This window comes from Ornithorhynchus anatinus, chromosome 12 (assembly GCF_004115215.2).
Source record: "Ornithorhynchus anatinus isolate Pmale09 chromosome 12, mOrnAna1.pri.v4, whole genome shotgun sequence".
NCBI classification, from domain to species: Eukaryota; Metazoa; Chordata; class Mammalia; order Monotremata; family Ornithorhynchidae; genus Ornithorhynchus; species Ornithorhynchus anatinus.
In genome coordinates, this window is record NC_041739.1 from 57,951,422 (window position 1) to 58,012,369 (window position 60,948).

Here is a 60,948-nt window from a genome sequence, read left to right on the forward strand (position 1 = left end):
GGATACAAGCAATTCCAAGTTGAGGGATAGGAGATGCTTTCAAAAACCGAATCTGGACATTTTAGCTGGGGCAACTGAAGGTGCTCAAACAACAACAATAATAATAATGGCATTTATTAAGCATTTTCTGTGCTAGATGTTATGGTGGATACAAGCAATTCGGGTTGGAGGCAGTCCCTCTCCCACCTGGGGCTCCCAGTCGCAATCCCCATTTTACAGATGAGGTGACGCACAGAGAAGTGACTTGCCCAAGGTCACACAGCACACAAGTGGCAGAGCAGGATTAGAACCCATGACCTTCTGACTCCCAGAGCCGCACGCTAACCCCTACGCTGTCTCAATGGTGGCATTGTCCTTCTGCCAACTCCACCCCTAAGACTGAGAAAGTTAACCTACAACTGACTGGGGGAAGCTGGGGTGAGGAGCCGGGGGATGAGGAGAGTGGTTCAGTGGTTAGAGCACGGGCCTGGGAGTCGAGTTCTAATCCAGCCTCCACCAGTTGTCTGCTGTGTGACCACGAGCAAGTCACTTCACTACCCCATCTGAATAATGGGGATTAAGACTGCGAGCCCCTGAGGGTCATGGACTGTGTCCAACCTGATTATCTTGTGTCTACCCTGGTGCTTAGTACAGTGCCTGGCACATAATAAGCACTTAACAAATGCTGTTTGTTTTTTAAAGGCCATAATTAAGAGTTTGTTAAATGAGGCTGATATTCCTAGAGCAACTGAGCCTCCAAAGAGGAAACATGGAAGTTTAAATACACCTTGGCTCACGGTCTCATTCAAGACTCAAGCCTTTAATTCACATCAGCTCTGTGACTTCAATCACAGCGATGTAGCTTAGTGACAAGAGAATGGGTTTGGGAGTCAAAGGACCTGTGTTCTAATTCTGACTCTGACACTTGTCTGCTTTGTGACTTTGGGCAAGTCCCATAACTTCTCTGAGCTTCGGGACCCTCAAATGTAAAAGGGGGATTCAACAGCTGTTCTCCTCTTAAGTCATGTGGGACAGGGACTATCCAACCTGGTTACCAAGTAGCTATCCCAGTGCTTATTACAGTGCCTGGTGCTTAACAAATATAACTAAAAAAAAAAAGGAAAAAAAAAAAGCTAGTCAAGGAGCTGCTGGCCAACTGACCCCTCCCCTCCCCGCAAACAGACCACTTCAGTGTGGAGGTCACAGCAATGGTGTCCATCCCTTTTTCAAAATAAGTGCTTACTATGTGCCAAGTGCTGGGGTAGATATATGATAACCAGGTCAGAGGAAGTCCAGATCCTACCTGGGGCTCACAGTCCAATGTGTAGAACAGGTACTGAGTCTCCAATCTACAGCTGAGGAAACTGCGGCCCAGAGAAGTGAAGTGACTTGCCCAGAGAAGCAACTGGCAGAGCTGGGATTAGAACCCATTTAGTACAGTGCCTGGCACGTAGTAAGCGCTTAACAAATACCACAATTATTATTATGAACCCAGAACCTCCGACTCCCAGGCCCGTGCCCTTTTCCACTAGGCCACGCTGCTTCTCAAATAAGCGGGCGGTGCCGTAGAAGAACGGATCCCTGGAAAGCAGGCCGTGAGAGGCCGCCCGCCGTCGGAGGCCCCACCTGTCCGGGCCTGCGGCTTAGCACTTGGGAGGCTGGAAGCTCAGGAATGCCGCCCTACCAGTCGTACCCCGTGGCGGGGCTGGCACTCGGCCCTGGCCCTGACATGCAACGTGCCCGACCCGTGACGGTATCCGCCCGCCAAGACCCACCTCCAGGGATCTGTCCCGGCAGGATGGCCGCGCTTCCAGGAGAACGTTGGGGGACAGGAATCCCCCAGAGCGCCTGCTGGCCCCCCAAAGCCCAAAGGACCATTTGTCGGTCAGTCGTATTTATTGAGCGCTTACGAGAGTATAACAACAGAACAGGCACATTTCCTGCCCACAATATACCGGTAGCTTTTATTTTCCGTACGGTAGCCTGCATCTTTTAACTCGATCGCTGGGATCCCGGAGCACATTCCGATTGGGAGCGGTTGTGGGAGCGGCTTGGGTGGCTTCAGGTGCGGAGGTCCCTGTCGGCCTTCTTCAGGGCGATCCAGGTGTTCAGCAGGCTGGCTCGGAGCTTGGCCCAGACCAGGTGGTTGTTCAGCCCCAAAACCTGGGCAGCGAACTGGGCGGCCCCTTCTGGGGCGAGGATGGTCGGGCAACCGAGACCTGCAGAGGGGCAGAAAGCGAGCCTCGGGATGGGGGATCCGGCTCCCCGGACGACGGCAGCGTAGCCTAACGGATAGACCCCGGGCCTGGGAGTCCCGAGGACCTGGTTCTAATCCTGGCTCCTCCACCTGTCTGCTGTGGGACCTTGGCCAAGTCGCTTCACTTTTCAGTGCCCATGGCCAAGTGATAGAACAAGGGCCCGGGAATCAGAAGGACTTGGGTTCTAATCCCCAACTCTGCCACTTATCTGCTGGGTGACCATGGGTAAGTCACTTTAATAATAATAGTGCTGGTATTTGTTAAGCCCTTACTATGTGCCAAGCACTGTTCTAAGCGCTGGGGGAGATAGAAAGGAATTAGGTTGTCCCATGTGGGGCTCACAATCTTCATCCCCATTTGACAGATGAGGTCACAGAGAAGTGAAGTGACTTGCCCAAGGTCACTGGGCCTCAGTTTCCTCGTCAGTGGGATGGGGACTGTGATTAGCTTGGATCTACCCCAGTGCTTAGAACAGTGCCTGAAACATAGTGAGTGCTTAATACCACAATTATTATTATTCATCTGTAAAATAGGGATTAAGATGGTGAGCCCCATGTGGGATATGGGAGCGTGTCGAACCTGATTAACTCGTATCTATTAACTGCTTCGTACAGTCCCCACCACATAAGAAGCGCTTAAATACCATTAAAAAAAGCAGACTCCCCTCATTTGGGAAGTTATTAATATAGTATCTGTTCGGTGCTCACTAAGCGTCACAGTTCTAAGCGCTAGGGTCGACACAAGCTAATAAGTTTGGATACAGTCTCCGTTCCACATGGGGCTCGCAGTCTTAACCCCCATTTTACAAATGAGGAACTGAGGCACAGGGAAGTGAAGTGACTTGCCTGAGGTCACTCAGCAGACAAGGGGCGGAGCTGGGATTAGAGAGATGGGGCAAGTGGGCGGACAGACCTGGTGGTTCTCGCCCTGGGATTCGGGGGTGGAGCTGTCATGTCTGGTGGTGACTCAATGCTCCCCATGTTGCCCCAACTCCCCGGGGGAGAAGCCGCCCATGCTCCATTAGCCTTCAAGCTCCCCTGCCCAGATCCCCCAGGGAACCTTTCAGGTAGAGAATACCGCCCTCCGCACTCTACCGCCCAGCCCCGCTGACCAGCCTTGGATCTGACACCCCTTGGCACGGGAGCTGATTCTAGTACCGATGGCTTGCGCAGCCTGACCCTTACATTCCCGGCCCTGCCCGTGGTGTTCCCGCTGGGGCGAGGGGTGCCCTGAGCCAGGAGGTGGGCGAGGGGGCCGCACGTCGCCGATTCCACGTGCGATCTTTGCCCACATTGGCCAGCTCCAGGTCTCTCGATTTCCAGAGCAGTCATCTTTCCCCCGACACTAATGACAGGCAGGACCCTGGACCCTCAAACCACTGGCACAATTTTACCCTTTTTAGGGTAAAGATAAACACCCTTTAGAGCCGACCCCTGGCTCAACCCACAGCCCTTATGTCCATAACTGTAACTTATTTCTATTCATGTCTATCTCCCCCTCTAGACGAAGTTCGTTGTGGGCAGGAAACATGTCTGTTCTATTCTTTTACTGAACTCTCCCAAGCTCTTAGTACAGTGCTCTGCGCACGGTAAGTGCTCAGGAAATACGACTGAATGACTGACTGATCCTTTCCTCTAGGCCACGAGAGTCAAATAAATCTGCCTCTGAGAAAGAGGGAAGTTCATCGCCCCAACGACAAAAACAGTTTCACAGTGAGTAATGTTACTGCGAGACCATAATTATTGTTATTCTTCTTACCACTGGGCAACCGGAGGGAAGACCAGACGTCCTGGGCCCCCCAGTCAGCTGTGAGCGGAGGACAGTTGACCACTGGGTAGGCGGTGTTGCCGGCCATCACGGGTCCCAAACCATTGCTCCGCCCAGCCACGGCCACAAACACGGTGGGAACCCCGTCTCCTGCACGTAAGAGGAGAATGAGGTTAGACATGGTCCCCGAACTCAACACTCCCACCCCCAAGACCACAGCTCTGCACTGTCAGCTCGCTGTGGGCAGGGAATGTGTCAGTTTGTTGTTATACTGTACTCTCCCAAGGACTTAATATGGTGCTTTGCACAGAGTAAGCGCTCAATACATTTGACCGAATGAATGAATGAACCACACTACCGCCTTGGCCCAAATCCCGGGGTCCCCTGCCAAGAACACAATCGTGAGGACAGCAAAATCAATCGCCTCAGTTTGATGCCCTGAATCTGACTCTGACTCTCACCCCCACCTGTCTATTTTCATATTACACTCTCCCAAGTGCTTTGTACAGTGCTCCGCACACAGTAAGCGCTCAATAAATACAAAGATGTCTCAGACTCACCCATGTATTTTTCTCCCTACAGCTTAGTAGGGTGCTTACTACACAGTAGGAGCTTAGTAAGTACCACTCTTCCTCTCACTGGAACCCCACTCCCAGAACCAAGGTGAGAGACAGAGGAAACCCATTTGGCAGCAATTATATGACTACACAGTCATCTTTTCCCACTTCCCCGGAAATACAGAGGGCCACCAAAATTCGTACAACCCAGGATTAAAATGTCAGGCATTAATAATAATAATAATAATAATAATAATAATGTTGGTATTTGTTATGCGCTTACTATGTGCCGAGCACTGTTCTAAGCGCTGGGGTAGACATAGGGGAATCAGGTTGCCCCACGTGGGGCTCACAGTCTTAATCCCCATTTTTTACAGATGAGGGAACTGAGGCACAGAGAAGTTAAGTGACTTGCCCACAGTCACACAGCCGACAAGTGGCAGAGCTGGGATTCAAACTCATGAGCCGTGACTCCAAAGCCCATGCTCTTTCCACTGAGCCACGCTACTTCATTGCGAACAGTTCTTTAACGAGATGTCAGAGAAGCAGCATGGCCTGACAGAAAGAGCCCGGGCCTGGGAGTCAGAGGACCCGGGTCCTAATCCCGACTCCGCCACCAGTCTGCTGCGTGACCTCGGGTAAGTCACCTCACTTCTCTGGGCTTCAGTTACCTCATTCGTAAAATGGGGAATAAGACCGGGAGCGCTACGTGGGACACGGACAGTGTCCATCCTGATGGGTTTGTGTCTACCCCGGCACATAGCCTAGCACCAAGTAAGTGCTTAACAAGTGCCATTAAAAAAATAAGACAGTAATGATGATGATGATAAAAAAAAAGAGAGCTCTGCCACCTTCATACTCAGCCTTGATCCTCAGCGTCTCATCGGGCCCCTTATGGGCAGACGTGACTCGAAGTTGGCAGGGGATGCCGAAGTGTCCGCAGGCCTTCCGGATCTTTTCGCAGTGAGCGAGGTCGGAAGTGGAGCCCATCAGCACCACCACCCTGCCGCGGCTGTCCGATTTCAGAAGCAGCTGGGGAACACGGACCAAAACGCGCGTTTGAGGGCGGGGGAAAAGGGGGGCGGCGGGGCCGAGGGAGGCCCCGAGAGAAGACGGTCACCGGACGGTAAAAGCCCCCTCTCCCCTCTCCCACCTACCGTGGGACCTTAGAGACCGTCACAGAGCAGGCCGGGCTTAAAGGAGCTGGGATTTTTTTTTCTTTCCTGAAGCCTCCCTCAGTCCCCCGGAGGGCGCGGAGCAGGACGGACCGGAGGGAAAAGCCACATTTACCTCCACTCTCTCCGCGACCCACTCGAAGTTCTTCTTCACCATCTGCAAGCCTTCGGGGGTCACTTCCTTGAGGTCCCGGTAAGACTGCAAAACAGAGCCGGGGAGGCGGCCGTGATGGTTACTCCTCATCCCGTGTCCCACTGAGGCTCAGGGAATGTCTGTTTATTGATATTTTGTACTCTCCCAAGCGCTTAGTACAGTGCTCTGCACACATTAAGGGCTCCATAAATACGACGAAATGAATGAGGATTACTCTCCCTTTCTTCAGAGTTTTATTGAAAGCACATCTCTTCCAAGAGGCCTTTCCTAAGCCCTCCTTTCCTCTTCTCCCACTCCCTTCTGTATCATCCCCTCTCTTCATCCCTACTCCCACCACTTGACTCTCTCCGTCATTTATTTATTTCTCTTAATGTCTGTCTCCCCCTCTAGACTGTAAGCTCCTTGCGGGCAGGCAATGTGTCTGTTGCATGGTAGTCTCCAAGCGCCTAGTACAGCGCTCTGCACACAGTAAGCGCTCAATAAATACAACTAACAGATTGAGAGCAAACGGATGAACACGAGGTGGGGGACTCCCAGCTCGGCTGGGGTTCAGGGAGCACAAGGAGAAATGCTCACTCCATCCTTCCCGTGAGCCCTTACTCTGTGAAGGACGCCACACTGAGCACTTGGGAGAGGACAGTAGAGTAAATAGACTAGAACCCTGCCCTCGGAGAGCTTTCGCTCTAGCACAGAGGCAGACTCTGACACTTAATAAGGGTGGGAGGGCCAAGAGGGACGGAAGGGTGGCCACAGCCAAGGCCCTCAGTTTATCATTATGCTAGGGCAACCCCCATCTTTGATAAAGGTTTTCCAACTTTTTACACCCTGGGGATGGATCTTTTAGGAACCCCATTCTCTCCACACCCACACCCAGCTGAAACTAGAAACAGGAGGACCCACCTATTTTTTTTAAATAGCATTTGTTAAGCACTTCCTATGTACCAGGCACTATACTAAGCGCTGGGGGGGCGATGTGAGACAAATCAGGTTGGACATTGTGTGCCACAGCAGGTTCAGGCCTAAGTAGGACGAAGAGCAGATATCGAATTGCCATTTTACAGATGAGGTAACTGAGGTACAGACAACTGAAGTGACTTGCCCCAGATCACAGAGCAGACAAGTGGCAGAGCTGGGACTAGAACCCAGGTCCTCCAACCCCCAGGCCCGTGGTCTTCCCATTAGGCCACACTGCCTCCCACCTGCTTGTCCTTCTGCTGGCTTCTGTCTCCCGACGGCCAGAGCCTCCAGGAATCGTTGTCGATTACATCGGCCAGAACGATCTCCTTGGTGGACACGCTGACACCAAATTCAATCTGGGGGCCAAAAAACGAAACTGGGAATCAACACACCCACCTGGATCCCCACCCCAAAGTCAGCCCTGCCAACCCTAACATTCCAAGCCACCATCTCCAGCCTCCCTCCTCTCTTTCTCAGCTCCTCAGACCTTCATGTCCACCAGTGTGCAGTCCTGGGGCAGCCAGGATTTCTCCAGGATCTCGAAGATCGCCTGGGTCGCGTGGCTCATGATGTCCACTTCAGTCTGGCCAATCGTCAGCCCGGCAAAGGTCAGTTTGGAAGCAATCAGCTGCTCTTCAGACCACTGGGGGTCATTATTGGCATCATCCTAGGAAAGAGAGAAAAATAAGTGGGCTTTTTAATTGAATCATCATCCTCGGTATTTATTGAGCGCTCATCACGGGCAGAGCACTGCACAAAGCGCTTGGGAGAGTACAATACAGCAGAGCTGGCAGACTCGCTCCCTGTCCACGAGCTTACGATCTAGAATGATAAGTCTTCCCACTCAAACCACGGGAGACAGACGATCTGAGCTTCCCGTCCCGTCGGTTTATAGGCCGGCTCGGACGCCGTTCCCGGAGAGCCAATTACCTTGAAAAACAATTCCACTTTTGGTGGGTAAAACCGGTAACCCTCCTGGACGCCGGGGTTCCTTTTGAGAAAAGAGCCAGTGGCTACCCTTCTGCACACCCACTCGATCGGGATCATTTCACACTGGAGGGCGACCAAGGCAGTGTCTCCGTGTTTTTTGGTGAAAGCCGTCTTGATCCCTAGAAGATAGAAATGCCAGGGGTTCTTGTCTCCAATTTATAAGCAAGAAGAATCTGAAACCACATTTTGCAGGTAGCTTTTAAAATACAAATCTATAATCACATCTTCTATCCCCCACGGCTCTCACCAGGAAAAAGAGGTGTTTTTTCTTTCTTTTATTATGCACTTACTATGTGCCAGGCACTGTAGTAAGCGCTGGGGTAGATACAAATTAATCGAGTCAGATAGTCCCTGCCCCACATAGGACTCACAATCTATATTCCCATTTTGTATCTCGGGCAACCGTGGCACAGAAGTTAACTGACTTGCTCAAGGTCTCACAGCACACAAACTCTCTCAAGTGCTTTGTACAGTGTTCTGCACATAGTAAGGGCTCAATAAATATCACTAATGATGACGTGGCAGAGCCAGGATTAGAACCCAGGTTCCCCGTCTCCCGGACTCGTGCTCTTTCCTCTAGACCACGCTGTTTCTGGGCATTGCAGCACCCTTCTAATAGCTTTCTTAGACTGCCACCCAGAGCCAAAGAGAAAGAGGGCACCTTTCCTCTCCGCATTCCTGAAAAGGTGCAGAACTGTAATAATAATAATAATTAGTATTAAGCACTTACTATGTGCCAAGCACTGTTCTTCCAAGTCCTTGGTACAGTGCTCTGCACTTAGTAAGAGCTCAAAAAACACCACTGTTAATTGACTGATTGGAAGGGGATGAATACTTATTTGGGAGGTCAATACAAAATCTTCAGGATGGGGGCTAATCTACACACAATGGGAGTTTGAAAAAACTCCCAGTGACTGACTGGTTTAGAGCTATCACAATGGTCCATTAATGATGGTATTTAAGTGTTTACTATGTGCCAAACACTGTTCTAACACTTGGGGGTGGCAATTTTTGGGCCTCGGCTGGGGCAGATGCCCAACAACTCCCCTCAGCTAAAGGAACACGGTGACTTTGTGGCGTTCGGGACGGAGGACCAGAGAAGAGAAAGGACGGAGGTTCCAGGGAGGAAAGGGTGAGCAGGAAATAGGGGGAGAGGAGAGGAGAGGGAGAAATTAAAAAAACAGCTCTTTTTAGTTTCGACAGAATCAGGGGGAGATTTCATCTTTAGACTCTCAAACTGCGAGACAGTCACCAGGTTGGCGAGCTCATTTTTTCCAGCTCCGGAGGCATCCCACACCAAGGCAAACGCAACTCACCGGTTCCCCGGGAGCCGCCCCGCCTAAGTCCAGCGCTGGCTGGGAGCGCCGTGCGTCTGGCCAAGGGCAGTCGGGACACGCCCGTGAATAAAAACACCCGCTGCCACCCCACCAGACGTTTCCACCGCAGACATGATTTTTTGTGTGTGGGGGAAAGCCCCCTCCCTCCCAGTTTAAATGGAATCTCAAGATTTACACTGGCGACTTTTGAGTTCTGTGCTCCACAGCGGGGCACGAGAAAAACATTTGCTAAGAAAGAGGTAAGGGTTGCCAGGGAAAGAAGCGGCAGTTTTGTTGCTCTCAGAATTTGAGGGATGATTAAAATCTGTTCCGTCTCAATACTGCACGATTAGTGAAATGCCATTTAATAGGGAGAAAATGCCTCTAATTATTTTTGTGGTCAGTGATGCTGCACGATCCTGCTCGTCCCTCTAGACTGTAAACTCATTGTGGGTAGGGAATGTGTCTGTTATATCGTTTGAACTTTCCCAAGCACTTATAGTGCCCTGCACAAAGTAAGCACTCAATAAATGCCTCTGATGGATCGATTCGTCTTAGCAATGTACATATCTGTAACATTTATTTAATGCATCTTTCTCCTTTACACTGAAAGCTCATCATGGACAAGGAACATGTCTACCAACCCTGTTACATCGTACTCTCCTAAGCAGCATGGCCTTGTGGACAGAGGCCTGGGAGTCCAAAGGACCTGGGTTCTACTCCCAGCTCTGCCACTTGTCTGCTGTGTGACCTCGGGTAAGTCACTTCCCTTCTCTGTGCCTTAGTGACCTCAACTGTTAAACGGGGATTAAGACTGTGAGCCCCGTGTGGGACAGGGACTGTGTCCAACCTGATTATCTTGTATCAACCCCAGTGCTTAGACACTGTTCTATTATTATCATTAAGCGCTTAGTACGGTGCTCTGCATCCAGAAAGCACTTAAATACCAGTGGCTGATTGACAGATGATGTTTCAGTGTATACTGTTTAGAGCTGGAAGTGGCGGGGAGGGGGAGTAAACATGCCGGGGGGGTCGGGAGGGCAGGTCTGGAGGTTTGGGGGAGGGTTTCCCCAGCCCAGAGATTCCCCATTCCAGGGACCCTTCCTGGGCTCCGAGGGCATGGAATCCAGGAACCGTATGCTGTGGCTACACAAACAAGCCAGAGCACCATAGCGACAAAGTTTGCAGACAGCCTCGTCCCCAGAGAAGAAGCGGAGATCCCTTTGTCGACGGCAGCGGGGTGAAGAGAGCTTCGGAGCAGTCCTTTGAGCATCACCGGAACTGGGGTATTCGTTAAATGTAGGGTCAGCTGGGTTTCCACCTCCTGCTTTTGTCTGGCGGGTGGCTCTCTGTGTGCTCAGGCAGGCAAAGGGAGAGTTGAAAGCGCGAAGCCAAATTAAAGTTCTCCAGAGGGGCGGCGATAGGGTGGTGGGGAGGGTGGACCGGAACAGCATATTTATTGAGCGTTTACTGTGTGCAGAGCACTGTAATAAGCGCTCGGAAAGTACAATTCAGCAACAGAGACAATCCCTACCCAACAATGGGCTCAGAGTCTACAAGACGGGCTCACACCTGTGGGTGTTTAGACATGCGATGGAACATAATGATGGTATTTGTTAAGGCCTTACTGTGTGCCAAGCTCTGTTCTAAGGGCTGGGGGAGATACGAGGTTATCGGGTTGTCCCGGGTGGGGCTTGTGGTCTTAACCCCCATTTTCCAGATGAGGTCACTGAGGCACAGAGAAGTAAAGTGACTAGCCCAAAGTCACTCAGTGGACAAGTGCAGAGCTGGGATTAGAACCCACGACCTCTGACTCCCAAGCCTGGGCTCCTTCCACTAAGCCACACTGCTTCTCCAAGTCAGATGAGCTGACTACCACTACCAAGAAACGCCCGGGTTTGGGGTGGCATGCCCCTCCCCACGCTCCGCCACCTCCCCCCAGACGGAAAAGGATGTGCTATTCCTTTCATTTTTTCATGGCATTTGCTAAGCGTTTATTATTCATTCAATAGTATTTGAGTGCTTACTATATGCAGAGCACTGTACTAAGCGCTTGGAATGTACAAATCGGTAACAGATAGAGACAGTCTCTGCCCTTTGAGGGGCTTACAGTCTAATCGGGGGGAGACGGACAGACAAGAACAAAAGCAAAAAACAGAATCAAGTTTTTTATGTGCCAGGCCCTGTTCTCAGCACTGGGGTAGGTAACATTCATTAGGTTGGACGCAGTCCCTGTCCCATATGGGGCTCCATCTTAACCTTAGTCTTTCTAGACTGTGAGCCCACTGTTGGCAGGGATTGTCAATCTTTGTTGCTGAATTGTACTTTCCAAGCGCTTAGTACAGTGCTCTCTGCACACAGTATGCACTCAGTAAATACGACTGAATGAACCATTTTCCAGTTGAGGTAACTGAGGCCCAGTGAAGTGACTTGCCCTAGCTCACACAGCAGGGGGGTGGGGAGAGCTGGGATTAGAACCCAGGTCCTTTGACTCCCAGGTTCGTGCTCCTAAGCCGATCCTCAAGCTGAACTTTGCTCTGGGATGTTTTTCTGGTTTCTGATAAAAACCTAAATTATGCAACGCGATTAAAATTTAACAGGTGAAGCAGGAGAGGGAGGAGGATGGAAGTGCTAGGTCCTGATCCCCCCCTCACCTGCTGGCTGCCCTGGGGGCCCCAAGCCCCCAGTGGAAGCATAATGGTCAAGGTCCTGCATTTGTCCCTTTCCCTCTCCGACCCTTTTCAGCTGCAGAACTGCCTCTGGTTACCAAGGCAATCCAGTTCACAACACATCTTCACTTTGTTTCCCTGGGAGTAGCTGGAAGTGAGATGAAGCTACTCCTTTAGTAGTGTTGAGTGGGTTTAATCACCTTGAGAACAAAGAAGAAAACCCCGCCCAAGGGGTGGTTTGTTGCCCATTCTACTTATCCGGATTTATCTAATTTTATTTATTAAATTAGATGCTGTTATTCTTTAAAAAAGAAAAAAAAAAACCCAGAATGGATCAACAGGACACTCATCAAGGTCGTAGGTTTCCCAAAGCAAAGACCAAGAATTTTTGGCCACTCCCCAAGAGCCCTCTCCCCACCTTTTTCAACTGCCGAAAAGGAATATTTCTCATTTGAGAGGAACTGGCCTTGGTGAGCAGGGGAAAGAAGCAGCGTGGCTCAGTAGAGAAGCAGCGTGGCTCAGTGAAAAGAGCACGGGCTTGGGAGTCAGAGGTCACGGGTTCGAATCCCAGCTCTGCCACTTGTCAAGCGGTGTGACTGTGGGCAAGTCACTTAACTTCTCTGTGCCTCAGTTCCCTCTGTAAAACAATGGGACTACGACTGTGAGCCTCATGTGGGACAACCTGATTACCCTGTATCTCCCCCAGCGCTTAGAACAGTGCTCTGCACATAGTAAGCACTTAAATACCAACATTATTAAATCTCTGCTGATCAATGACTCTCCCTATTAAGTGCTGGTGGTAATGAACTTGTCTCTGACATACCCTTTTAAAACACAACACAGTTTGTGAAGTTTTTCTTCCACCCACCCCCCCCCCCCCCCCAGTCTACTGGGAAGCCTGGGGAAAGGGGCTTGAAGGGGGCTGACAGTGTCAGAGACACTGGGGAGACAGAGATATTGTCTCCCCAGAGACAGTGGGGGTGTTCGGGGGGCTGCTGAGATCCCCAGGAGAATCTTAGGGGTCACAAGCAGGAGCTCAGAAGAGTGCTGAGACCCTCGAGTCTACTTCCTTGGGCACCAACGTTCCACCTTCGGATCTATCCCAGGGCTCAATACAGACCTTGGCATGTAGAGAAGCGATTTGGTCTAGTGGATAGAGCATGTGCCTGGGAGTCAGAAGGACCTGAGTTCTAATCCCAGCTCTACCGCTTGTCTGGCGTGTGACCTCGGGGAAGTCACTTCCCCTCTCTGGGCCGCAGTTTCCTCATCTGTAAAATGGGGAGTAAGACCCGTGTGCCTCACCTGAGACAGGAACTGCATCCAACCTGATTAAATTCCCTCTACCCCAGCGTTTAGTACGTCCCTGGCACCTCATATTTACTTAAATGCCATTAAAAAAAAAAAACTACAAAAACTGTTTTGAATACTATACCAACTCTAATGGATCGGATTCTTCTAGGCACTTAGTAGAGGGCTCTGCCATGGCAGTCAGAGCTCAATAAATACCAAAGACTGATTAATGAATAAGATAATTACACCAAGGGAGCATAATGACTCTCAACAACTACTGAGTCATAAAGTGAGGTGATGCCAGTGATTAACGCATAACGGGCCTATCTACACCTATGCCGCTATATAGCGCCTTTCAGCAACTGAATAATAAGGTGACTTTGAGGCTTCTAACGGTTTCTGTTCTCTTGTCACCCAGACGAATGACCCCAGGTGAGGGGACGGGGACAGTCATACACGGGATGAGGCAGATGATCTGAGGTTGGGGACACTGGGTGGGGCACAGAGGGGGCACTGAGGTTGGCAGAGTTCTGACACTGCTGGGGGTGAGTATGGAAAGGTGGTGTGTTGGGGTAGGCAGGGCATCTGGAGAGATGGGGAATCAATCGAAGGTATTTGTGGAGCGCTTACTGTGTGCAGAGCGCTGTCGGAGTCCAGTATACACCAGAGTTGGGAGATGCACTTCCTGCCCACAAGGAGCAAGTGAATGTCACTCTTTATTGTTATGTCGTACTTTCCCAAGCACTTAGAACAGTGCTCCGCACACAGTAAGCGCTCAATAAATAAGACTGAATGAATAAATAGAGGAGCATCCAGTATACAGGGCCGACCTCTGCCCTTCCCCATTGGGAAGGAGGAACGGAGACAGCAGAAACCAGACCGCTATTTACCCGCTTCCTGAAGCAACTGGAAAATACAGCAGGTGATTTTGTTGGAGATGGCAGCCTTTCCTTCCAAGTGGTTCTTCCGGGCGGCATTTCCTGCCGTAATCTGGTCTTTGGACTGCAGCAGGACATTTCCCGGGAGATGCGGCAACAGGTAGACTTCTTTGGTCTTTCCCTCGTACAGTTTTTCACCACGCTTCAGCTCTGGAAAAACAAAAGCGCAGCTCTGAGGACCTCTGGAAAACTTTAGTTCAGGCGGCAGGCTTCCCCGGGCATATTGGTACCCGCCCCCCACTAAAGGTCCGGGCCCAGGAATCAGAAGGACTTGGGTTCTAATCCCCGCTCTGCCTTCTGTTTCCTGGGCACCACTGGGCAAGTCACTTCACTTCTCTGTGCCTCAATTCCCTCATCTGTAAAATAGGGATTAAGACTGTCCACTAGGTCACCCTGCTTCTCCAGGCTGTTGGTGAGGTTGATGAAAATGAGCAGATAAAGTAAGGAGGTTGAAAAATCCACCACCACTCTCCCCTCAATCCCTTCCTCAACCACCCCCTGCTTCTGTGTACACACTCTGAGTCTTATCACCGGGACACTCCCCAAAACAGGAATCTGCAAGAATCCTCCCTACACTTACTTGCTCATTTCTGGTGGCCCGAACAATAGGTTGTAAATTCTTCCCGGACAAGAAGATTCTTTTAAAGTTCTCTTTCCAGACCTGCCACCTCTACATGATTAGGGTAGAAGCTCCTGGGGGACGTCTCTTGCTTCTGTTGTACTTTTCAGAGCGCTCAGTACAGCGCATGGTATCCGAGCAGCGCTCAATAAACACTCATTCGGCCGGGTTCCAGTCTCCCACTCCCTTCTGCTTCGCCCTTGCACTGCTCCCTCAGCCCCACAGCACTTATGTCCATACGCGTAATTTATTTCTATTAATGTCTGTCTTCCCCTCTAGACTATGAGTTCACTGTGAGCAGGGAAATGTCTACCAACTCTCTTGTATTGAACCTGTACTCTCCCAAGCGCTTAGTACAGTGCTCTGCACACAGTAAGCGCTCAATAAATACGGACGAATGAATGAACTCTCCCAAGCTCTTACTACAGTAGTCTACACTGAAAGGCCCGTATGGGGCAGGGAACGGGTCCACTGATTCTGTTGTATCGTACTTTCCCAAGCACCTAGTTCAGTCGCATAGTAAGCGTTCAATAAATACCATGTTCTGCATAGACTAAGAGTTAACCTCGACCCTTAATGAACTGATTCAAATTTAGAAGCAGAATTGCTAGTAATACCCGCAGGCGCTTCAGAGTACAAAACCCCAGTTAAGCCTTCCTTTAAAACTCCACCCTCCCCTTGTCCTTTAAATCAATTCAAACATCCCCAGGACCCTGATCGCTCATATTCAACCATTCAATCGTATTTATTGAGCACTTACTGTGTGCAGAACACTGTCCCAAGCGCTCGGGAGAGTACAATAGAACAATGAACAGGGACATTCCCTGCCCACAACGGAGCTCACAGTCCACCGTGGGGGAGACAGACAACAATACAAATAAATAAAATTACAGATATGTAGATAAGTGCTTTGGGGTTGGGAGAGGGGGGGAAGAGCAAAGGGACAAATAAGATATGTATATAAGTACTATAAGGATACTTATCTATAAGGATAGATATGTATATAAGTACTTTGGGGCTGGGGGGGTGGGGGAGCAAGTCTGGGAGATGCAAAAGGGAGTGGGAGATGAGGAAAAGTGGGGCTTAATCTGGGAAGGCTCTTGGCACACGGTAAGGACTCAATAAATACAATCAAATTAATATTATTATGTGTGTTTACTGAGTGAGGGGCGCTTGCACAGAACTCCCGGTGGCCAGACATATTCTCCTGAAGGCACGCCTCCTCCAAGAGGCCTTCCCAGACTAATCCCCCTTTTCCTCAGCTCCCCCCATCCGCGTCACCTCGACTCGCTGCCTTTGCTCTTCCCCCTCTCCCGCCCAACAGCACATAATAATAATAATAATAATAATGTTGGTATTTAAGCGCTTACTATGTGGAGAGCTTCATCCCCATTTTCCAGATGAGGTCACTGAGGCCCAGAGAAGTGAAGTGACTTGCCCCAAGTCACACAGCTGACAGGTGGCGGAGCTGGAATTCGAACCCATGACCCCCGACTCCCATGCCCGAGTTCTTCCCACTGACCCACTATGTATATTTGGGGATTAAAACTGTGAGCCCCACATGGGACAACCTGATCACCTTGTATCCCCCAGTGCTTAGAACAGTGCTTTGCACATAGTAAGTGCTTAACAAATACCACCATTTATTTATTTTTATTTACTTATTTATATTTGTATATGCCTACAATTATATTTATTAATCCTGATGCCCGTTTACTTGTTTCGAGGTCTGTCTCCCGGCTCTACACTTTTAGCCCGGGGTGAGCAGGGACTGTCTTTATTGCCGTACTGTACTTTCCAAACGCTCAGTACAGTGCTCTGCACACAGTAGGTGCTCGATTAATACGATTGAATGTGGGGCAGGGAAGAACGGGGGGCCATTCGAGTCCTGGCCGGAGAGGGCAGTGACCCCCTTTGAATGGGCCTGTTGTCCTCTTCCCGCCAGGCCCGGCTAGACAGGAGGCCCTGCGAGGTCCCTGAGAGGTTCATTCAGTAGTATTTATTGAGCACTTACTACGTGCAGAGCACTGTACTAAGCGCTTGGAATGGACAATTCGGCAACAGAGACCATCCCTCATTCCCATCTTGATTCTATTTATTGCTATTGTTCTGTAAGCCCGTGAAAGGGCAGAGACTGTCTCTATTACCGATTTGTCCATTCCAAGCGCTTAGTACAGTGCTCTGCACATAGTAAGCGCTCAATACAGACTATTGAATGAATCCCTGCCCAATGACGGGTTCAGTCTAATCTAAGCTTGCTGAGAAGCAGTGTGGCCTGGTGGAAAGAGCCCGGGCCTGGCAGACCTGGGATCAATCGCATTTCTTGGGCTCTTGTTGGGTGCAGAGCACTGTACGAAGCTCTTCTCTAGGCCTCAGTTCCCTCCTCTGGAAAATGGGGATTGACGCTGGGAGCCCCACTTGAGACAGCAGCTGTGCCCAACCCCATTTGCTTATAACCACCCCAGCGCCTGGCACATGGTAAGCACTTAAAATACCCCAATTACTATTATTAGCTTGGACCTAGGCCGGCGCTTAGTACAGTGCCTAGCATATTGCAAGCCCTTGTAAATTCATTCAATCGTATTTACTGAGCGTTTACTGGGTGCAGACCACCGTACTCAGCGCTTGGCAAACTACAAAACAACAATAAACAGTGTCAACTCCTTACGTGCAGGGTACAGTGTCTGCTAATTCTGCTGCATTTTCCCAGGCGCTCAGAACAGTGCTCTGCAAGGTATAAGCGCTCAATAAGTACCATTAACAGATTCATGCCTGCTGTGAGACTCTGGGCAAGTTCTTCAGTTCTCTGGGCCTCGGTTCCCTCATCTGTAAAATGGGGATTGAGACCATGAGACCCACGTGGGACAGGGACTGTGTCCAACCCGATTTGCTTGTATCCAGCCCAGCGCTTCATACAGTGCCTGGCACATGCTAAGTGCTTAACAAATACCATATTTATTATTACCGAAAAAAATTTGGCGGGTTTCCCGCCTCCGATGGGAGCACATGGCCGGTCCCATATCTCCAGGCTGGCACTCACTCATTCAATCGTATTTATTGAGGGCTTACCGTGTGCAGAGCACTGTACTAAGCGCTTGGGAGAGTACAATACAACAATAAACAGACACATTCCTGCCCACATCGCGCTGCAGTGTGGAGAAGCAGGGTGGCTCGCTGGCAAAAACCCGGGCTGTGGAGTCGGAGGGCGTGGGTTCAAATCCCAACTTCCACCACTGGTCTGCTGGGTGACTTTGGGCAAATCACTTCACTTCTCTGGGCCTCAGTGACCTCTTCTGTAAAATGGGGATGAAGACTGGGAGCCCCACGCAATGGTAGGCACATAGTAAGTGCTTAATAAACACCATCATTATAATTATTAGTAAGGGCTTAACAAATACCCTCATTGATTACTATTATAGTAAGCGCTTAACACCATCATTATGATTATTAGTATAGTAAGCGCTTAACATATACCCTCATTGATTATTAGTATAGTAAGCGCTTAACGCCATCATTATGATTATTAGTAAGCGCCTAACCAATACTCTCATTGATTATTAGTATAGTAAGCACTTAACATCATCATTATTAGTATAGTAAGCGCTTAACAAATACCCTCATTATGATGACTATTATGGTAGCGCTTAACCTATACCATCATTGATTATTACTATAGAAAGCGCTTAACAAATACCCTCATTATGATGATTATTATAGTAGCGCTTAACCAATACCATCAATGATTATGACTCTAGTAAGCGCTTAAATACCATCATTATGACTCTAGTAAGAGTTTAACCAATATCATCATCGATTATGACTCTAGTAAGCGCTTAATCAAAACCATCATCGATTATGACTCTAGTAAGCGCTTAACCAATACCATCATCGATTATGACTCTAGTAAGAGTTTAACCAATACCATCATCGATTATGACTCTAGTAAGCGCTTAAATACCATCATCGATTATGACTCTAGTAAGCGCTTAACCAATACCATCATCGATTATGACTCTAGTAAGCGCTTAACCAATACCAGCATCGATTATGACTCTAGTAAGCGCTTAAGCAATGCCACCACGCTGGGGGCGGCATAATAAACGCCTCCCAAACGGTATTCTGAGGATTATGGAGGTGCTGGGGGTCACTGACCTGCGGCGGAGTCCATGGGCCCGGCGGGGAGGACCTGGAGGGGGGCAGAGAATGGGTAGGGGGTCACAACGTGGTCCTTCCAAAAAGGACTGGCCTGCGCAGGCGCGCCACGAGGGCTGGGGGAGGGAAGAGGGCACCGTCTGCGCATGCGCCTCCCCGCGCCCCACGCGGGAGGGGGCGCCGCGGGCGCATGCGCCGCCCCGCGCCCCCACGCGGACTGGAGGGGGCAGGGTCCGTCTGCGCACGCGCCGCGCCCTTGGCGAGCGGGAAGGGGGGCGGGGGACGCCTTCCGCGCATGCGCCATCACTGGAGGGGCGGGCCGGAGGGGGGGGGTCGGAGGACGCCTTGTGCGCAGGCGCCGGCCCGCCCCGAGGCGGAGCGGACGGGTCCATCGCTCCGCCCTCCGCGGGGGGGGGGCGGGCGGCGCAGGAGGAGCGGCGGCGGCGGCGGCGGCGGCTTCTCGTCCCCGTCCGGTAGCGGAAAGGAGGCCGTCGCGGGCCCGACGGGCGGGGCCGCGGGAGGCCGGGGGAGGCCCGCCGGCCGGCGCCACGTGTGGGGCCGTTTCCCCCCCCCCCCCGCGGGAGGTGGACGCGTCCGGGGGCGCGCGGGAGGCCTGAGGAGACGCCTGAGGCGGCGGCGGCTGAGGCGGGGACCCCGCCGCCCTCCCTCCCTCCCTCCCTCCCCATTTCCCTCCTTCCTTCTTCCTTCCCTCGGCCTCCTCGCCCGCCCCACGTGCGGCGGCGGCGCCATGGAGCTGGAGGCGCTGGGGGTGGGCGAGGAGTGCGGCGTGTTCGGCTGCATCGCGTCGGGGGGCTGGCCCTCGCAGCTCGACGTGCCGCACGTCATCACCCTGGGGCTCGTCGGCCTGCAGCACCGGTAAGGCCCGCGGAACCGCCGACGGACGGAGGGCGGGGGGGCCGCCCGAGCCCCGAAGGACCGGCCCCAGGAGGATGGACGGAGGGGCCGGACGCGGGGGTGCGAAGGGGGTCCGCCCGAGGCCCAAAGGACCGGCCCCGGGATGGGTGGACGGAGGGGTCAACGGGGCGCGTGGACGGGGGTTCGCCCAAGGCCCAAAGGACCGGCCCGGGAGGAGGGACGGAGGGGCCGGACTCGGGGGTGCGAAGAGGGCCCGCCCAAGGCCCAGAGGACCGGCCCCGGATGGATGGGGGGGTGTCCTCCCAAGGCCCACAGGACCGGCCGGGGAGGATGGACGGGGGGGGGGGGATCGCCCAAGGCCCAAAGGACTGGACGGAGGGGCAGACCTAGGGGGTGGGCACGGGGTCCGCCCAAGGCCCAGAGGACCGGCCCCGGATGGATGGGGGGTCCGCCCAAGGCCCACAGGACCGGCCGGGGAGGATGGACGGGGGATCGTCCGAGGCCCAAAGGACTGGACGGGGGGGGGGGGGGGTTGTCCGCCCAAGGCCCAAAGGACCCCCCCGACGCGAGGGAAAAGTCGTTGGACGAACCAACGTCCCGCCCCGGGCCTCGCGCCCTCCCCCCCTCCCCCAGGGGGAAACTGAGGCCCGCCCCGCGCGGCGCCGCTGCTCGACACGGGCTGCCCGGTCCTCCTCCCCTCCCCCCCTCCGACCTCCCCCTCTTACAGCCGCTCTCCGACCGCCTTTAACCGCCACGGGGCTTGCTGAGCGCTTAGGACAGTGCTGGGCACCCCCGGCACCGCTGCGGGATGAGACTGAGGCTGCCCAGCGCCCTTCTAAGCGCTGAGCAATAAGTCTCCTGGTGCAAAACACTGCAATAATAATAACGTTGGTATCTGTTAAGCGCTTACCACGTGCAGAGCACTGTTCTAAGCGCTGGGGTAGACATAGGGGAATCAGGTTGTCCCACGTGGGGCTCCCAGTCTTCATCCCCATTTGACAGATGAGGGAACTGAGGCCCAGAGAAGTGAAGTGACTTGCCCACGGTCACACAGCCGACAAGTGGCAGAGCTGGGATTCGAACTCAGGAGCCCTGACTCCAAAGCCCGTGCTCTTTCCACCGAGCCACGCTGCTTCTCCTCCTGTCCCAAGCGCTGAATAATAAGACTCCTGGTGCAAACCTCTGTTCTAAGCGCTCAATAAGAAGACTGATGGTGCAAAGCACTGTTCTAAGCGCTTAATAATAATTCTCATGGTGCAGACCTCTGTTCTAAGTGCTTAATAATAAGACATTGTGCAAAGCACTGTTTTAAGCACTTAATAAGACTGATGGTGCAAAGCACTGTTCTGAGCGCTTAATAGTAAGACTCATGGTGCTAACTTCGGTTCTAAGCGCCTAATAATAAGACTGATTGTGCAAAGCACTGTTCTGAGCGCTTAATAATGATACTCATGGTGCTAACCTCGGTTCTGAGCGCTTAATAATAAGACTGATGGTGCAAAGCACTGTTCTAAGCACTTAATAATAAGACTCATGGCGCTAACTTCAGTTCTAAGCACTTAATAAGACTGATTGTACAAAGCACTGTTCTAAGCGCTTAATAATAATACTCATGGTGCTAACCTCGGGTCTAAGCGCTTAATACTAAGACTGATGGTGCAAAGCACTGTTCTAAGCGCTTAATAATAAGACTCATGGTGCAAACCTCTGTTCTAAGTGCTTAATAATAAGACTGATTGTGCAAAGCACTGTTCTAAGCGCTTAGTAATAAGACTGATGGTGCAAACCACTGTTCTAAGCACTTTAGAAATGCCACCATGATTATTATTATGTGCTTATTGGGTGCCAAGCACTGTCTTGAGCGCTGGGGTAGATCCAAGGTCACCAGGTGGGCCCACGTGCGGCTCCCAGTCTTCATCCCCATTTTACAGGTGAGGGAACCGAGGCCCAGTGAAGTGGCTTGTTCAGCGCTTTCTAGGTGCCATGATGTTTGGTGATGATAATCGTCCTTGAGGTTCTAGGCGCTGGGGTAGATAGTAAGCGCTCAATAAAGACGATCGGATGAACGAAGGGCAGGGAATAGTAATAATTAATAGTGATAGTATCTGTTAAGCACTATGTGCCAAGCACTGGAGCGGACACAAGGTAATCGGGTTGTCCCACGCGGGGCTCACAGCCGTAATCCCCCTTTTACAGATGAGAGAGCTGAGGCCCAGAGAAATGGCTTGCCCGGGGTCATAAAGCAGACAAGTGGGGGATTAGAGCCGCGTCCCGGGCCCGGGATCTCGCCACTCTGCTACGCTGCTGCTTCTCAATTCTCTTTTAATGTACTCTCCCAAGCGCTTAGGACAGTACTCTGCACCCTGTGAGCTCCCCCTTTTTGGATCCTCCCAAGCGCTTAGCGCAAGGCTTTGCACACAGTAAGCGCTCAAGTACGATTGAATGAATAACTGTAATGAAGTTGGACTTGCCCAAGGTCACCACGGTCAAGTGGTGGAGCGGGGATTAGAACCCGCAACCCTCGGTCTCCCAGGCCCATGCTCCATCCACTAGGCCGGGCCGCTTCTCCCCGTTAACCCGGCGGCGGTGGTGAAGAGCTTACTACGGGCCGGGTGCTGTACTAAACGCTGGGGTGGGCACAAGCTAGTCAGGCTGGACACAGTTCATGTCCCACCCGGGGCTTTCCCCCTCTTCCGTCCGACTGTCGATCAGTGGGTGGAATTTAGTGAGTGCTTATTATTCATTCGGTCATACTTAATTGAGCGCTTACTGTGTGCAAAGCACTATACTAAGCACTTGGGAGAGGGCGGCGCAGCAGGATTAGCCGTCTCCGGGCCACCCTTGGGATCAACGACTTGGAAACCGAGAGCAGCCCGGCTCCTTTCTTCCTTCAGGCGCTCAATACGGTGCTCGACATCCAGTAAGTGCTCAATAAAGACTCTGAGCCGGTCGTGGGCAGGGAAGGTGTCCGCCGATTCCGTCGTATCCTCCCAAGCACTCGGTAGAGCGTCGCGCACAGCGTGAGAGCTCAATATATTCCGAGCTTCGCCCCGCTTGCCCCAGGAAGGGCAAGGCCAATTAGACTTGTTTTCCTGCCCGTGGGATTCATCTCCTTCCCAAAGTTCGTGAGGGATGGATCCATCGTCGTCCCGATTAATCCGCCGTCTTCCCGACCTCGGATCTTTCACCGTTAAGTCTCTGTCCCACGGCCTCTCCGGGAGTCGCAACTGCAATGCCATAATCGTGGTATTTGTCGACGACTTTCAGAGCGCCGGCGTAGATGAGACGATGGGGTTGGGATCGTCATCGGGCTCCGTCTCAATCTCCATTTTTTTAGATGAGGTAACTGAGGCACGGAGGAAGGTCGCCCGGCGGACCAGCGGCGGAGCCAGAAGTAGAACCCGGGTCCTCTGACCCCCGGGCCCAGCCTCTTCCCATTCGGCCACGCTGCTTAGTACAAAAATGCGACAAAATACAAAAGTGTAGCGAAATTGTCTCCTCGTGGTTTGGCGACTACCACGGGTAGAGAGGGTAAGGAGGGGGCCAGGGGTGCGGACGTTCCCAGCATTTTAGCGTGTTCACCTTGTTTTCAGGAGCGCCGCTCCTAAAAGAAGTGCAAATCCCCTCCTCTTAAGCGCTAAGAAGCAACAGCGTACACCGGACTTTACATTTTGCTTTTGTCTCTGATGGTCCTTTCTGTTTCCCGGGGCCACGTGAGGCTGGAGGGCATCTTTAAGGGTCCTCCCCTATAGAGGGTATAGAAGGTTTTCCTCCTTATCCCAGTCAGGCAGCACTGATGAAGAAGTTGTCCCCTGAGCGGTTGTGGGGTTGGGGAGGTCCATGGAGGGTCGACCTAAAGATGTTCCGCACCCAAAAAAAAGGCCGCTCTTTGCCGTCTTGTCGCGCTGACACTTTTTTGCAGCACCAGGCCCCCGTTTCCCCAAAAGACGCTCCTTTCTGGACGGCAGCGGGCCGGGCAGAGACAGCCGTCGGCGGCCGACGGGCTCCCAGTGTTCGGCGGAGACGCGGCATCGGCCGAAGCTTCATCTTCCCGTGTCCTTTCTCCACCCTCCTCGCTTTCGGGTTCCCGAACTTCGGGGTCTCTCTCACCGGCGGCTCCTCTCCTCCGCCCAGCCCACCCCGCGTCGACGATACCCCCGAGGCGGGGATCACGGGCCCGGGAGGAGGATTTCAGAGCGGGGGTGATTCCGACGTCGGGAACCCCGACGCCCTTCTTGTGCCCCTTCTGCAGCTGGACGCCGACGCCCTCCTTCAGGGTTTGGCCAGGAGGAAGGCCAGTTTTCCAGGCCAGCCCGTTGTTTGAGTAATGGAGAACTTTACTGGCATCAGGTTACGATCCCTCTCTCCATCAGGGGTGTTCACGGAGCAAAACACTGTACTAAGCTCTTGGGAGAGTACAACGCAACAGAATTAGCCGACACGTGTCCGGCCCGTGACGCACTTCACGGTCCTGTAATCGGACTGTCGGACATCGGGTCCTGGTGGTCAGTTCCCTTCCGCGCGTTCCACAGCAAAGCCATCAGCTGTCTAGTCCGTAGCGTGGTTCTGTGGAAAGAGCCCGGGCTTGGGCGTCCGAGGTCATGGGTTCGAATCCCGGCTCCGCCACTTGTCAGCCGGGTGACTGGGCAAGTCACTTCACTTCTCGGCGCCTCAGTGACCTCATCGGTAAAATGGGGATTCTAAGACTGAGCCTCACGTGGGACAACCTGATGACCCTGTATCTCCCCCAGCGCTTAGAACAGTGCTCTGCACATAGTAAGCGCTTAACAAATACCAACATTATTATTATTATTATTAACCATTACCCTTCTCTCAGCCCCACAGCACTTATTCCAAGCCCCGTGTGGGACAACTTGGACCTTGGGGACCTTGGCCCCCCCCCATAGCACTCAGAACAGTGCTTGGCACATAGTAAGCACTCAACAAATGCCATTATTATCTCCTTAATTTATATTAATGCCTCCCCTTCTAGATTGTAAGCTCCTCCTAGGCAGGGAACGTTTGTTTATCTCGTATTGAACTCAGAAGGACCTGGTTCTAATCCCGGTTTCCCCCCGCTTGTCTTGTTGGGTGACTTGGGGCAAGACACTTCACTTCTGTGCCTTAGTTCCCCCGTTTGTAAAAGGGAAATTAAGACTGAGCCCCCAGTGGGACATAAACTGTGTCCAACCTGATTAGCTCATGTCTACCCCTGCACTTAGTTCGATGCCTGGCACATAGCACTTAACAAATTACCAAAATTGTAATTACTAGTATTACTCCCCCAAACACTTGGTGTAGTGCTTTGCACACAGTGAGGGCTCAGTCGATTCGATTGCCTCCCCCATTCTCTTGGCACCCTGTCCCTGCTTCCTCTGATGAAACCCCTCAAAAGCAGCTCCCCTTGCTTTCTGATTACTTAGGAAAGCAATAGGAGCTCAGAAGGAAGTGGTCCATGCCGACCCAGGAGGCCAGAACAAAAAGAAAAGATTTAGCTCCCTGATTCAATCGGTGCCTCCCGACTCCCTCCTGCACCCTGCGCACCAGTAGTTTTAACAGTCACTTAACAGCATCTGAAATACCACGGCAGGGATGTGGAATCTTGATTTGATTTTATTTTTTTACCCTCTGCCCAACTCTCCGGGGGGACTCCGGTAAACTCGAGGGGCAGCTTCTCCCCCGGAAGGGTCTCCCCCGCCCTGGAAAGTTCATAAGCGGCCTTTTAGAAAATCTTCTTGTTCTTTGGCCAGTGCCTTAGGGGAGAACTGGGTGTATCTGGGTCTCGGTGTCCCCGACATCATGCCGAGGCTGAACTCCCCCGACTGGGTTCACCTTATGCGAAAGGCTCGTGAGTGAATACCTTGTGTTTCTGAACCTGGGGAAAATATTCCTCTCGTGTCCCCTGGGATGCCGATGGGGGCACTGACTTGGTGCAACTGCATCGGTTGCTGTCGTGTGGGACTGCTGCCTGTGGCCTAAAGAAAGATTCAAGCAATGGAGCGGGGTTTTTGTGGTCCATAATGGACCTGTAAATCTGGTTGAATAAGTACGTAAAGTGGAGCGTCCTCTGCAATAATAATAATTAGGGTATCTCTTCAGTGCTTACTATGTGCCAAGCACTAGAGGTAAATCAAAGAGCATCAGGTCCCACGTGGGGTTGACGGTCCAAGTAGGAGGGAGAACGGGTGTTGAATTCCCACTTTGCGGGTGAGGGAACTGAGGCACGAAATGAAGTGACCGGCCCAAAAGTCCCATGGCAGGCACGTGGCAGAGCTGGCTTAGAAGCCAGGTCCTCTGTCTCCGGCCTGTGGTCTTTCCACCGGGCCACACTGCTTTCCAAGGTTACGTTTGATCGATTAGGGTGCATTTATAAGACTTTGGTCTTTTGGGAGAGCGAACGACGGAGAGAGAGCTTCCATCATTTAGCCTCTCCTCCCCCGGTGACCCTAGAGGCACGGTAAACCTGAAGGGAGGAGTTTAGAGAAACCACATCTGGGAACGTGCTGTGACGTTCCCGGTTGAAGCAAGCGGAACATCACAAAGAGGCATGCCTGATCTTGGTTACTTAATCCACGGTGGGTTCACCACACTTCATCGGGGCCTTATTTTTAGCTGACATTCTGCTCACTTGCAGATTTGGAGGGTAGTCTGGCTTCTTGTTCAAGGGAAGTTTCAGACTATGTCAGCTAAAAGGACCGTGTTTCTGCCGTAAATCCATTTTTTTGGGGGGGGCGGTGGGGTTAGACTCTCCCGGTCCCTATATTTCTCCGTGCTTTGAAACTGTCGCATGACGTTGGGTCCGGAGATTCTGGAACGATAAGGAGATCACGTCTCCGTAGTTTCTGAGCCATTCTTCCAAGCTCCTCTCAAGATGTTCCAGGTCCTCGTGGCGAAACCCCGGTCCCTTTTTAAGGACCTGAGGTGATGCCGCTGCACATTTCCATAAAGAGAGGCGTTCTTTTTTGAATCGAAATCATCTAACGCGCCATCGGGTATTAGATGGCATTTAGAATCCCTGCGTTGATGGGCGAACCTGTTCCACAAATACGGTTGATGGATTCACACGTTGCTCTGTGAGTTCTCCGGGCAACCGAGTGAATATGTTGTGCTGTGACGTCCCCAAGGGTACGCGGAGTAAATGTTCTTTTACTTTTTTTAATTGAGCCGGTAAAGCAGAACATATGACTCGGGCAAAACTGGCTAGTTTGGGGCGGCACAAGATTACGTCCCCGTTATTCCATCGCTTCCGGATAGATAGATCCAGTAGCGCTCAGCGCGGGGCTCTGCACAAAGTAAGCGCTCAATAAATACGATCAAATGAATGAATAGCTTAGGCCTGACCTTAAGAAGTGAGCCTCTGTGTGAGGAAGAATTTGCATTCCCGGGCGGAAATGTGAATAACGTCGTTGAAAACAGCGGTCTGGGTTGAGCGGTGACCGTGGGCCGGGCGCTGTGCTAAGCACTGGAGAGGAAACAGTACAGACACGGTCCCTGCCCCCACGGGGGAACCTTGCGTTCTCCGGTAGAGAATGAGGGACTGTGGAGGCGGCGGCGTCCAGTGGGAAAGACATGAGACCGGAAAGTCAAGACCCAGGGCTTTAATTCCAGCCCTGACACTGGTCTTCCGGATGACCGTGGATAAATCACTTCACCTCTCTGGGCCTCAGTTTCCCTATCTCTACGAAGGAGATACCTCCTCTCCCTTTTTCGCTTAAGACTGTGCATCTCGAGGGGCGCCAGAACCATCTCTTGATCCTCGTGTCCTGTATTTACCCCAGCACAGGAAGCGCATAGGATGGGTTTAATAAATGATGTAATAATAATACTACTACCGTGATGGGAGAGAGTTCAGTAAACTCACCTGTGGGACGGTTTGATTCCCGGGAAGCCGTGTCTGAACGGTGGAAGGGATCTCTTGTCTGTAAAATCCATCCGAAGAGCGTTCTGTGACACGCCTGGGCAGCTGGTCTGCATTGTTCTCAAAAGTCCTTCTCTTAAGAGGAACAGGTGCTGATTCTGTTTGGCAGAGCACACGGTCCATTGATGAGAGGTTCCGGCATGCTCTCTGCTCTCCCTTCCCTCTCAAAGTTCTCCCATCAAATAACTGGATCAAAAAACGTTAGCATTCCCCTTTATCCTCTTAAGCACTTACCCTTATCCTTCTTTCCCCCCCCCTTAATCTCACACTCTGAATCTACTCTTCCCTGAGAAGTCACTCTTAAAATTCTCATTAGGTTCTCTTCCTTGTCCAATGTTCTCCTCCGGGAAGGGGGAGAGGGTGGAACGCGAATACCTGAAATGGGATAATCTCAAAGTTGGCTTTCTCCTCCGGTATTTCCCTTTTTCTTCCCCCCCTTTTGACTGCTTTCAAGTGCAGTCTTTCCTTTCGAGAGCCGTTGTCCTCCGTGCCGGGTGTCGGTTTTCTCTTTCACGTGTGACCGCACCCTGGGGTCACCTTATGCAAAGTCACCCAGCTGGGAGTCGCTGATTTTTGGCTAGGGTGAGATGGCGGGGCAAGTAGTGTTAATGCCCTCCTGTAATAATTACGTTATTTGCGGGCTTGCTTGGGTCGAGCACTGTTCTAAGTGTCGGGGCGGATCCGAGGTAAACAGATTGGGCACAATCCCTCCCTTACATGGGTCTCGCCGTCTGAATAGAAGGGAGAACAGGTGCCCAATCCCCATTTTGCTGTGGAGAAAACTGAGGCCCAGAGAAGGGAAATGACCCACCCAAAGTCACACACAGCAGGCAGAGCCAAGATTGGAAGCCAAGTCCTGGACTCCCTGGACCAGGCTCTTTCCACCAGGCCCTGCGGATTCTCGGGGTCCGATTTTCTCAAACTCCTCCTTCCTCCTCCCTCCCATCAGGTCCCTTTACGCCTATTCTCCCGTCCAAACCGTATGGACTAAGAGGAGAGGCAGTGGTTCCCAAGCCAATCCCAGGGAATGGGGATGAAACTCGCCATTCTCAATCCCACGGCAGATTGGCCCCCTTTCCTCTGAAAAATGGGACCGTGAAAAGCACAACACCTTCCTGGGTAGCCTGGGGCTTCCTTAATAATGATGATGATAATCTATTATTATTATTATTATTATGGCACTGAAGGGCTTATTATGTGCCAGGCCCTGTACTACGCGGTGGGGTAGATACAAGCTAATTGGGATGGACGCAGTCCCTGGACCACATAGTCCCCTTAGTCTTAATCCCCGTTTTCCAGGTGAGGTAACTGAGGCCCAGAGAAGTGAAGCAGCTTGCCCACGTTCATCCAGCAGAGAAGTGGCAGAGCCAGGATTAGAACCCAGGTCCTTCTGACCCCAGGCCCAGGCTCTAGCTGCTCGAGAGTGTTTGTTGGTGCCCTGTCTTCTGTTGGAGTTGTGGCGGGTGACACTGGGCTGCTCTTAGCTGTGAACTGATTATCTACTTGGAATAGTCTGAAGTTCTGGTATCTTGTAAGTGCAAGGGTTTTCCCTCCCTTCCGCCCAAAAACCTTCTGCTCTGAGACCTTGGGCAAATCAGCTCACTTCTGTTTGCCTCAGTCACCTCATCTGCAAAATGGGCAGGGCGAGTGTCTTACTGTTAAATTGCACTCTTGCAAGTACTTAGTACAATGCTGTGCACACAGTAAATGCTCAGTAAATACGACCGATAAAGCACCATGAGCACCATGTGGGACTTGGTGTCCAACCTGATTAGCTTATATCTACCCCAGTGCTTACTACAGTGCCTGGCTCATCGTAAGTGCTTAACAAACACTATTAAATCCATCAGTACTATCTATTGAATGTTTACAGTGTGCAGAGCACTCTACTAAGCACTGGGGAGAGTACAGCGTGACAGTTGGTGGATGCGTTCCCTACCCACAGCGACCTCACAGTCTCTCTTGGCTCCAAGAGAGGTTCAACGTGGTGGCCGTATGCATTATCCTTAGAAAATAACGTTTTTTTCCTGACCGTGAGAACTACATACCGATGGATCTTTCCTTAATGAACTATGGAGATGAGATCATTTCCCATCCACATCCATGGCTTTTTCCCCATCCCCCCCCCCCCCCGACCCCCAAGCACGTCAACTGCGTATCTGATTTTTCAAGGACTCGTTCGAATGTTCTGATGATCAGAAGAAGCCTCAATCACTGATACGTATTTCTATTTCCACCCGCCGAAAGCCGCGTCGTCCCAAACGAGACCCTTACCGGCTCCGTACGCTCTCCTCTTGACGCTCACGGTGCCTGGGCTTAAGCCGGGGTCCTTGGGCGACTCTAAAAGACAATAAGAAGGCTCCAGGTGCCGGTTTGACATGAAGCTTTCCACCTTAGTTGCGACGGTTTAAACTATGGCGGACGAAGGATGAAGAAGAGAGTTACGAGGGGGTAAGAATAATTATGGTACTTCGTAAGCGCTTACTACGTGCCAAGCAAATATAAGGTGATGAGGTTGAACGCAGTCCCTGTCCCCCATGGGGGCCCACGCTATTAATCCCCATTTTACAGGTGAGGGAATTGAGGCCCAGAGTAGTGAAGCGACTTGCCCAAGGTCACACAGCAGGGAAGTAGAGCCGAGATTAGAACCCAAAGCCCACAAGGGCTGTGAGCAGTGATTTAAGGGGAGGGTGGGGAGATGCCTCCTGGTAGCACAGAAGCTGCTCTCTATTCTGTGGGGGGGGCGAGGGTCTCTTTCCTTTCCACCCCCCCCCCCCCCACAGGATTGGAATCCAGCCCCCTTCACGCGCGCCTGGGGATTGTTTGGTCTGTTCTGTTCCACTCCCTCCTGGTTCTCACCAAGCCGGGAGCAAATTCAGCTGGGATTTGTTACAGAGGACTCGGAGAAGGTTCAAATGACAAGGAATCCGGTGTCTGAAGGTATTCGAATCGTGTGAGACTGGAGGCTTAAAGAAAAAAAGAAAAATCGTCTCCCAAGTTGGTCTCTTTTGTGGAGAGATGCGAATGCATCCCTAGAAAATTGACTTGGGAATTGGGAATGTCAGTCAGTCCTCCTGCTTGAGGAGGCAGCTTGACCCAGGGGAAAGAGGCTGGGCCTGGGAGTCCAGAGGCCCTGGGTTCTCATCCCAGCTCCGTCACTTGTCTGCTGTGTGACCTCAGGCAAGTGGGTTGCCTCCTGTAAAACGGGGATTAAGAGTGCAAGTGAGGGACGGGGACTGTGTCCAACCTGATTAGCTGATTAGCTTATATCTACCCCAGCACACAGTAAGTGCTTCACAGATACCATTTAAAATAGAGGGGTGGGGGCTTGAAAGCACTAGGTAGAATGAGGCGGGCCCCTTGGCGACTGGATCTCTTAAAAGCGGAATGAAACTCCAGCCCATCTGGAGGACACATCCGTCTAGCCCGCGGCTGTGTGACTGTGGGCAAGTCACTTCACTTCTCTGTGCCTCAATGACCTCATCTGTAAAATGGGGATGAAGACTGTGAGCCTCACGACCTGATGACCCCGTATCTACCCCAGCGCTTCCAACAGCGCTCTGCACATAGTAAGCGTTTCACAAATGCCAACATTATTATTATTAGACCGTGAGCTCGCTGTGGGCAGGGAATGTGTCGACCACCTCTATTGTACTGGACTGTCCCAAGGGCTTAATACGGGTGCTCTGCTCATAGTAAGCGCTCAGATCCAGTTGATTAAGGATATCTCCAAGGTGGTGGAGGGGGCTCCCTGTCTTACTGGGGGTTTCCCATCCGGAACCCGGCGGTCCTAAATGCCCCGGGTACCTGCAGGTTTGGGGCACCCGCTTCTCCAGCTCGTCGCCCTCGGAGCCCTTGGCCTAAGGATGCCATCGATTTCCTCATAGAATCTCATCTTCCTGCGGGGGCTCCCCAGGTCGCTGCCTTTCTGCCCCACCCGATATTCGTATTTGAGGTTCTTATACTTGGTGCGGCACTGCTTCCAGTCTCTGTCGATTCCAAACCACAGCAACCTTCTGGCGATCTCCTCGAATATTTCCTTGTTTCTCGTCGCTCCTTCCAGCATCTGCCTTATGCTTTCATCCGACCACACGTGGATCAGGGCTCTGACTTCATTGTCGCTCCAGTGTTTCCCTGCTCCCGTGTCGCTCACCGTGATGATGCGGAAGTGATTCTGGGCATCTCCTAAAGGGCTAAGATTTTCTGGGTTTTCTTTAAAAAAACAAAAAAGGCAAACCAACAATCATTTGGGTTCCGTTTTGAACTAAAGGGCAAACGCATCGCATTAATGGGAGCATTAATGGCTCCCATTAATTCTCTTTCGCCCGAGGGCTAGGTTGTTCTCCCAAAACATCAGGTACTGAAACTAGGTCGTCTGGGTGCCTGGATTGCCTTTTGAACACTGAATTATCCTCATTAAAGGGGGGGGGGGCTTATCCTTCCCCCTGGCCTTCTGCCCCAAAATGCAGATTTCTAACCACTGCCTCTGGGTGTGAAATCCGTGTGGAGATTAGCTGTGCGAGAGGTAGATAAGTGCTGTGCAAATGCATATTAAGGTACACGGTACTAAGGAGCAGGTTGTATTTTTCCTTTTCCTCTAGATGTGCTTGTCAAAGTTTCTCTGGAAATAGAGGGTCGCAGAAGCAGATTCTGGGGGAGAGACTCGACTTCACGACCGTAATTGTAAAAGAACAAGAAATGATTTGTTGGAATTTCCAAGATATAAGATTTTTAGGGGCTCAGTCAAACTTAGTTGTCTCAGCTTTCATTTTCAACATTTGCTCTACCAAGACCCTTCTGTAACTGTCAGGTCCCTGAAGGCAGGAAACGTGTCTGCCAGTTCTGAATTGTAGTCTCCGAGGTGCTTAGTACGGTGCTCTACAAAGAATAAACACTCAGTACCGGTGATTGATTGCTGTCTGTGAACTCTTTCCTCACTGCTTCTCCCAGCTCAGGTAATGGGTGTCTGAACAGCCTGACTCTGGGAGACCTGCAGTCCTTGGGAATATTCATGCATCTACAGTGCAATGTTCTGCACATAGTAAGAGCTCAATAAATACGATTGAATGAATTTAGGATCGAGTGGCCGAGACTTGCAGTTTCAGAGATTAGCTCCGGTCCCAAGTGATAGTCAGAAATCAGCTCAAATCTATGACTGAATTATGATATGGCTGGTAATGGACTGGGAGTCCCCATTTGCTGCACATTTTGTACTCTTTTTCACCTTTCAGAGCACTGGTAAGAGCAGGAAAGCCGTCATCAATCGATCGTATTTGAGCACTAAATGTGTGCAGAGCACCCTGCTAAGTGCTTGGGAGAGTACATTGTGACAGAGTCGGTAGGCACTTTCCCTGGGACAGATCCTAACTGCTGAACTGGAAGAGGTAGTGAAAGACTGCAGAAATCATGAACGCCAGAACTCCTCGTACCTTCCACAGTTCCCCGTTTGGCTGTCGTGGGGCCAGCCTGGTCTTCAGAGGTGTTGCTCGTAGAGTCGTGGTCTACCAAAAATCAAACGGGCAGAAGATCAGTCCCGAGATGCCTTCCTTTCTTCTTCCAAAACAAATCCACTCAACTTTTAAGCCCTTACTGTGCACTAAGCCCTGGGGGAGGTATGAGATCGCACCCAGGGCTCACGGTCTAAGTGGGAGGGAGGCTAATTATTGACTGCCCATTTTGTAGATGAGGGAACTGAGACCTAGAGAAGTGAAGAGACTTGCCCGAGGTCACCCAGCACTCAAGAGGCCAACCTGGGTTGAGACCCCCCCAGCCCCCCGACTCCCGGGCCTGGGCCCTCCCCACTGAGCCGCACCGCTTCTCGTGAGTTGGCTAAGCTAGCTGATGGAGGGAGACGCAACTGGACTAAAAAATGAAGAGACAATTTACAGTTCCCTCAAAATAGATCTCCTGCCTCTCCAGATTTGTCTTAAGAGGTCGGCAACATCTCAATGCCGAGTCCTCACCGGCCTTCAACAGGCCATGTAGAGCAAGAACAATTTATTACATCCGGCCTGTTTTCAAAATGGCATCGTACACCAGCTCCGATCCACAGCTTTTCACCTTGACAAAATGGGGCCCGAAGAAAGAGCCAAAGACAGCAAAGCTGTGCCCAGTCATTGATAGTCCTGAAAAATAGTGATGCTAAAGGGAACCTACTACATCACTGACTTTACCTAGAATTTTTAGGCCTGGGGTAGTAGGTAGAGGACTTGGGGTCGCTGTAGATTTCCCACAATGACTTGGGATCCAGTCTAAATTTCCAAATGTGAACACTGAAGAGGTGTTGGAGAACTTTGGGTTTGAGGGCTGAGAATGGGCACAGAATGGCACTTCCTCACTCACCTATGTCTAGACTTTCTTCTTTAATGCGGACAACACTTGGGTCTTTTGAAGGGTTAGGCGTGAAGTCTTCAGCATCTGGCTCTTCGATTACGTTCAGAGGAAATAGCGAAGAAATCAGTTATCCCAGACCATACCCTAAATGACAGCTTATGTGCCTTTTGTGATTACTTTAGCGGCTCAAACTATATTCATCCATAATGTTAAAAAAGGCATAGTCCGTCAGCAAGTTCATTCTTAATAATTGGGGTACTTTTTAAGCGCCACTATGTACCCAATGCTATAGTGAGCACCGGGGTCGGGGTTCCGTGATCCAGTCGGGCACAGCCCCTCCCCACATGGACTCACAGTTTGAGGGGAAGAGACTGGGTATTTGACCCCCATTTTACAGGGGAGGAAACTGAGGCAGAGAGAAGTTAAGTAACTTGTGCAAGGTCACACAGCATACAAGTGTTTTTGTTTTTGTCCGTCTGTCTCCCCCGATTAGACTGTAAGCCCATCGATGGGCAGGGATTGTCTCTATATGTTGCCGAATTGTACATTCCAAGCGCTTAGTACAGTGCTCTGCACATAGTAAGCGCTCAATAAATACTATTGAATGAAAAGTGGCAGGTTCTTGGCCCCGTTTTGCCCTCTTCCTGTTGAAGGGGTTAAAAAGAATTGTATTCCAGGATCCACCTCTGTTAAACAGGTGTCTGTGTGGTTCAGTGCCTGCTGTAAAAGTGGTAGAAAACCTGCATTTTCTGACTCAGAGGACGCTCCTCAACCAGGAATTCCTGAGCGATCCTGTTCACTGGTAGGAGTTACTTTCTGATAAGAACTGAGTGACCTTGGAGAGTTAGGGGAGGGGAAAGGAGAAGCAGCACGGCCTAGTGAAAAGAGCACCGGCCTGGGAGTCAGAGGACATGGGTCCCCACCCTGTCTGCTGTGTGACTTTGGGCAAGTCGCTTAACTTCTCTCTGCCTCAGTTTCCTCATCTGTAAAATAGGGAGGAAAACTGAGCCCCATGTGGGACCAGGGACTGTGTCCAGCCTGATTACCGTGTATCTCCCCTAGTGCTCAGAACAGTGCTTGGCCCACAGTAACTGCTAAACAACTATCGCAATTACTATTATGGCCGGGGTCGGGGGGAAGGTAATTTTTGGGATTCGTAGGCCAAGGAGCCCAAACAGCTGGCTGCTCACGGGGTGGGGAGACATAGCATCACGGGAAGGTTCTTCGGGTCCCACGATATTCTGACTCACGCTGTCCTCCGCCTCCCTCGTACTTAGAGAGATAATTCCCACAACACCCAGGGAAGACGAGTGTGGGACGCTGTCGTAGCCGGGGCAGGCTTTTTTTTCCTTTTTCCTAATATTTAAGTGCTTCCCCTCTCAGGATCACATCTGGAGAGTTTCCAGCACTCTACCGTTCTTGGCTAATGGAGGAAGAGTCAAGCAGAGACATACCCTTTCCATTCCTGGCTTGGACAGTGGCTAGCAGAGGAAGGCAATCTGCCACAAGTCAAAACTCACCTGGGTTGGGCAGTCGAGGCACGGGAGAGAGTCGAGGGCGGAGACTCAAGTTTAGGGTTTCGGAAGAAGGTGATGGTAAACCACTTCCGGATTTTTACCAAGAAAACTCTATGGATCCGCTGCCAGAAGGATGGAGGCGGGGCGTTCTGGGAGAGAGGCGTCCGTGGAGTCGCTATGGGTCGGAAACGACTATAGCATAAGACGAGACTCGATTTAAGTGTTTACTCCGAGAAGCCTAGTTTGGCCTGGTGGAAAGAGCACGGTCCTGGGTGTCAGAGGACCCAAGTTCTAATCCTGCGTGCCGGGCCCTGTCCTAAAAACTGGGGTAGATACCAGCTAATCAGGTTGGACAGTGTCCCCCCTGAGTCTCCCAGCCTTCATCCCCATTTAACAGGTGAGAGAACCGAGACGCAGAGAAGCAAAGTGACTCGCCCAAGGTGTCGCCGCAGACAAAGTGGCGGAGCTGCGATTTAGAGTCCCCCTGACTCCCAGGCCCGGGCTCTATCCACCGGGCCACGGTGCTTATCATTTCTCCTTGCAACATTGTCCTTTTCCCGACTTTCACAGTTAGGCTTTGAGGGGTGGGAGAGTCCCAGACAGGCAGGCCGGCTTCAGATTGTCATTCTCCCCAAAAGCAGCCCTCGTCAACGGTTCTCAAAATCTCTCCTCCCCCATCCCCGCTCCTCCAAGTCCGGTAAACAGCTGGGGGACACGGAACTGTGTAGCGAGGCTGCTGGGAAACGGGCCCGTTGGAGGGCAAGTGAAAAAACAGTGTAGGCGTCGAGGCAGGGAGGATTGAATCAGTAACCAGATTTTCGTGACCGCCGCTGAAAGGCACTACCCGAAAGAATGTGCAGGTGTTTTGATTTAACTCCCAAGCAGGGTTTTGCCGCGGTTCAAACCGGACCAGGTCTTCAATAAAACTCCCCCGAGGCTCGGCATAATGAACGAATACTTAAGAATTACTCACGTTGGCACTATTGGGAAATGTATTATTAGGAAGAGCCTGGGAGCCAGAGGACCTGGGTTTTAATCCCGGCTCTGCCGCTTGCCTGCTGACCTTGGGGAAGTCATTTGATTTCTAGGTACCTGTTTCCTCAACTGTGAAACGGGGGTACAATACCAGTTCTTCCCGCTCAGACTGTGTGTGACCCGATTATCTTGTTTCTACACCCCAGCAATGAGAGCAGTGCAGTTCCTCCCGTAGTACATAGTAAGGACTTAAAATACTATTACTGTTACCATTATATGTAAAATATAAATATAACATAATTGTCCTAGAATTGTAATAATTACAGCGTCTAAAATCCAGTGCCACGTGGGGCTTAAAAGTCTTCTCCCCACTTTACAGGTGAGGTAACCAGCCCAGAGAAGTGAAGCGACTTGCCCAGGGCCACACAGCAGACAAGGGGCAGAGCTGGGATCACTAGGCCGAGCTGGTTTTTCTCAAGTTTGTTGTTTCTCTCCCCAGTCGTCATCAGTATTGACTGATTAGCTCCTGGGTGCAGAGCACCGAATTTGGTGTTTAGGAGCAGCACACCGTGGAGGTAAAAGACCTCCCCTTCTAGTGGAGCCAGAGTTTTGGGGTCAGGAGAGGGGCAGAGTGGTGGGCTGGAGGGCCCAGAAGACTCCCACCCCATAGGCCACCAATTTTTGAATGTGCTGCTACGTCACAGCCGCCCCGTGGCTTGCTGGCCGAGAGCCTGGGCCCGAACAAAAAAATGAGGGAGGGGAGAGGACCACGTAATCTAGAAAACGGCACCGTGTCTTCTGGGTGGGGCCGGGGCGGTGCCACTTGAAGAGCTGCCCAACGAGGTGGCAGCCTCGTTCAAAAGTCTGGTCAGAGGTCGGGTCGGGCCTGGTGGGTGAGGACAGATCCAATTCTAGGCTTCCGTCCCACGCGGCGTTCTGCCGGAAGGCGTAGAAACCGGGCGATGGCAGAGAATACCTGCTCTCACTGCAGAGCGGCTAATCTGGAGGCACGGGAGACGAGGACTGTGGGTGTCTTCCATTCTCCCAAGCGCTTAGAACGGTGCTCTGCACACCGTAAGGGCTCAGTCAGTCCCAGTGATCGATTGATTCATCCCATCTCACAATTCTCCAGGCATTCAGTGAGGTCAGAAATCTGAATGGATTTGATTTTTCTCCGAATAGACTACTGTTCAGAACAGGCCTCAGGAGAACCTATTCCTGAAAGCTGGTAATGCTTGACCGCTGAATCTCTGCTCATTTTTAAATGGTGAGGATTTAAGATGAGCCTCTGCTTTGTGCAACAGGGACGAAACTGGATCGACTCGTCCTCTTCCTGAAACTTCAGGATTTTCGCCCTGACCCCAAAGAGATTTTGTTCTCAGGCAGGTGATGTTCAGCGGACCGACACCGGTTTTCCCCGTCCCTCTTGCCCTGCCTACAAGCCGGCTGAGTTCTTGGCCCGTCCTACCCCTCCTCAACGTCCCCAACCCCCAGATGGTCCCCTCTGTGGCTTGACCCCGGGGACAGTCTCTTTTCACATGGGTCCAGGTGGGTGCTGGAATCCCACCGACCTGCCAAGACCCGGAGTGATCGTCGTCGGTACTCTCCCAAGCGTTTAGTACAGTACTCTGCGCCCAGTAAGAGCTCAATAAATGTGACTACTAAATTCCCACGGCCCGCCGTAGAAGCATTCCAAACTCAAGTGCTCTCTGCCGGTCAGGCCATAGAAGTAACTTCAAAAACCTTGAGCCACAAAGGCTTTTGTGGCTTTTGGTTTTTGGGTGGTGTTTTTTTTTAGGAATGTGTTAAAAGCTTATGTAAGAGATGGGGTTTAAGTGTCTACTGTGTGCCGAGTACCGTCCTAAGCACTGGGCTAGATACAAGCTACTCAGACTGGACACAGTCCGTGTCCCACATGAGGCTCACGGTCTTAATCTCCCTTTTATAGGTGAGGTAGCCGAGGCACGGGAAGTGAATTGGGTTGCCCAAGGTCACACAGCAGGCAATAATAATGTTGGTATTTGTTAAGCGCTTACTATGTGCAGAGCACTGTTCTAAGCGCTGGGGGAGATACAGGGTGATCAGGTCGTCCCACATGAGGCTCACAGTTAATCCCCATTTTCCAGATGAGGTAACTGAGGCCCAGAGAAGTGAAGTGACTTGCCCACAGTCACACAGCTGCCAAGTGGCAGAGCCGGGAGTCGAACCCATGACCTCTGACTCCGAAGCCCAGGCTCTTTCCACTGAGCCACGCTGCTTCTCCCCAGGCAAGTGGCGGAGCTGGAACTAGAACCCAGTACCTTCCGACTCCCAGGCCCAGGTTCTGTCCATTAGGCCACGCTGCTTTTCAGCCTTTTTTTATGCCTCCCAAGACTTAGAACACCATGGACGTAGCGGGATGGTGTAGTCGGTCCTCACGTTGCTGCGAGATGCCCTCGTTGGGTATTCTTAATCAGAAAAAAATATTTTTTAAGCCTACACCTATAGGGACCTTTAGCAGCGTGGCTCAGTGGAAAGAGCCCGGGCTTGGCCCTCAGAGGTCGTGGGTTCTAATCCCAGCTCCGCCGCTTGTCAGCTGTGTGACTTTGGGCAAGTCACTTCACTTCTCTGGGCCTCAGTTACCTCATCTGTAAAATGAGGATTAAGACTGTGAGCCCCACGTGGGACAACCTGATCACCTTGTATCTCCCCCAGCGCTTAGAATAGTGCTTGGCACATAGTAAGCGCTTAACAAATACCAACATTATTATTATTATTTAGCCACATTTTTAGAAGCTTGCTTCGTTGTTCTAACCCTGTTTAAACGGGGAGACCTGTTGCTTTTATGTCCATGGTTACCTGACTTTAAAACAAATTTACCAATCACTTGATTGGGAGGGAAAGAACATGTGAACAATCTGTTCTTCCGGGGCCACTGACCCCCCAAAAAGGAAGGAGAGTAAATGTTGTCCGACTCACCCGTCTCGGCGTTTTCCTCCTTGATGAAGGCGGGCCCTAGGTCTTCTGAAAGGTCACTTGCAGAGTTGTCTTGGTCCGTTCTGTCAGGGAGCACTGGCAAAGCAAATCCTGAATTACTGAAGCAGGCACCGATGCCTCTACATCGCGTAACCGCTTTGGCTCGTTTTTATAGACCCAGGACAGATTTCACCCTGGATCGCGATACCTCTGCCAGGTTTAGGAACTTATAATACAGCTCCGACTGAGATGTAGTAAATGAGAACATTTCAGATTACCTGCATCGGGGATTTCTTTGACGTCTGTAACCCTTGCTTCTTCTGACACGTTTTTTCCGGGACCCTCTTCACTGCAACCTCCAGGAATTTCTGTGTGGATGATGAAGACATATATTATTCTCATTTCTTAGATTTGTCTCTCAAGCCTTAAATTAAGTTTTCCCCTTTTGAGTCACCAGAAATATTACAACGAATTGCTCGTCGGCTTAACGACGCAAATATGTAATTGCTTGACAAGGGGATCGATCCATCCATGGGTGGCAGTCTATTGCGCACTTATTACTGTGGGCAGAGCACTGTATTAAGTGCATGGGAGAATATAATGCAACGGAGCGGGTAGACACGTTCCCGGCCCACAAGGACTTTTACAATCTGGAGGGTTCGGTGCTTCCCTGAGCTATCTTGGAAGCAGCCGGTCCTGTCATCACCTTCCCCAATTGAGAAGTCGAGCATTGCGTTCTCAGGGTATGTGTCAAGAGGGAGCAGGAGGAAAAGGGGAAGAAGAGGAGCTGCAGCCCCCTGTTCAGACAAAAGCAGTTCCTCGCCCCCCGCACCCACCCACTTGGCCACCTTGCCTAATCTTCAAGGGCCAGTTAGCAGAAGAGAATGAAATTCCACCCTCTGTCTTCCAGCATTTGTCATACCTACTTGAATACTTTGGGACCAAGTATGAGCATTAAAGAATGAGTTTTGCGTTAAGAGCGTGGCTCTGTAGACACAGAACCACTTAGCTCCTAGAACCATCTGTGAGCCGAACAGAACTCTAGCAGAAGGTGCCTCGGGTGGATAAATCTTTCCTCATATATCCCCCAAAGCAAAACTGCAAAACGTGCATCTTCCCTGCCCCCGCCCCCCGTTAGCCTTCCCCGACTAAGCCTTCTTTCCCCTGTCCACACACACACACACCTGCCCCCCTCCCACCAAAGTCTCTGCACTTGGCTGTGAACTTAAAGTCCTTCGATACCCCAAACCCCCTCAGCACTTAGGTAAATATCCTATATTATTTCCCCCATCTGTAATTTAATGTCCTTCTCCCCCTGAAGACTGTAAACTCTCTGTCATCCATAATTTAATGTGCTTCTCCCCCGAAGATTGTAAGCTCTCTGTGGGCAGGGATCACATCTACCAATTATAATCTCCCAAACAGTATAGTTCCCTGTACACACAAAGTACTCAGTAAATACGATTGATTAAGATTAGTTAGCTTGGCAGGTCCTTGGCAGGGAATCATGAATTAAGTAGGTGACCTTACACCCATCTTGAATTCGTCGTCCCACCGCTTACGTACTAGTGAATCAATCATTGGTATTTGAGCGCTCTTAACGTGCGCAGAGGGAGAGTACAACACACCAATAAATGCCATTGATTGATCGATCCTCCATCTCAAGCTTTCCAGAATCAATCTCTTCCCTGTCCACTTCTGGAACTTTATCTCTCCTGCCTTATGTGCTCGAAGCATCAGCAACTCAGCTGATGGCCAGTTTCCCCCCATCTTTTTTTCCCCCTTCATTTAAACGCCGTTCTGTGTTCCGAAAATTGGAATTTTAAGGTGATCGTATACCATATTCTCAAGTTGCCAAATCCACTCGTTTACGCCAGTCTCTCAGTAATTGATGTTACTGGTGCCACGTGCTCTTTGATAGTCTTTGCCCAAGTGAAAGATTTCACACTGTTTCAAGAAAGTTTGACCTGCTTAACACTCTTACCGGAGCGCCCCTTTTCCATCGTAGCCTCGTCTCTGCTTTCAGGCGTGTTAGGCTGTCTCGCGTTGTCGTGCCCCAGGATAGCATCCAACTCGGTGAAAAACTTCATCCTTTTTGAGGTCCCCCCGGAATCTCGCGCGTGCCTCACGATCTTGTATTCGTGCTTTAGGTTTTTGTATTTTGTTCTGCACTGCTTCCAGTCCCGCTCTATTCCATGTTTCTGTAGCTTCGCCGCGACTTGCTCGAATATCCTTTTATTCCTCACCGTCCCTTCCAGTTGCCGTTGGATGTTTTTGTCGGCCCAAACGTCTATGAGAGCCCTGACTTCATTCACGGTCCAGTGCTTTCCTCCCTCGTTGGCCACCATTGGAATGAGGGGCGGACGATCGGTAGGGTCCGGAGTCGACGGTGGCTCACCTGGATCAGGCGGGGTGGGCGACGCACAGGGATAGGGGTTACCTGCACCGGGTGAAGAGGGGTAAAAAAAAATAAAGGGAGGGGGTGGGAGGAAGGAGAAACAGATGGACAAATGTTTTATTCCTTATTAGTTCATGGAAGGAAACCCATCGTTCAGGCCAGAGCGCCAACTTTTCATTTGGCGTTTGGGAGCAAAAAAGAGGTGGGAGGGAGCTGCCAATTACCCCGGGGGGTCCACACAGCAGTCTGTTGGGTCGGTGGGTAAATTGAGGCTCAGTTTCCCAGGGCGGGGTGACAGATGGGACTTGAGGTACGTGGCTCCACGGGCATCGGGTCACTCAGCGCTGTTTATCACCCATCCACCCACCGCGCTAAGCACCAGGGAAGGTACAGGATAATTCAGGGCATGATGCGCATCTTATTCCCATGGCCCGTCCCTCGCCAGAGTTAGATGGGCGTCAGTGTTTGGCTTGCTTCCTTTGGGCTTAGTAATAACTGAGCTCAAATGGTTCCGATTCAGCCCTTCTAAATATCGTTCCTTGCTCTTAAAGTGGGAGAAGGGTCACTGCTTTGGATTCAGATACCTGGCTGATTAATTTGGGATGTAGCCAAGGTAAATTATAGTCGCGAGGTTACCCTCTGCTGTTTTTACATAGCTTAAGTTCGCAAATAATTCCACAGCCCTGAGAAGGTCCTTTCTGTTTCAGCTTCTTAATAACGCCAGGCCCCTTTCCCCCCTTTCCAACAGGGTAAACACACCCCATCCCACCTTCCGTCCCAGTCGTTCTCCTTGGTTTTCACTCTCTGTACCTAGTTCTATCGGTCTGACGTGGGAAATGAGAAGCAGTGGATCGTCTCTGATCTCCTCCTCTTCCTCCTCCTCTTCTAGAGCAACGGATATTTCACCCGAGGGTGAAACGGAGTTTCCAGTTGAAACTGATCAGGGCACAAAAGAAAAGACAAATCACAAAAGGGGCATGTTGAAATGCACAGGAACGATAAATGGTGCTTAATATTAAAATTTTTAAAAAGTAGCCACCGAAGCCGGCGAAGGGTGCCGACTTTGATGGCGGGTCTTTTGGGACTGTAGGTTTTAATTTTATTTTTCGAGGCCCGTTTCATGAGTAGCTCTGTTGGCTCTCTGAAGCAGAAGCCAAAGATGAGTGACATCAGCCCTCGTTGGCTTTCTGGTGGAGTGCAAGCGGCTTTCAAAACGGGACATCGAATGATCGGTCTTTGGGGATCCCAGCGTGGCCTGCCGTAAGAGAAAAGCCCGTCGATCCGACGGGGGCAGAACGACAGGGCTCGCCCATGTCTCCTTTGGCCGCCGAGGCCCCACCTAGCCCGCAGTGGAGGTTGGAAAATCATTTTGATCAACTCTGAGAGAAGAAACTTCATTTGAAAGACCGTAACCTCCGGGAGCACGGTTTTTCAAAGGGCAGATCCCCCTCATGAATAACCAGACAGCGTTTTGTCAGGAGGGTGCGTTCATGCCGCATGCCTCTGTCGTTTGAAGCAGGAGAGCTGCAGTGCAGATATTTTTGCAATTAGTGTTGTCACTGCTAGGTGTAGAGGCCATCAGTGAAAAGAAATCTAGTGCCGCCGGTCAAAAGCGCAAATCACTAACCCCAATCAGAGTTGCCGGGTAGATGCCATCCCACTCACCTCTTTGTTGACTATCTTGTGGAAAGGGGGCAACGGGCAGAGCGGTTATTCGAACCGCTCCGGGCACCTTGAGACCGAGCGCGTGTTCTGTGGATTTACCGGGATCCACAGTAGGAAAATGGCCCCAGAGCGGTTTCTCAGAAGGGAAACCTTCCCACGTTCTGTGGATTTGCAGGGATCCACAGTAGGAAATAGCTCTGGAGCGGCTCCTCAGAAGGGAAACCTTCCCAAAGGTGAGAAGGCTGAAAGAGGGACCATTCTCATTCTGGTAATGAGACCCATTCTTTCGTTAGGGTGGAAAAGGAAATGTCACCTTGAGGTCTGTATGGTTCCTACCTTTCAGGCCATTTCAAAAATGGCTTGATTGTTCCTGGATTCTAATCACCACGCCCCTCCCCGTTCTCTCTCTCCCCCCCAACTTGTGAAAATGATCATTGGCCCAGGACCAAAGGGAAATTTTGTCCAACCTGAAAGAAACGTCTGTGGTGAGGAATTTTTAGATGCTCCATAGACCTGACCCTTATTTACTGCTGTCAGATGTCACTGCTCTCTTATTCTATTTATTTATATTGATACCCGTTTACTTGTTTGGATGTCTGTCTCTCTCACCACCCCCTCCTTCTCTCCCCCGGATCCCACCAGACTGTAAACCTGTTGTGGGCAGGGATTGTCTGTCTTTATTGCTGAATTTACTTTGAAAGCGCTTAATGCAGTGCTCTGTACACAGTAAGCACTCAGTAAATATGAATGAGTAAATGCTCTCAAAGTGATTAGTGTAGGTTAGGATAATGTTACACGACTCCTGGGGTTATTAACTTCTTTCACTCCCATCCCCCTAACTTATTTTTCTAAGTAGAAAATGGGGTGTGTGTGTGGAGGGGGGGGAGATTCTAGAAAGTCTACCTTGTGTGTCTTAACCCCTTACCCACAGTAATGTGATTTACCAAGGATGACTTGCTTATAGCGAAACAATCATTAGTATTCTCTTCCCTGCTTCCTCTTTCCTCCATCTTTCAAATCCAGGGCAACCCAAACTCTCCAAAGCGGAGGGAAGCAAGCGAGCCGACGAGGCTCTCCCAGCCAGTAGAAAATTCAGAAGAATGAACTTTGGCTCCTCTCACCCACCAGCCGTGGGTGAACGTAGTGCAGAAGTGGTAGACATGCCTGTGGGTGCCCGAAACCGAGCTGAAACTGGCCTTTCGCTAGAGAGATGATGCCCAAGCTCCTGGGGACCGTTCTGGCAAATGAACCGCAGCTGGACTTTTCCCCCTGACACACCACAATCCAAGCTTTCCCCATCCCTCAGCCCCTCCCTGAGTTTGGCCATGGTATAGGCGTGTTTTTGCGCACACCAGTTGGACACAAAACCACTCCTTAAGATAAAAGATTTTGCCAATCCCAGCGAGAATTTCCCAGTTGTAGCTGAAGGAAGGATTGACCCTCCCAGATCAACCCATCGATTATTGACTAATCCACTAAATAGGCGTGCTGTCATAACGTTTTAGAAAATCCTGAGATTTGGGGAATGCAGCAAACTAGATGCACACAGTGATTTTTTTTCCTCCCCAAATCTACATCATATATAATATTTTTTTCAAGGCTTTTTGAGTTCAGCAAGGAATGCATTCAGAAGAGGTTTTCAAATCCCAATTTATGTAAGTTAATGAAAACTTAATTCTTAAAGAATAAGAGCGTACACTCTACTCTGCCTTTTTTCTTCCTTTTCATTCATTCAATTTACAGTGTGACTAACATGCATACACACACACAACCCTCCCCCCCAAACACATCCTTGTATGTGTTTGATAATAAAAATGCATTTGGAATTTTTAAATTGAGCAGGAGCACATTTTCCTACGCTATAGCATTTAGGTTGAGGTTTCAGGTTAATTTCCCTTCACTTTGGTCTGAGTAATCCAGGGATCACTGATTTAATCGAGGACCATGTTAAAGACACAGATTATTCCCAAAAGGCAGGGCGGGCAGCGTATAACAATGCCCGGGTTGGCTGGCGTGGCATTTTTCTGTATAAATCTAACAAAAGATCGATTGGGAGTGGAAGAACTCGCCACTACAGGGAAAGGATAAGTCATTTTACGCTTCGGCAAGAATTAATCGACTGGGGAGAGCATGTGGCCTTTCGAGTCGAGAACGCACACTCGCTGATGAAGAGGCCGACAGAAAAAACCCTGCTGGGATTGGGTTGGGTTTAGCCGGAATTTCACGAGGTAGACATTTCCGGGAACGCTGCTCTGAGAACTGGAGAGCCCCCGGTGCTTGCAGATTTAATGGGGTTCTGTGGGATTTTTCTGCCTTCCACGGGGGCGGTGCTAAACCACTTTCCTCCGCGAGAAGCATAAGGAGTCGGTTCAGCTCTGCGCAGCCGGCCGGGACCGGCACCCACCGGCGGCCTGCTAGGCCAAAATAAAGCAGGGAGGGGGCACTTTTTACCTGGAGCGAACCCCCGGGCCGGCCCCGGGTTCAGCCGAGGATCCTCGGGAGCCGGGCACCTGCCGCCTCCGTCCTCCGTCAGCCGGGCCACCCGTTCCCGCCGCAGGATCGCGTCCAGGTCTCGAAAGAACTTCATGGTTTTCGAGGCATCTCCGGAGTCGTGCGCGTATTTCACTGTCCTGTATTCGTACTTGAGGTTCTTGTACTTTGCCCGGCACTGTTTCCAGTCTCTGCAGACTCCTAGCTCCCGAAGCCTCTTGGCAATGTAGATGAATATGCCTTTATTCCTCAGGGTGCCGTGAAGTTGCTTCCTTATGTTCTTCTCGGACCAGACGCTCAGCAAAGCCTTAACCTCCTCTTCGGTCCAGTGCTTCCCTGCTCCACTCTCCATGTTGAAAAGTGACCTGGAAATGATTCACTATTTCTAGCCAAGATTTTGTTTCCTAGGAAACCAGACGGCTGGTTTGTCAGTAAGCTCCATGGAGAGAAAGGATCTAGTTAAACCGGTTCAAGCTGCCTGAGGGGTGTAACTTGAGAAACTGCCAAATAAGCAGGATCCTGCCATTAAAGGCACTGGGGCCTAAAAGATTGCTAATCTGCTTGGGAGTTACATGGAGAAAAGCTCCCCTCCTGCCCCCTTATCCCCCTAAAAGCACAGAAACACCATCTTGTCTGGAAAAAAAGAATAGTCTTAAATGGGCGGGGTTTTCTTCAAAATATTTATACGCACACGTGTGCTAAATGTGGCCTAGTGAAAAGAGCACTGGTATAGGAATCAGTAGGACCTGGGTTCTAATCCCAGCTCCACCCCTTGTCTGCAGCGTGACCTTGGGCGAGTCACTTAACTCTTCTGTGTCTCAGTTCCCTCATCTGTAAAATGAGATTAAGATTGTGAGCCCCATGTGGGACAGGGACTGTCCCAACCTAATTTAGCTTTTATCTACCCCAGCGCTTAGCTCAGTGCCTGGCACATTGTAAATGCCTAATGTACATACATATATATATTTTTTCTCTCTCCCTCCATAGGGATCTCACCGTGTCATCAGGGTTTTCGTGATCATCCCATACTGTATGCTGGCGCCGGCATTAAATGACACGCTCAGTCCTGGGAGTTTGGAATCTACAGTGTTAATACAGCTAGGATGTTAGTCGGTTATCGGAAGCACCTGTGCTTTTGTCAGGTCTTTGGCTAGTCCGCATCTGTTCCCCTTAGGAAAGGCAGAAGGAGGCAGAGGGCTTGAGACTATTTCCCCCTCCAGAAGTATGGTTTGTCTGTTCCCCAGCCGTTTACTTGGATCACTTGTTGAACTCTAAAACCGATCGCCATTCTATGTAAACGCCACGTATTATTTTCATCTCTTTTAACACGAGTTTAAGAGCAGCACAGTTTGGATTAAATGGCTTCCAACTTGGGGTACTAGTTAAGCCCCGGAACGAATCCGTTAGAAACTCCCACCCCCCAACCCCTCCAAACCCAGCTCTTGTGTTTAATGATGCTGCTGTTTCCAAAAGAACTAAGCGTGCACAGTCCGTGAACGTTCCTTCCCGGAGCTGTGATGGAGAGACGCGGTCATTTTGTGGGCATTTTAACCAGAAGTGTTTTTTACTTTGTTCACAGGGGCCAGGAAAGTGCTGGCATTGTGACAAGCGATGGACAACTAGAGCCAACATTCAAAATACACAAAGTAAGAAGGGAAAAAAAAATGAGTCTTTTAAAAAAAATCGTATGCTGTGAAAATTTCCCAATTAGCAATCTCTGGTATTTGGTGAGGGTTTTCGTTTTAAATAAACATAATCAATCAGCCATTGTGGTATTTGAGTGCTTCGGGTGTGTCAGAGCACAGTACTGAGCACCTTCGGGAGAGTATAATACAACAGAGTAGGCAGAGAGGTGTCTTCCCATAATGAGCTCAAAGTATGGAGGAAGGTAAGTGACAAGATTTAGGTCAGGCTCGGGCTTCTGCGACTTCACACGTACATCCCCGACAGCAATAGGTGGTGCCCTGTTGTTTTGGCAAGTGATATTACTCTCGTTTGAATACGTGCCCTTCCCATAGTCAATCTGGTTCCAGTTAAATCATTTGAAGAAACCAGTGCCTTTTTTAACGATCACCTGAGCCCAGAAATAACTGTTGGGGATTTAGTTAACATAAGGTCTGTTTTTCTTCTTGCTGATTCCCTCTCCTGTTAGGCACAACCTGGCCAGAGTGCACCGGGCCAGGTCTGGGGGGGGCGGCGCCTAACCTATCTCCCGGTCCCCCACAATTTACAGTTCCTAGCAGTCGTGATCAACGTCTAGAAAATGGTGGGTGGGGGTGCACAGGAGCAAGAAGGGAGACATCCCTGCCTCGCACAGGCCAGGCCAGACTTTTGGAGCCCACTCGATGGTATCTATTGAGCGCTTACTGTGCACTGAGCACTGTGCTAAGCGCTTGGGATAATCCCCACTAGAATGGAAGATAATTGAGGGCGGGGACCGTGGCTTCCTAATCTCTTCCACTCTCCCACAAGCACTTGAACGGTGCACTAAACTGGACTGGGATCTAGTTGTGGACAGGGATTGACTCTCTGTTACCACATCGTACTTTCCCAAGCGCTTATACAGTGCTCTGCCCACAGCGCTCAATAAATACGATTAAATGAATGAATGCACACGGCAGTTACTCAACAAATGACGCCGATGGAGTCATCCCAGCACATTCTCCCGGTGGTTGGGTTGACACTGCCCGTAGCGAGCCGCCCGTGGTGTTTATTGAGCACTTAACCGTAGATTGATCTTGGGAAAGTACGCTCCAATAGAATTGATAGACACCATCCCTGCCCACAAGGCAGCCGTGTTTTTGTAGGTAGGAAATGGGAAGTGTAGAGAAGCAGGTAACCCGAGCTGGAATTACAGTCTTAAACTCCCAAGTTTCCCACCCTTGACTTGGGTTTCCGAGTTCTCCTCGGGTCGGTGTCTCTGTCTCGGCTACTCAGTGGATTGTCTCTCGTTCCTCAAGGGAATGGGCCTGGTAAATCACGTGTTTACTGAAGATAATGTGAAGAAGCTGTACGTCTCGAATCTGGGAATTGGCCACACGCGGTACTCCACTACCGGGAACTCGGAGCTAGAGAACTGTCAGCCCTTTGTGGTGGAAACCCTCCACGGGAAGATTGCCGTGGCCCACAATGGAGAGTTGATAAACGCTGTCCGCCTGAGGAAAAAGGTCAGTTTTATTGTTGTACTCCACTCTCCCAAGCAGTTAGCACAGTGCTCTGCACACAGTAAGCGCTCAGTAAATACGATTGAAAGGTGAATGGTGAGGCTTGAGGTGAGGGGTGGCTTTTATGTCCGTCACCTAAAAATGATCATCTAAAACAGTTTACTTTGGACACACTCGGATTATCACGGTCACCATTTTCTGGATTTGTGTCCTTGTGAGTGCAAAGGGAGTCTGATATTTGCATATCAATGAGAAGTAAGGATAATTGGCTGTTGTCGTTCAGGGCTCCAGTTGGGATTTGATATTATCATTGTTAATATAATATTAATAATGGCTCTTAAGTACCCCGTGTGTGTCAGGCACTGTATTAAGCACTAGGGCAGATACAAGGTAATTAAGGTCCCACATGGGGCTCACCGTCTAAATAGGAGGGAGAACAGGTTTTGAATCCCCGTCTGGCAGAAGTCCAGTGACTGCCCAAGGTCACACAACAGACGAGGGGCAGAGCCCAAGATTAGAGCCCAGGTCCCCTGTCTCCCAGGCCCAGGCTCGTAAGGTAGCAAAGGCGTAGGTGAGTAGCGTGGTCAGTGAGAGAGCTGGACCCGAGGGGTTCAGTTTGTTGACGCAGACTTGGCAGGGAGGAGGGCAAATGTAAACGCCCTGAAGCCCAGGGAGAAAGAAAATGGAGGCTATCCGGGTCCAGTCGAAGTCGGGAAATCAGACGCCACGGTCTGATTTAAACCTCCGCAGCAGAAGAAGCAGGGGAGGTTGCCTTGAACCAGGTAGCCAAAATGACTCTGGTTGTCTCTCAACTCCTACCTGCTGAGTATCAAAAAGATGGAGTGGACAGGGCTTACAGGCAGTACAGTGTGGTGGAAAGAACCCAGACCCGGGTTCTAATCTCAGCTCTGCCACTGGCCCTGCTGCAGACCTTGGGCAAGTTATTGCGTCTTTCTGGGCTTCACTTAACCTTAAGGATGTCGTGAGGAAGAGAGTGAGTTAGGTAACGTGAATGAGGAGAAAAAAAGTCAAAGGATGTTGAAGTAATTCAAGATGCTTTGCTCATAATAATAATAATAATAATAATGATGTTGGTATTTGTTAAGCGCTTACTATGTGCAAAGCACTGTTCTAAGCGCTGGGGTAGACATAGGGGAATCAAGTTGTCCCACATGGGGCTCACAGTCTTAATCCCCATTTTACAGATGAGGGAACTGAGGCCCAGAGAAGTGAAGTGACTTGCCCACAGTCACACAGCTGACAAGTGGCAGAGCTGGGATTCGAACTCATGACCTCTGACTCCAGAGCCCGTGCTCTCTCCACTGAGCCACGCTGCTTCTCTGCGTGAAACATAGTCTCATAGGAGGCTAAAAGGTGGAATTGGTTTTTCATTCTTAGAAAAAACGCTTCGGTTTTCTCAAATGGAGAAAATCCGCTAAGACAACTCAAAATGAGACTTGTTTCTCTGGATTGTCAGTTGGTGCCAGGAGCTTACTGTGGTAGGATGGTAAATGGGGACCCGTCATTCTGGATAGGCAGCCTTCTTTTCTGCCGGTGGCTTGCTGTGCGACCTCGGGCAAGTCACATAACCGCTCTGTGCTTCGGTTTCCCCAGCTGAAAAATGGGGATCAACTGCCTGTTCTGCACCCGCCTCCCCGACCCCCTTTAAGCTGTAAGCCTTACTTAGGACAGCGACTGTGTCCAACCTCCTTAACTTGTGGCTACGCCAGCATTTAGAACAGTGCTTGACACATAGTAAGGGCTTAAATGCCGCAATAACAACGGCACAGAGAGAAAAGAAAGCTGTAACGTGTGTGACGTCCAACGTTTTCTCACAGTTGCTGCGTTATGGTGTGGGGCTGTCCACGAGTTCCGACAGTGAGATGATCACCCAGCTGTTAGCGTACACGCCTCCTCTGGAACGCGATGACACTCCAGACTGGGTGGCAAGGTGAGTCTTTTGCTCCCGTGGTCCTCTCCCAAGTGCTTAGCGCAGGGCTACCCGCACGGCAAGGTGTTCGGTGCAAGAAGAACACGCAAGACACGGGCGAACCGTAGAGGTGACTCTGGCCTCACTGCCTTCCGTTCTCTCTCCTTCCAGGATTAAAAATTTAATGAAAGAGACGCCCACGTCGTACTCGCTGCTTATCATGCACAGGGACGTCATTTACGCCGTGCGCGATCCTTACGGAAACCGTCCCCTCTGCATCGGCCGTCTCATTCCCGTGTCGGACATAAATGGAAGAGGTAAAACCGTGCAGAGCAAAGAGAGATTCTCCAAGGAAACTGCTTGGTGAAATGAAATATAGGCCCTGGGCCATTTCTGGAGACGTTAGGCTACAGTCTGCATTGTACGAGTTACTTCCTTGATAGGCTGATGGCATCAAAAGGTTTGTAGAGTGGTAATAATAATGATAATGTTGGTATTTGTTAAGCGCTTACTATGTGCAGAGCACTGTTCTAAGCGCTGGGGTAGACACGGGAATCAGGTTGTCCCATGTGGGGCTCACAGTCTTAATCCCCATTTTACAGATGAGGGAACTGAGGCACAGAGAAGTGAAGTGACTTGCCCACAGTCACACAGCTGACAAGTGGCAGAGCTGGGATTCAAACTCATGACCTCTGACTCCAAAGCCCGTGCTCTTTCCACTGAGCCACGCTGCGTTAACCCCAGGTGGTAGTTTACCCCTTGGCGTTATCTGACTCACAAAGCTGAAGCAGAATTCTCACCCTAGATTCTGGATAACCGGATGATTCTAGTAGCAGGCGCAGACCCAAGGTGACCCCTGACGACACCTCCGTATCGACCCAGAAGGGAACACTGTAGTGAACGGCCAGAGAAGCAGCGTGGCGTAGCGGAGAGAGCCTGGGCCTGGGACTTATGGGTTCTAATCCCGGCTCAGCCACTTGTCTACTGTGTGACCTTGAGCAAGTCACTTCTCTGGGCCTCAGTGATCTCATCTGTAAAATGGGGATTAAGATTGTGAGCCCCACATGGGACAACCTGATGACCTCGTATCTATACCAGTGCTTAGAACAGTGCTTGGCACGGAATAAGCACTTAGATGCCATTATTATATTATTATGATGATTATTATTACCCTTTGAACACAATACGACAAAACGAGGACCGTGACTCCCCACGAGGAGAGAGCCATCTCTTTAAAGAGTTGTGTAGTTGGATTCCATGTGGTCCTTCCTAAGAAGCACCGGCGGCTTTCCCTAAAAAACAGTCCTAGGAGGACCGTGCCTCTGCACCCAGCAGGTATTACCTAAAGAGATTTTGGTTCCCACTTTTCTTGGGTCCACATTCTCATCACACCGACTTTCCAGCCCATTCCCGTTAAGCTTAGTCAGTGCACCTCTGAAGGACTAAAGGTCGTGTTTCTAAAGGCGGAGAAATTTGAATGGAGATGTACTTTGGATCTGTACGGGATTCCTAGATCCCAGTCCCAGTTTTCCTAGCTGAGTCGAAAAGATGCCTTTTCTCCCAAGGCCTTAGCAGCGGGTAGGGGCGGGATTGGAGCAGATCTGGCCCTTTCTGCAAATCAGATGAACAGCCAATTCCATCACAACTCATCTGTTCAGGATCCCCTCGGTGCAACAAGGAGGGGAATGCCTGGGCACACGTGGGTGCCGTCGGGCACCTCTCTGATCTCCCTCTGGCTTAGCCTGGGAGCCCCATGCGGGACAGGGACTGCGTCCCGACCTGATTCACTTGTGTCTACCCCAGTGCTGAGCACAGTGGTTGACACATAAGAGCTTAACGAACACTCTAGTATCGCCTTCCGTAAAATAGCAATCGCGGGGTGAGGGCGAAGAGCATTCCTCTGGTAGTGGGCATAACAATATAGGAATTTGTTTTGGAAACTGTCAGTTTTCAAAACTGTCAGAATGAGGGGTGATCCCTCATACTCATTGATTTCCATTGGATTAAGCGGTTGCCTTCATGTGATTTTATTTTATTTTCCTTCCTTCCCTGTTCCCCATCTGTAACCCAAAGGTTTATTCAGCGTTGCAGGCAGATCCACACCTAAACCATCCCAGACAGGTGAAGATCTGATTTTGGAAAAACCTCCACCACTGCGTTCAAATTTGCCCAAACAAATGCCGAGCGTTCCTCGTTAAGTCCCGTAGATGAGGCGAGCCGAAATTCATTAAAAATTGCTTATTTCTTACAGGAAAGAACAGCACCGAAACAGAGGGTTGGGTGGTGTCCTCGGAGTCCTGTAGCTTTCTGTCCATTGGTGCAGTGTAAGTCTCATGTTGTCTCAAATTACGGCACTAACTGTTTAATCCCACATAAAGGAATGTTGGGTTTTGGGGTTTTTTTGGTTTGTTTAGTTTGGTGTCGTCGTCCCCCCCCCTGAGTGAACTGGCACTGGTAGAAATATTCCCCTTTAAAGTGAAGCAGTCAAGCTCGCCCATCAGCTTGTCTGTCATATCGTCCTCATCCTCAAATGAATCATAAAATTGTCCCAGAAGGGGAAGATCAGTTTTGGTGAGCTGGAGAGGGCCTTGTCGGTTTAGATTTCACATAACTCCTCTCATCTCTGCCTGCGCTGTTCTTCTCTTTTCAAGGTATTACCGGGAAGTCCTACCTGGAGAGATTGTGAAAATTTCCAAAGATGAAGTTCAAACCCTCGATACCGTGGAAAGATCCCGAGGAGATCCAGCAGCCTTCTGCATCTTCGAATACGTTTATTTCGCGAGACCGGACAGCATGTTTGAAGGTACGGCAGATTTACCTTCCGGGTGTGCATCATCCGCACTTCTCTAAAGACAGAACAGTCAGTCGTATTTATTGAGCACGTACCGGGTGCAGAGCACTGTACTAAGCGCTTGGGACAGTACAATAGAGCAGATACATTCTCTCCCCACAATGAGCTTACAGTCTAGCCGGGGAGACAGTAATTGAAATTTGTAAATTACAGGAGAAGCAGCGTGGCTCAGTGGAAGGAGCCCGGGCTCGGGAGTCAGAGGTCGTGGGTTCTAATCCTGGCTCTGCCGCTTATAAGCTGTGTGACTTTGGGCAAGTCACTTCACTTCTCGATGCCGCAGTGACCTCATCTGGAAAACGGGGATTAAAACTATGAGCCCCACTTGGGACAACCTGATCGCCTTGTATTTACCCAGCACTTAGAACAGTGCTTGGCACATAGTAAGCGCTTAACAAATACCAGATTATTGTTATCTGGGCATCTCTTTCCCACTCTTTGATTTCTTGGAGGATGTAGGACTTGAGAAGGGCTAAGGTAGCAACCTCACAGCAGTCAGTTGTATTCATTGAGCACTCACTGTATGCAAAACACTATATAAGTGTTTGGGAGAGTATAATATAACACGTTCTTGCCTACAGCGAGCTCATAGTCTAGAGGGGATTAAGACTGTGAGCTTCATGCAGGACAGGGACAGGGATTGGGTCCAACCCGATTAGCTTGTATCTACCAAGAACAGTGCTCGGCACGTAGTAAGCGCTTAGTATATCATCGTCATCATTCAGGTACCCTTAAGGCACTTCATTCATCTTTTCCCCTCCTACTTCATCTCAGTACTCTGTTGTTCCAACCCAGCCCGCACACTTCGCTCCTCTAATGCCAGCCTTCTCACTGTGACTCAGTTGCCTATCTCAACCCCGACTTGTCACATACATCCTGCCTCGGACTGGAATGTCCTCCCTTCTCGAATCCAACAGACAATTACTCTGCCCCCCATCCTCCCAAAATCTTATTGAAGACACATCTCCAAGAGGCCATCTGGGAGCCCTCTTTTCCTTACCTTGCACTCCCTTTTGTGTTGCCCAGACTTGCTCCCTTTATTCATCCCCTCACCCGGCCCCAAAGCACTTGCTTCCATATCCATCAGGACAGATAAATACCTTTCATCGTTAAATCGGAGAAGCCTACAGAAAAGTCCCAAACCGATATTTCGAGAAAAGCGGCGGGCCGTTCAGCGTGAGAATTAGCGCCCATCGGGTGACGTGAATTTTAAAATGTTCCTCTCTTCCCCTGTACCAGACCAGATGGTGTACACGGTTCGACATCGGTGTGGCCAGCAGCTGGCCATCGAAGCCCCCGTGGATGCAGACCTGGTCAGCACCGTCCCCGAGTCGGCCACTCCGGCCGCGCTCGGTTACGCGGGAAAGGTGATTTTCCTTGGTGGGGGTTGCGGGGTGGGAGGCGGAAATCTCACACACCGGCTTCACCCAGAAACGGGTTCCAACAAATGAGAGGCACGCACGCATGCACACACAGTTGGATAAAACACACTTTTCAGTTATCCGTGTATTTTTTGCCTTCATTCAGTCGTATTTACTGGGCACTTACTGTGTGCCGAGCACTGTACTAAGCACTTGGGGAAGGTACAATACAAAAATAAACAGGCACCTTCCCTGCCCACGATGAGCTTACAGTTTATTGGGGGAGAGACAGACAGCAAATAGGTATCCAAGTGGCGTGGGGCTGCGGGTTGGGAACAAGGGGAGGAAGTGGAAGAAGAGGCAAGGGGGGCTTAGTCAGGGAAGGCCTCTTGGAGGAGATGTGCCCTCAGTAAGGCTTTGAAGCAGGAGAGAGGAATTGTTTGTCGGATTTGAGGAGGAAGGGTGTTCCAGGCCAGAGGTGGGTCGTGGGTGAGGGGTTCGCGGCGAGATAGACGAGGTCGCTGGGTTATAGTCGGAGAGTAGCGGGGTGAGGTAGGAGGGGCCGAGGGGATTGAGTGCTTTAAAGCCAGTAGTGAGTTTTTGTTTGATGCGGAGGGGAATGAGTAACCACTGGAGTTTCTTGAGGCTCCTGTTTCGATGCCACGGTATGGGTTTCTCCTTTTTCAAAATTATAAGGGCCAAGGAAATTAACAAACTCATCACTCTATCCTCCGGCACTTCCATAAGAAGTGAAAAATTAGGCCCACGGCAAATAAAATGAGCCTCTTCCCGACGACGTGACCTTTGCATCGTGATTTCATTCTCCAACTGGCTCCCAGGGCCTCAGATTGTTTATAGGCTGGGAGCAGTGCCCTGCGGCCGGAAAGCTGCCTTTTATATTTCCCGTGAAATGAGCTCGGTGGGTTTAGACGGGAACTCGGAGGTGATACCGGTGACCGTCTCACGGCCTCGTTCTCTGATTCTCCCACAGTGTGGCCTACCCTATGTAGAAGTGCTGTGTAAAAATCGCTACGTAGGAAGAACCTTCATCCAACCAAATATGCGACTAAGACAACTGGGCGTGGCCAAAAAGTTTGGAGTGTTGTCGGACAACTTCAAAGGCAAAAGGATCGTTCTTGTCGACGATTCCATTGTGAGAGGCAACACCATCTCACCCATCATCAAGTTACTCAAGGAATCTGGGGCAAAGGAAGTAAGTGGCTAGAAATATTTTCACGTTCCTCTCTCCCGTTCGGATTCCAGCTCCCTGTGGCGTGGAGCCAGTCTTGTTGTTTGCGACACTGCCCACGTGTTTCGTAGGCTGCATTTGCGTTGAGTATTTTCTGAGCAGCTACTGTTCACGTAACTCCAAGAGTCAGTGCGGATGCTTGGGAAAGAGAAGACAGAGGGACAGCTCAGGGCCGTGACCAAATATTCATTCGCCTTTTTGTTTGTCCCTTTTTTTTTTTTTTAATGGCTTTTATGGTGTGATTCCTTTGTGTCAGGCACTGAATTAAGTGCTGGGGTAGAAACAAGCTAATGAGGCTGGACACAGTTCCTTTCCCACTTGGGGTTCACGATCTTAATCCCCATTTTCCAGATGAAGAAATTGAGGGCCAGAGAATTGAAGCGACTGGCACAGGGTCCCACGGGAGCAGACGAGGGACAGGTCTGGGATTAGAACCCTGCTTCTTCTGACTCACAGGCCTGTGCTCTAATCTCTATGCCACGCTGCTTCTCTCTAAGGAAAGGCAAAAGGAAATGACCTTAGGATGCAAAAGGTCAGCTCTAGGCTGGTTCCAAGCAGAAATTTATTGACAGTGGTTGAAATCGTAAGAAGTTACGTGCTGAGAGGAGTGAAAGTCACCTGGGAAGCTCTATAGAGACATACAAACATATCTCCTCTGCCCGGGAGGGTGGGAAAGGCCTGGCTCTGCCAGAAGAAGCGGAATCAGCCCCGCGATTCTACTTGTGGAAAAGAAGTAGGTGGTTTGGGGTTTTTTTGTTTGTTTTCCGAGGGTTTGCTTGTACAGGCAGTATTGGGAGTTGTCCCTGCCAGCGGCGGTTTTCTCTTTCGAGGATTTTAATTGCCATGTCCCTGATTATCACCAGGTACATATCCGGGTAGCTTCACCGCCCATCAGATACCCCTGCTATATGGGCATAAATATTCCTACAAAAGAAGAGCTGATCGCCAACAGGCCGGAATTTGACAACCTTGCAAAATACATCGGTATGTATCCGATTTTTTTGAATAATCCCATCGTGTGCAACAGCCCAGCATAGGGGAAACTGGGCAGTGGAAGAATTTGTACCGGTTGTAAGGGAAATAGCAACGGGAAGGAGAGCATGACCAAAAAATAGGGACAGACTGTTGTTTCAGTAAAAAGGACCTTTCGGGAGGCAGTTCCTATATCGTTGCTGGTTTAAGACAAAAAAAAGACCACCCTCTTTATTTCCCTCCCCTCTCGCGGTCGCCCCGGTCGGCGTCAAGCAACCACTCTTTCATCTTCAAGAACCTTTTTCTCAAACTATCCGTGGCCCGTGAGCTTTCCTTATTTCATTTTATTATTTTCCCCGCCATCCTCAGGAGCAAACAGCGTTGTGTATCTCTCTGTCGATGGACTGATATCATCCGTTCAAGAAGGGATCAAATTTAAGAAGAAAGCGGCGAAGCAGGAAAACGCAATTCAAGAGAATGGGATTGATGTGAAATCCTTTCAAAGGAACGGTCATTGCACTGCGTGTCTCACCGGGAAATATCCAGTCGAATTGGAATGGTGAATTGTCCTTGGATGGGGCGCCAGTGAGATGTGGAGGCAGAGGGATTTTGTTAGATGCATGGTGTAAAAAGCGAAACAAACCAAACCCACTGTTACTTCATGAAACCATGCAGACACGGCGGGGTTTTTTTGTTACCTTTGGTCTTTTTAAATTGTGAGTATCAGGAATCTTTGGTTTGTTGTATGATGTAGATAAATATATTTCTTTATCCAGGATTTGAGTGTGTTCAGTTTTATTAGGTCAGTGAAACGATCTTGGAATACTGGTGACTCGGGTTGGATACGTTACATTTCGAAGCACCGAAACGGTAGAACAGAGGGGGAAAAAACCTCAACCGTAGACGCGTGGGGAGAATACCAATATTTGGGACGTTAGCGTCTTCCTAAAAATTCTTCTCCGCAGCCGGGTGGAATTTCAAGAACGACTTCTGTCCAAGTTCTGGTACGAAGCAATTGCCTGGATTGAATTAACCTGTGACAGGAGAAGTGCAGTGCAGTAGTATGTAATATTCTTTGCGTCAACACCCCTTCCATCTTCTCATCATTTGGGCCACGGAAGCTAAGTTCGAGCAGCTCCGACGGGGTCTGGAGGAGTCGTTTGTTTTGCCAGTCAACCGAGAAGAAGCCCGGGCTTCGTCGGGCACACCAGATGGAGCCCTGGAATGTGAGGTGTGACATTCTCCCCTCCCCACCCCCCCCAGTCTGACCTTGCCTTGTCTCGCTCTTCTGTGCCTTTCCCATGGTCTGTGCGCTAAATCGCTCGTTTCCCTCCGCTCCTACAAAGACTCTCGTCCGTCTGGGAACGGTCCACCAATTTTCCCGTCAGATTTCAAGAGGAAAGCATGGTGGGTAGGAAGACCGTGAGGGTTTTGTTTTCCGTTTTGTTGTTCTTTGACCTCCACCTGGTGCTCAGTAGAAATCAGAAGACTGACGTTGCTCTGAAGTTACGGCGTCCCTCGGGTCTTGGACCACCTGGAGGCTTGTTGGGGAGGGTCTCTTGGATAACTGTGGCCCCGGGGGCGGCGGGGGGAAGGTTCCAGCAGGGCCCGGCAAGAGGACCCACTTAAGTCCTCCTCACCAATATTAGGATTCTTAACTTTGTTGCCCCGGTTTGGTTATGGAGGAGACATTTCCGAGCGTAGAGTTGAAAGAAAAAAAATTGCTTCTCGGTGGTACCTCTAGACTTGGAAGTCTCGATCTAAAAACACTGCCGTCTTCTCACGGGACGAAAAAGGTAAGTTCATTTTGAAAGGCCTGCAAACCCCGGCTCGGCGACCACGGCAGAGGTCAAGCTTTTAGTGGGACTGCGGAGACCAACTGACGGGCTCATTTGGACATAAATATTTTTTCTTTTTCTTTTTTTTTTTTTTTTAACATTGTAAAGAGGTTTCTGGATTTTTTTGTACACTGTTCATTTGGAGGCCATGCTTTCTAATGGCTCTCATACACCTGTTCAGCGTTTTTAAGATTGAGAGCCAGCGCGACGAGTTTTGGGGTGTTCCGGGCTGTCTTACGTACCGAGGCCTGATGCATCTTGGAGTCTGTTTATTGATAAAGCCACCTCTGTCCAAGGGGCACAGCGCAGCACCGTGGCAGCCGCAGACAGCTGCCCCCTGCCAACCCGGGCTGTGTGCACGACCGATCCCGGCCCGCCGTTCCGCCTCCCGCCCGTCCTCAGGCTGGCAGCAGGACGGAGACGAGCGGGTGGCATTTCGGCACAGCTGTCTACGGCAGAATACGGCACGACGGCCTTTAGGGAAATCCTCGTGGTTTCCGAGCCTAAAGCCGCCGCGGCGAACACGGCAGCGCCTCCGGAAAGCTTCAGCGAGGAGCCTTGGACCGCTGGTCGAGATGTACAGGCCGTGTGTTTATAAAAACAAGAAACTCAGGGAAATACTAAACCAAACTATTCGAATCTGTTGTTTTCGTTGGTTTAAAAGTCTCATGTTATTTGGGAATGTTTTTTATAGCTAGGTTATGATGGAAGAGGAATATGTGACGATTTGTACGTGAATGTACCTGTTATGGATGTCTCTCTTTTTTTTTTTTCTCACGTCAAGTTCGCTTTTACTTTCTCAAGTTTAAGCAGATCAGTGATACTAGACAGATTTCTCGACATTTTAAATTTACAAATGGAATTTTGTAAATGGGAGTACTGTAAAAGAAAAAAAAATGACGAGGTAGAAAATGCCTTTCATGAGAAATATATCGCATTCGTGTTCTGATGTGTGGCTCTGTTTTTCCTTGCATTTGAAACTTGTAATGCTGGTGGACTGGGCTCACTTAGGGGTGGCTACTGGTCATTTCTGTTTCTCTGCGACTTGGCTTAGTGGATGGATCCTGGGCCTGGCAGGCAGAGGGTCCTGATTTCTAATCCCGGCGCGGCCCATTTGTCTGCAGTGTGATCTTGGGCAAGTCGGAGGTGGGCCGGGAAAGGGCCTTGGGTGGACATGGGGCAGAGAGCACTAAGGAGGCAGGCATCAAGGAAGTGAGCATTGCAGGCACCGGGGGTGTTCTGGGGGCACTAGGGTCAGCATGCAGGCCAGCTGCACTGAGGGGGTAGGATTGGGGGGCGAATCCAGACCAAACAGTCCCCCCACACCCCTTTACCCCACTTGGGCTGTTGGGGCTGGAGGAAAGGACTCCCCCTCCTGCTCCTTCTCCTTTCTTTCCCTCCCCGTCTCCTACCTCTCCCTCTCCAAACCTTCTCCCTTTCATCTCCTCTTCCTCTTTCTCTCCCTCTTCCCCCTTCTCCCTTTCTCCTTTCTCCTCCTCCTCCTCCTCTAAATCAGGGAACCGTCTTTACTTTTTTTCCCCAGCCCCCAATATTCACCACAGGCCACTCCTTTGTTTTCCCTAAACTCGAGCCATGTGTGAATAAGAGTAAGAGAGTAAGAGAATATTATTACTGATC

The 60,948-nt window shown here is 50.6% G+C and overlaps 2 protein-coding genes and 1 long non-coding RNA gene across 3 annotated transcripts; 2 read left to right on the forward strand and 1 right to left on the reverse strand.

Moving 5' to 3' along the window:
* Nucleotides 1-1,856: 1,856 nt before the first annotated feature.
* On the reverse strand, nt 1,857-46,315 carry LOC100086365 (phosphoribosylaminoimidazole carboxylase and phosphoribosylaminoimidazolesuccinocarboxamide synthase). Its single transcript, XM_029077139.1, has 19 exons — nt 45,910-46,315; nt 42,604-42,729; nt 41,380-41,835; nt 39,674-39,763; nt 39,399-39,491; nt 33,958-34,044; nt 33,045-33,116; nt 31,423-31,827; nt 29,890-29,955; nt 27,559-27,713; nt 18,822-18,855; nt 14,003-14,200; nt 7,778-7,956; nt 7,335-7,514; nt 7,090-7,203; nt 5,852-5,935; nt 5,413-5,593; nt 3,996-4,154; nt 1,857-2,198 (listed from the first exon to the last, which is right to left on the reverse strand). Exons 1-19 carry the CDS (start codon nt 46,298-46,300, stop codon nt 2,041-2,043), a joined length of 3,228 nt encoding a protein of 1,075 aa, XP_028932972.1. The 5' UTR covers nt 46,301-46,315; the 3' UTR covers nt 1,857-2,040.
* PPAT (phosphoribosyl pyrophosphate amidotransferase) lies at nt 19,511-60,259 on the forward strand. The gene is made up of 11 exons (XM_029077140.2): nt 19,511-19,697; nt 47,528-47,594; nt 48,909-49,115; nt 50,951-51,063; nt 51,214-51,359; nt 53,294-53,366; nt 53,694-53,845; nt 55,130-55,257; nt 56,243-56,464; nt 57,364-57,484; nt 57,842-60,259. The coding sequence occupies exons 1-11, from the start codon at nt 19,570-19,572 to the stop codon at nt 58,033-58,035; spliced, it is 1,551 nt and encodes a 516-aa protein (XP_028932973.1). The 5' UTR covers nt 19,511-19,569; the 3' UTR covers nt 58,036-60,259.
* Nucleotides 30,417-32,523, forward strand: LOC114815654. The gene is made up of 2 exons (XR_003763452.2): nt 30,417-30,555; nt 32,217-32,523. It is a non-coding gene; the product is annotated as an uncharacterized LOC114815654 (long non-coding RNA).
* Nucleotides 60,260-60,948: the final 689 nt, after the last annotated feature.

Coding starts and splice junctions, on each gene's coding strand:
- PPAT (XM_029077140.2), top strand. CDS start 19,570: ATGGAGCTGGAGGCGCTGGGGGTGGGCGAGGAGTGCGGCGTGTTCGGC. Junction 49,116..50,950: donor CTGTCCGCCTGAGGAAAAAG/GTCAGTTTTATT, acceptor GTTTTCTCACAG/TTGCTGCGTTATGGTGTGGG. Junction 56,465..57,363: donor AGGAATCTGGGGCAAAGGAA/GTAAGTGGCTAG, acceptor GATTATCACCAG/GTACATATCCGGGTAGCTTC.
- LOC100086365 (XM_029077139.1), bottom strand. CDS start 46,300: ATGGAGAGTGGAGCAGGGAAGCACTGGACCGAAGAGGAGGTTAAGGCT. Junction 31,828..33,044: donor CAAACGGGGAACTGTGGAAG/GTACGAGGAGTT, acceptor GTTTTTTTAAAG/AAAACCCAGAAAATCTTAGC. Junction 27,714..29,889: donor GAGGAGAGCGTACGGAGCCG/GTAAGGGTCTCG, acceptor TCTGCCAAACAG/AATCAGCACCTGTTCCTCTT.